Below are 72,089 nucleotides of genomic sequence, written 5' to 3' on the forward strand. Positions count from 1 at the left end.
GTATATATATATATATATATATATTTTTTTTTTACATATTATAAATATATTTGCATTTTTTTTTATATAACTAACATTGTTGTTAAGATGTGTGCAATCTTAAGGTTGTATTCACACTTGTGCATTGTACATGGTAAAACACACATGTGTTTTACCATGTGTTATCACTACACGCAGTGTATATGTGCATTGTGGTGCCATACACTTATTGTTTCCCACCAAAATAAAAACTAACAATGATACAAAACACAGCACTATATATCAGTCCAAACCCCAATATCAATAAATACATGATATAAGTGACAAACCCCCCAAAAAATAAATAAATATACAGAATGTATACAAAGCATAAATAGGAACAATATCAAATAATATGTGCCACCCCTCAATTGTGTGTGGAAATAATCATATAAATGCAATAAAAGAACAAATCAGTGTCTAAAATGTCCACACTTAATATAAACCCAAACTCTTAAATCCACATCCACGAATGTGTAATTGCCTCACGCCTCTTTATGATGAAGCCACTGTATATATTTCACCACTATCTTCATAAATGCGTATGGGTGCTCTCATCTCAGTAGATTGCCCTGTAAATTACAGGTCTATAATGTTCCCTATGTGGTTAAACATCCTTTGCTTCCTTCCTACTTCATATCACAGTTTGGACCCAAGAGACAAAAAGAAAGCTCATAGTGCACACTGAGGTATACTTTATTAAAAACTGCTCAAAAGTACCCAGAACAAACACAACAAGCACCTCTGAGGAAGTCCCGTAGGATTAATGCAAAAGGCGTTAGCAGAGGAGAGCCAAGTATCAGAATTCATTGCTGTCAGACGATTCACTGAGTGTCTAAGAACATCTCTGGGATGTGGTTTACTGATTTGGATGGAATAATATATACTAGTTTTACCCTTTTTTGTGAGTGCTCTGGGTACTTTCAAGTGGTTTTTAATAAAATATTATTCAGGGAGCTTTTTTTGGGGTCAGAGCTTTGATATAGAAAAAGACAATGGCAAAGGAGGTTTAACCCCTTACTGGACATTGGTATTATAGACCTAAGGTAATTCAAGGGATCCATCTAATGAGGTGAGCACACATCTATAAGTACTGGGAAAAGGTAGTGGCAAATTATATACAGAGGATCTATCATGAAAGTAACATGAAGCAATTACACATCATGGGCATGGATTGAATACCTTGTACACACAATCAGTTTTTCCGACAGGAAAACCGCGTTTTTTTCAGCAGGAAAATGGCTGAAATTTGTCTTGCATACACACGGTCACACTAATCTTGTCTGAAATTCCGAATGTCAAGAACGCGGTGATGTACAACACGTACGACAAGCCAAGATCAGTCAAGTTCAATAGGCAGTTCGACTCTTCTGCTGGATTCTGAGAATGCGCTTTTTTTTTCGCGTCGTAATTGCATACAGATGACCGCTATTCCCGATAGGAATTTTTCCTGTCACAAAAATTAGGATCCTGCTCTCAATCTTTTCTTGGCAGGAATTCTGACAGAAAAAGTGTGATGAAGCATACACATGGTCGGAATTCCTGACAAAAAGCTCACATCACACTTTTCTTGTCGGGAAAACAGATCATGTGTATGCGGCAGAAGAGTTTGGGTTTATAATAAATGAGGACTTTTAAATTGTTCATATTTATAGTTTATATACTGTACATTCTGTATATATTTTTGAATGACAATTTAAGGCCTATGGACTGTGAAAACATTTATTATATACATTTATTGTTAAAGTAAGTGTGGAGCCAGCCCTAAGATCACATACGCCTTAAAGCGGGAGTTCACCCAATTCATTTTTTTTTCTCTTCTCCCCTTAGATTCCTGCTCGTTTTGTCTAGGGGAATCGGCTATTTGTTTTAAAATATGAGCTGTACTTACCCGTTTTCGAGATGCATCTTCTCCGTCGCTTCCGGGTATGGGTCTTCGGGAGCGGGCGTTCCTTCTTGATTGACAGTCTTCCGAGAGGCTTCCGACGGTCGCATCCATCGCGTCACTCGTAGCCGAAAGAAGCCGAACGTCGGTGCGGCTCTATACTGCGCCTGCGCACCGACGTTCGGCTTCTTTCGGAAAATCTTGACGCGATGGATGCGACCGTCGGAAGCCTCTCGGAAGACTGTCAATCAAGAAGGAACGCCCAGTCCCGCAGCCCATACCCGGAAGCGACGGAGAAGATGCATCTCGTAAACGGTAAGTATGGCTCATATTTTAAAACATCTAGCCGATTCCCCTAGACAAAACGAGCATCCATCTAAGGGAAAAAAGTAATATATACGGGTGAACCTCCGCTTTAAATAAATACCCAGAAAGTGCATTCCCCTTTGCAGCAATATTGGTATATAATACTTATTGCAGATCATCATAAAAGTTCTCTTTATTTTTTATTACAGGAACTTATAGAGTGCTGACAATTTATGTTGTGCTTTACATATATATTGTACATGCACATCTGTCTCTGCTCTCAAGAAGCTTACAATCTAAAGTCCCTAACTCACATTCATACACATACTAGGGCCAATTTAGACAGGAGCCAAAAAACCTACCGGCATGTCTTTGGAGTTGGAAGGAAACCCACGCAGGTACAGGGAAAACAGACAGGTAGTGCCATAATGTCTTATGTTATCCTCTAGACATGTGCACAGAATTTTTTTTTTAGTTTTTTTTGTTCCGTTTCTTATCGTTCCGTAGGTTTGTTTCCGTTCATTTTTCGTAAGACGCACGTTTTCCTGTTCGTTCCCATTCGTTTTTCGTACGACAAGATTTTTTCATATTCCGATAGGTTCGTATTTTTGTTACCGTTTTATTTTCGTACATGCGGGATGGTTCGTTATTCTGTTTAATTCATGTTCGTTACTTGTTAGACAATAATTTTCGTGAATTTTCGTCAATGATTAGCATTCTGTATTTTGAATTCCTTTTTCTGTTCGTATTTTCAGTCGTATGTTCATATGACATCTATAACAATTTGTTATAGATGTCATATGAACATGCGACTGAAAATACGAACAGAAAAAGGATTTTCGTAATTTTGTACTTTCGTAAATATATCGCGGGATTCGCGGCACTTTCAACACGTGGCTCATCCATATTAACTATTGTTAACCCCCGTACACTTGGTCAGACTTTTTTAACAACAAACATAAAAACAATCGTTTTCCGTTCGTTCTCAGAAAATTCGTTTGTTTTTAAACTCCATCAGAAAACCATTTTTGGGTTCAAAAGTCTGGCCAACTGATCTCCCTTCAGATGAAAATCCACAGAAAAGTTTATTTGGCTTTACTGTACTACTCAGCACAAAAGAAAAGCTGCTTCACTAACTACACTCACTGCCCATTCAAAAAAACGAAAATGACATCTATAACAAAAGATTTGCATTCTGTATTTTGAATCCTTTTTCTTTTGGTATTTTCAGTCGTATGTTCATATGACATCTATAACAAAAGATTTGCATTCTGTATTTTGAATCCAAAATACGAACAGAAAAAAGGAATTCAAAATACAGAATGCAAATCTTTTGTTATAGATGTCATATGAACATACAACTGAAAATATGAACAGAAAAAGGATTCAAACAAAATACAGAATGCAAATCTTTTGTTATAGATGTCATTTTCGTTCTTTTGCCGTTTTCGTTTTGTCGTATTTTCATCGGATCGTTCGTTCGTATTTGCGGTTGTTCGTTATGTGGCTCATTCGTAATCCCGTCGTTTTCGTATTTTGGTGCTTTAATTTTTTCGTATGTACACATTATTCCGCGGGTACGAAAATGAACATTTTCGTATGAAAATAACATTCGTACGAACGGGAATGCACATATCTATTATCCTCTATGAACAAATATAAAACAGAAAATATCATTATATAGTGCATATATTTGATTAAGCCCCCTCCCTTTTTCCTTTTGTATATAATATTAATTTAAATAGCTTTACAAATACTTTTTAAAAAATGGAGGTTAAAATTAAGGCTAGATAAATCCCTATAGTAATGTCATATCTTTTTCTATCCCTGTAGTAATTCAGTGTACTCTTTGACAGCGGACATTATTAGGTTTGCTGCGGATCTCATATAATCAGGTACATATACATATAACCTTTCATTAACATATAAACTGCTATTTTTGCAAATTATTACTCTATCTATATAATATGTACTATTTAGCCTTATTTGGGTACAATCTATCATTGGTATTTATGATGAACATCCAAAACTTGCATTAATTGTACATCCTGATACCCTTCTTTGACTGGCAACCCCATTGCTTGAACCCAGCATGCTGTATATTTTCAATTATTTTAAAACTTATACACTGAAATATTCACCATCCTTTATAATACGTAAGTGAACAATTACATGTGTATATATATATATATATATATATATATATATATATATATATATATTACATAAAAACTTTTTGTATATATTTAATAATGCTATAAATGCATGTAATTAACTCTATGTATTCTTATGGTCCAGATGAACTAATTGTCCTTCTCTACACACCCCTGAAGAAGGTTATCCCGAAACGCGTCGGGTGTAAAGAAGGTTCTTCTTGTATTTACCTATATGGTGACAATCTTTGGAACTCTGTATTTTAATCTAATATTTAAAAAAAAATTTGATGAATATGTACAACTGTGAATAAAACCTTTTTTACTCTCAATATCCTGTATATTTTGAAATATTATTAGTGCCTTAAAAGTCCACCCAGGGGAACCCCCCTTTTTCTTTTCTCGACAGGTAGTGCCATGGTTGGGATTCAAACCATCAACCCTATTGCTACCAGGCAGAGGTGCTAACCACTTAGCCACCACGCCACCAACTGGTCCTCTTTATAAACATAAACTACCACAAATTATAACAAATAAACAAGTAGAAAAAGTTTAAACAATTCTTTGTTTTAAATGTTTATTAATTTGAGTATAATTTTCATTATTAAATCTGAAGTTTAGTTATTCAGCTTCAGTTACATTACTTACCTGTCCCACAATGTGCAGGCTTATGGGTTCTGTAAAAAAAAAAAAAAATCACTACAGGGCTGCCCTGTCCTCTTCCTGATACTGAATCTCTGGGCTCAACTGCACTACAGATGATTTGACAAATCATCCATTGACAAAAGTTATTTCATTGATTGCACTAGATGTAACTTGATCTGTGAATGGTGGAGAGTCTGATCAGTCACAGGATTCTCTCTCTTATTCGCAGATCCTGTTACAGGCAGTGCAATAAGTGAAAAACCTTTTATCAATGGAGGAGAAGTCAAAAGAGGGCGTTTACCCATCAAATAATATTTATTGCTGCTAAGCCCTAAAGCTGTAAACTCCCACGGAGCCAAAAGTTCAGCAGCAGGAAGAGGACAGGACAGCCTTGCAGTTAAGATTTCTACAGAATCCAGTAGCCTTCAAATTGTGGGACATACTTTAATCCAGGTAAGTACTTTAACTTGTAAAAATGTTTTGAGTTAGCTTCTGCTTCAAAGTGGACCTTTATTTATCATTTATCTCAACAAACATACATTTACAATGGCATCTCAACACACATACATTTACAGCAGATGTCAATGAATCTGACCACATGCCGAATTTTCTGGTGCCCACTGCCCAGTGTTGCCAAAAATACTGCAGGCACATTGACAACCCATTCAAAATGAATTAGCTACCCTAAAGTAACACACCTAATGCATCTTAATGCACATAAAAGTTTGACATATAAATGTATAAAGGGATCAGTGAGTAGGCGATTCAAATTACGTTGTTAGAATTGGTTTTCAAACTGTGAAAATAGGACAAAAATGTAGCGCTCATGAGATCAGTACCCAAGTACCAATCACTAAATAACTGTAAACAAATCACTAGTGATAAAACGAATATATATATATATATATATATATATATATATATATATATATATATATATAGTCCCAGGTGACTAATTAATAAATTAATTAATAGTCCATAAAGTGAAGTGATATTCAAACAAGATTCAATCTTCTTATAATCTTCCACCACACCGCCGTGCTTGTGACACCACCACTCTGGAATCGCACTCACCAGCTAAAATTGCCTCCCACTCTCGTGTTTGGCTCAAGAGCTTGTTAATTAGAACTCCAAAGGGTTAAACCCACTGGATTGCATCTGATGAAACAATAAATAAAATACAAACTTCCAAAAAAGAAAGGTTTAAAAGACCTTTCTTCCCCATCATAATTTTTCTTCAAAATTTTAAAGTTTGGCTGACAAATGTAAAGTGCTTGGACATCCCTTTGGATCTTTTCACTTTTTGTAGTACTACAACCTTAAATAAAATATGTGTAAAGACCAGAAGGGGTAGGATTGGGACTTTAAATGAGACCTGTGGGTTTGTGTAATGATGTGGATATGTCACATGAAAGGAAACTGATTGCCAAAGATCCCTAGGAACAGTACATGATAGTACAATTGGAAAACATAATAAGACCATATAATAATAAAGCATGCGTGATGTAGGAATACAGTTGCACAAATTCAACATAGGTTGATATAATTATATAAATTTAATAATAATAGAAAATTAATCACTAGGGCATAATTAATGGCAGGTAGTAAAATTCACGACATCAAATTATTACAATTCAGACATAAATAATATATACAAATTCATGAAATTAGTACAAGCAACAAAAAACTTGATTAGTAAGTTATATTAGAAAAAACATGATTGGGCATCACTAGATGGACACTCTACGCATTTCATGGCCTTCGGCCACTCATGGAGTCTGATGCATGCGTTGTACTCTAAATAGGATGTGAAACGATTTTAGTGGTAAGCTGGGTATTATGCTCCAAGATGGAAAAATATATATATGTCATGGACATGCAATAATGTCTGGCAGCTTACCTTCCCCTCATGTGTCCATTAGAGGCCTGACTCTCTTCTGGCTGCCTTTTTATCATCTCTCCTCTCTGTATGGCCCCACCCCAGGCCATCCCAGGAAGTCTATATTAAGTGTTCCTGTCTGCCGTGTGCTATGTTTACCTTTCTGTGTACCTATTTTGTCTCGTCTCTGACTACTCCTGTTTGCCTGTGACCCTGACCTTTTGGTCTGTCCCTTGGTTACCCTTGTCTGCCTGTTGCCCCAAACCTCGGCTTACCCATCACCATCCCTTGTCTCCTCAGTGACTGCTTCCCCTTTCTCCCTACGGAGTGTGACCTGGGGGACCCCAGGGGCCGTGACCTGGGTTCAGTTGCAGCGAAGGCCATCCTCACTGCTAGAGGCTCTGGTGAACACCTGCTGGACCTTAGACTCCGCACCCTGGGGAATCTTGGGTTCACGTTTCCTGTCCATCCACAGCAGTCTGCTATTGGGTTCACTACCTTGCGGTGCACCCCTGTCCCCATCGGGGTGCATTTGTCACCTGACCACAGGTGACCTGACAATATAGAAGAAATAGTTGCTATATTACTCACAGAGTAACCCAGAAATGGGAAGCAATTCCAAAGGTGGAGGTGTGCAGGAATCCGGTAGGAATGGTCTCACCCGGGACTGAGGCGGGGAAAGAACAGGTGTGATCCAAAGCGGATACAGCAGCAAGGGCGGGTCAAAGGTCACCAAGTTTGAATGTATAAACATGATTAGACCATATAATAATAAAGCATTCGTGGTGTAAAAATACTGTCGCACAAATTCAACATAAGTTGATATAATTATATAAATGTAATAATAAAAAAAATTGATCATTAGGGCGTTTTTTTTTATTATTATTATTATTATTATTATTACATTTATATAATTATATCAACTTATGTTGAATTTGTGCGACTGTATTTTTACACCATGAATGCTTTATTATTATATGGTCTAATCATGTTTTCTAAGTGTACTATTATGTACTGTTCCTAGGGATCTTTGGCAACCAGTTTCCTTTCATGCGACATATGCACATCATTACACACACCCATAGGTCTTATTTAAAGTCCCAATCCTACCCTTTTTGGTCTTTACCCCTCCTTTTTTTTTACCACCCCCCGTTTTCTCTATCTGTTTATCTACTTTATGTTTTACAGATTTTAAATCATCCTGCATCCAGTATGCATTATACATATACATTCAAACTTGGTGACCGTTGGCCATCCCCTGCTGCTGTATCCACTTTGGATTGCACCTGTTCTTTCCCCACCTCAGTCCCGGGTGAGGCCATTCCTACCGGATTGCCGCACACCTCCACTTTTGGAATTGCTTCCCATTTCTCGGTTACTCTGTGAGTGTCAGGAATGCTGGTAGACCAGTACTGTGTGACTGCACAGAGGAGACCCACAATGTATGCGGTGAAGTTAAAAGGTGTTTATTAACAAATAAATGAAGACAACCAGTGCGTAACAAAATAGCATATACAATCAGGGGAAATACCGTATTCATAAACGAAGCCAGGCCGAGGTCATACACAGGGGAAGTCAGCAGATGGGTGAGGATGGGAACACAGCGGATCAGGGAGCGGATGGATGGACAGGCTGCGGGGCAGGAATCCAAGAGGGAACAGGAATCAGGACACAGGGAGGACAAGTCCAGGCAGGATGGATGGACAGGCTGCGGGGCAGGAATCCAAGAGGGAACAGGAATCAGGACACAGGGAGGACAAGTCCAGGCAGGGATCAAGGATCAGGTCCAGAAATCAGGGTCAAATACCAGCTCAGGTCCAGGAGGTATGACGATACCAGGGCGAGGAGTGATTACACACGCCGGGTATTTATAGAGGCGTGCTGATTGCATTCAGGTCACACCTGAACGCAGGAAGGGCTGTGTGCTCCACACTGCTAAGAACGCCCCGCTGGTGGACGCCAGTACTGCAGCCCAAGGATAACATAGCAGTAACACCAGCAGGGGGAACCTTCCCTGACAGTACCCCCCCCCCCAAAGGAGCGGCCTCCGGACGCTCCAACTAGCTGTTGCTGGGGAAAGTCCGTGGTGTCAAGCTGGGCAGCAGATAAAGTCACATCAGGTTGGGCCGGATGAAAGTCCATGACTTTTAACAGGGCAAAGTGCAGCTCAAGCTGGGCAGCGGGTACAAAAATCTTAGGTTGGGCAAAAAGTACATCAAGCTGGGATGCAGATAGGGGCCAATCAAGCTGGGCAGCAGACTCCGGGTCGTCGAGCTGGGCAGCAGGCTCCGGGTCGTCGAGCTGGGCAGCAGGCTCCGGGTCGTCGAGCTGGGCAGCAGGCTCCGGGTCGTCGAGCTGGGAAACAGGCTCCGGGTCGTCGAGCTGGGAAACAGGCTCCGGGTCGTCGAGCTGGGAAACAGGCTCCGGGTCGTCGAGCTGGGAAACAGGCTCCGGGTCGTCGAGCTGGGAAGCAGGCTCCGGGTCGTCGAGCTGGGAAACAGGCTCCGGGTCGTCGAGCTGGGAAACAGGCTCCGGGTCGTCGAGCTGGGAAACAGGCTCCGGGTCGTCGAGCTGGGAAACAGGCTCCGGGTCGTCGAGCTGGGCAGCAGGCTCCGGGTCGTCGAGCTGGGCAGCAAACTCCGGGTCGTCGAGCTGGGCAGCAGCAAACTCCGGGTCGTCGAGCTGGGCAGCAGCAAACTCCGGGTCGTCGAGCTGGGCAGCAAACTCCGAGTCGTCGAGCTGGGCAGCAAACTCCGGGTCGTCGAGCTGGGCAGCAAACTCCGGGTCGTCGAGCTGGGCAGCAAACTCCGGGTCGTCGAGCTGGGCAGCAAACTCCGGGTCGTCGAGCTGGGCAGCAAACTCCGGGTCGTCGAGCTGGGCAGCAAACTCAGGGTCGTCGGGCTGGGCAGCGGGCAGGGACACCTCAGACTGGGCAGCGGACAGGAACTTCACAGGCAGGGCGGATGGCACTGAAACAGGCAGGGCAGATGGCACTGAAACAGGCAGGGCAGATGGCACTGAAACAGGCAGGGCAGATGGCACTGAAACAGCAACTTCAGGCTGGCAAACTGGCACAGCAACTTCAGGCTGGCAAACTGGCACAGGAACTTCAGGCTGGCAAACTGGCACAGGAACTTCAGGCTGGCATACAGGATCAGGCTGGCAAACTGGCCGCATAGCAGGTAGAGGTTTGGCAGAATCAGGTTCAGCTGGCATGCAAGCAGACTGGAGCAGGTTGGTTGGTGTGGAGACAGGTTGGGTTACTGGCAGGATCATCTTGGTTGGGAAAAACTTTCGTTTTTTCTTGGGCTTAGCCACAGAAGCTCTGTAGGTAAGGGGTGCAGCAGACTGGAAAGGAGGATTGGGATATGGCAGAGTAGAGGGAACAGTAGCTGGAGGAAGTTTTTGTGGGTTAGTAGGCGGCTGAGAAGAGACAGGTGGGTTGTATACAGGATAGGTACAGGGAGCAGAGACTGGATATTGGTATCTGGTGGGAAGCAGTGTATACTGAGCTTCAACTGGGGTTGCCATTGGTGATGGACAGATGGATCTTTGGGAAGGTGAGTGGTTAATGGCAGGGCTGGAAACAGGTGGATTAAAGGCAGGAATCAGGAGATCTGACCATGCCTGCAGCACAGGCTGAACAAAAGCAGATTCACACACACCTTGTCTAATCAGAGACTGCACTGAACTAATGCACTCAGACAACTTCTGCTGGGAACAAGAGGAATAATGTTCATCAAAAGAAACTGGATCATCCTCTAATAACCATATCAAGGATTCAACTTGGTCATGACTGAAGGGGGGAGAGAAATCGTCACTGCCATCAGGAATAAATGACAGGGCTGGCTTTACACACAACCGGATTAATGCCTGAACATCATCATAAGACATATAACCATGATCCACCATGGAATGGGCTGATCGGATGGTTTCCATCAGCCGGTCACTTGTCCATCCCTCAAAAACCTGGCGACAATACTCCTCATCCTCCTCTGCCAGCAGAGAAAAGTAAGTGATTTCATTGAAATCCATCTTCAAAAAACGCACCGCAACAGGATGGTTCCTCAATGCAGGCACGTCTGGTCAGGGATGGCCCTGGTATACTGTCAGGAATGCTGGTAGACCAGTACTGTGTGACTGCACAGAGGAGACCCACAATGTATGCGGTGAAGTTAAAAGGTGTTTATTAACAAATAAATGAAGACAACCAGTGCGTAACAAAATAGCATATACAATCAGGGGAAATACCGTATTCATAAACGAAGCCAGGCCGAGGTCATACACAGGGGAAGTCAGCAGATGGGTGAGGATGGGAACACAGCGGATCAGGGAGCGGATGGATGGACAGGCTGCGGGGCAGGAATCCAAGAGGGAACAGGAATCAGGACACAGGGAGGACAAGTCCAGGCAGGATGGATGGACAGGCTGCGGGGCAGGAATCCAAGAGGGAACAGGAATCAGGACACAGGGAGGACAAGTCCAGGCAGGGATCAAGGATCAGGTCCAGAAATCAGGGTCAAATACCAGCTCAGGTCCAGGAGGTATGACGATACCAGGGCGAGGAGTGATTACACACGCCGGGTATTTATAGAGGCGTGCTGATTGCATTCAGGTCACACCTGAACGCAGGAAGGGCTGTGTGCTCCACACTGCTAAGAACGCCCCGCTGGTGGACGCCAGTACTGCAGCCCAAGGATAACATAGCAGTAACACCAGCAGGGGGAACCTTCCCTGACAGTGAGTAATATAGCAACTATTTCCTCTATATAGATATGTTTCTATCTTGGAGCATAATACCCAGCTAACCACTAAAATCGTTTTACATCCTATTTAGAGTACAACACATGCATCAGACTCCTGATGAGTGGCCGAAGGCCATGAAACGCGTAGAGTGTCCATCTAGTGTTGCCCAATCATGTTTTTTCTAATATATCTTTCTAATCATGTTCTTTGCTTGTACTAATTTTATGAATTTGTATATATTATTTATGTCTGATTTGTAATTTTTTGATGTCATGAATATTACTACCTGCCGTTAATTATGCCCTAGTGATTAATTTTCTATTATTATTACATTTATATAATTATATCAACTTATGTTGAATTTGTGCGGCTGTATTTCTACATCACGCATGCTTTATTATTATATGGTCTTATTATGTTTTCCAATTGTACTATCATGTACTGTTCCTAGGAATCTTTGGCAATCAGTTTCCTTTCATGTGACATATCCACATCATTACACCCACCCACAGGTCTCATTTAAAGTCCCAATCCTACCGCTTCTGGTCTTTACACATATATATGCAGGGATAGAGGCCTGTGGGTGTATAATCCCAGGTAGAGATAGGTCTTACCCCTTGTGCAAACTTAAATAAAATAGATTCAATGAAGCAGATATGTTGATTGCATTAGTATTCATCCCATTGAGCAAAAATTTGGTAGATCAACATTTGGCTGAATTTACAGAAAATCGGGACTGACAGGCGGGAGTGAAATCGTGCAAATTCAGCTGAACTTGCATTGCTTCATTCCCGCAGCCCAGTGTGAACCTGGGCTTAGAAAATCTTGCACATGGGGTCTTAAATGTTCTGTCTCAAGCTCAGGAGTAAAGTTTTTGTCCAGGTGATTACTCAGGATCACCATGCTTCTACTCCCACAAAGAAGGCTGCAATTCTTGAACAGGTGTAGGCGCATATATTTGCAAAGGTGTGCAAACAATCCCTTTATGTGAATTGTTAAACGGGGTTAAACGTTAGGCAGGTGTCTGAGAAAAGTTAGTAAAACCTCTTCTGTAGCAACAGGGTTATAAGAGTAAAGTTATAAAGCTAAAATATTTTTTTTCATATAAGGATAAAGTATGCATGCAATATACTCCCTTGCTGAAAATGAAACATGCATGTGTAGAATTTATATTGTACAATCTGTGACAGGTCTTTGTGATATACAATTTGCAGTATCTTATTCCGACTTCTAAGACCAGAATTCATCAAAGCAAAGTCTGAAAATCACAGGCTTTACCTGTCAATGAAGTCAGGGATGATTGCCAAGTAATCCCACTGCAACAGAAGGCATTTGTATTTGATGAAAGATATCCAAAGTATGAGAAGCGATGTTAAAACTAATTTCAGCTGATCTTTTGACAAAGTTTACTCCTTTTCAAAAACGTGAAAAGGACATTGTCACCTAAAAGAGAAAATGTTTTTTTGTCTTGCCTGCCTTACTTGTTAGGAAAAAAGAAAAGTGTCTTTTGTTTTTATTAAAAATAAACATAATAAATTACATATAAAGTTTATAATTTGCCCCGTTATGGTATATATATTAATAGTTAATCACGGTTTAATGGACTTTCTGTAAAGCTCAAAGGTGGCTGGACTACCCTTGTCTCTTTAAGGATATATTCACACCAGATGCGGTGGGACTGCGTTGGGTGGCTATTCCAGCACGGTCCTATTGCATGACAAGGCCAAATTGACTGAAAATGCCTTGTCACCTGTGTGCCTGGTTAACACAACTGCATTGCGGTTATGTAATGGGGTTTGCAGTACAATTTTTCAGTGCAACTCAGTGTGAGGCAATCTAATCCTTAGCACCACGTCGTGGCCAATTGACCTTTATGAAATGTTTGTGTGACATTTCAATAACCTTTGTTTAAAAAGCGATCAGTGTGATGTGCTGAGATCGGCACATCTACACTGCACTGATCCAACCGAACTGCACAGCACAGCAGCTGTTGCATTGCAACCATTGGAATATTAAAAGGTGGGGGGAGCACAATAGCAACCCCTACCTATGGGACCCAGGATCGACTCTTTTTGACAGTTAAACCGTTTTTGATTTGTTACTTACCTGTCATATGACTTCACCAGCTTCTGGAAAGTTCTGTAGGACGTCAGGTGACCCAAGAAGCCTACAAGTACAAAGAAAAAAAAGGACAGATGTCAGAATAACAGCTGCAGATGAGGAGGAAACATCTCACGCGTGGCCTCTGTGCTTACCATGGATTTTCTGCTGTGTCAGATGATTGAGCGGGCCTCTGCGCCGGACAGGGAAGCCTGGATGCTGTCCTTCCTCTTCTCTTCTCTTCTCCTTCCTATTCTCAGTCTTCTCCCCTCTCGGTTCCTCCCCATCTTCCTTTACTTTCTTCTGTCCCTCCGCTTGTGTTTACCTCCCTTCCTCCCGCTGCAGCTCCTCCTCTGGTCCGACTGAATCTTCTCTTTCTCCAGCCTCAGCAAGCCTGTCTGCTGCTCTTCCTTCAGTGACATCAGTGCCTCCTCCTGTCTCCATCTGTGGCCCAGAACCAGAGAGTGGTGCTGAAACAAAAGCAATGAAGCCGAGCCATCAGAGATTACAGCTGAAGCGGTTCCGGCAGTTTGAATTCTGTAAGCTGCTTCAACCTAAAAAGAAGAAAAATAGAGGTGCTCAGTGTATTCCTTTCCTCTATTTCTGCACTTTTAAATGCTAAAGAGGCAGTGTAAACACTTCAGCTCAGTGTATACTTTACATAGATTTTCCTCTTCTTCTCTGTAGTTAAGGCAGGATTGCTATCAAATTTAGTTGACAGATGATAGTTGTCTTGGCTAATTATTAGAAGATCAATTGATTTCCCCCTACTTCTGGAATTGCTGCACTTCTCTCTTCTGTCACTAGGTGGTCTGGTAGCTGGTGACTATGGATAAGACAAGGGCAAAGCAAGGACAGATTATGACTGAATGGGGTGTCTCAGCCAATTGGCAGGGGTTTATTTAAGTCCCTTGGCCTGCTGGGAGAGCCTATATGGAGTCAGTTGATTCTGGGTTCTGTGTCACCTGGGCGGCTGTCTGATTAGACGTGTGTTATGCTGCCCCGGGCTGCCTAAGGGCCTATACAGAAGCAGGAGAGCAGCGTAGGGTTGTGACTACTGGCTTGTAGTCCAATCAGAAGTAGTGTTTCAGACCTACGGGAAACCAGCTGTGGTCGGAGGTAGAAGGGGAAGCTGTCGCCACTAAGGGACCATCCACCTTGTTACCAGTGACCACTGTGAGTAAGCTGAAGCCAGTACCTGAGCAGTCTTCTCACCAACCGGGGACGCTGAAGAAGTGGGAAAACTTTAGCGAGTTCCAAGCCAGGGATCCAGTGGGACAGCAGAGGTGACGCTTGTGGAGCATCCGTGGATGCCAAGCCATAGGCCTAGCGGGTCAGCATTGGTGACGCTTAAAGAGTATCTGTGAGTGCCAAGCCTGGGACCCAGCAGGGAAGCAGGGGTGACGCTTGAGGAAGATACTGGATGATAAAAGTGGAAGAGCTCAGGGGATTCAGTGGAAATTAGATCTGAAGTCTAGTGAAAGACTGGGACTTCATCGAGTGAAGATCCACAGTGAGTGATTGTGGAGTAAGCGGAGAACTGTTTGTGTTGCCAATAATTGAATACAACTACCATAACTTTTGCAAGATTGTTGCCATGAGAGAAAGTGGTCCTACCTATACAGAAGTGGTGTCTGGCTGGAGGCCTTCACCTGTATAGCTGTCTGCTTATAGAAGTCTTGGAGTCTGCCAATTATCATTGCATCTGATCTACCTAAGGGTATCCTGGCCCTAGCCCTCTCCCCCCAAGTTCTGTTCAAGAGACAATAAATCCTCCAGCCAATAAATCTCTTTGCATTCAAAAAGTGTCTGGTGCCCACCATTTCATCTTGCATTACACCCACTATGCCTTGTAACCAGCTCTACACAGAAGGATGTCAGCTGTCCCTAACTCTGGAGGTTCCCATTAGGCATCAGGGGCCATGGGACTTTGCTACATCTCTGTTACCTGTCTTTCTGAAAATGTTCACATTTTACAATTTACCCCTTTGGTTTCTTCATCTTCTTATTCTAATTTGGATACTATTGTTAATCCCCTTCTTTATCTGGCATTAACGCATCTGTTTTTGATCCTGTAGCTAATTTAAATGATGCTGTGCCTCTATCAGTACCCAAGATTGAGGGAACGTGCTGGTCAATGTTGCCACTTGAGTAATCAATGCGTCACATTGTGCGACTGGTGGTGAGTCTGATCATTTGCGTTTGCTGTCACAGTGGGTTGATTTATTTGCATCTCTAGCTGATAATTTAAAATGTTCCCTTTCTGCTGGTAATTCTGACAAACTGGATCCCTTATTGCAGACTTGGTCTCATATTTTGACCAATTTGGTTCTCCCTGTCCGTGAAGTTAGTACATTATAGCGTGTTGCCAATGGTCCGCCACCTCCAACGTCTGCTCCCTTATCATCTGTTCAAAGAGAGCTGCCTTAACCACTTGGTAACCGCGAAATACGGCTACAAGGCGGTTCCCTAACTCTAGGAGGGCGTCAATATACGTCCTCCCAGAGAGTCAGAATTGCGCGCCCGAGCGGGCGCGCACACGCGATCACCGGCGCTCGGCGGGTCCACGGGACCCGCAGCTACACGGATCGCGGTAAGGAGCCAATGGAAGCGGCTCCTTACCACGTGATCGCGCCGTCCAATGACGGCGCGATCACTTGTAAACAAACCGGCGTCATGTAATGACGCCGGTTCCTCCCTCTCCTCTCTGTACCGTTCGGTACAGTGTGAGAGGAGAGGGAGGGGGGGGGGGGGAGCGGGCGGCAGCAGCAGCTGCCGCACTGTGGGCTGGATCTGTGACAATTGCAGTCACAGATCCAGCCATCCCTGCGCAATACTCTGCAATATAAAAATAATAAGCGCTAAAGTATGAGTGCAATACTCTGTAATACCCCACCCCATACTCTGCAATACCCCACCCCATACTCTGCAATACCCACCCCCCCCATACTCTGCAATACCCACCCCCCCATACTCTGCAATACCCCCCCCATACTCTGCAATACCCCCCCCATACTCTGCAATACCCCCCCGCCATACTCTGCAATACCCCCCCGCCATACTCTGCAATACCCCCCCGCCATACTCTGCAATACCCTCAATACTCCAATACCTTGCAATACGTCGCCTATGGGGATTTTTAAGTAGCAACGTTTGGCGCAATTTCACGAGCGTGTGCAATTTTGAAGGGTGACATGTTGGGTATCTATTTACTCGGCGTAACTTCATCTTTCATATTATGCAAAAACATTGAGCTAACTTTACTGTTTTGTTTTTTTTTAAGCACAAAACTGTTTTTTTTTAAAAACACGCGTTCAAAAAATTTCTTGCGAAAATACCGTGCAAGATAAAAAGTTGCAACAACCGCCATTGTATTCTCTAGGGTCTTTGAAAAAAAAGCATATATAATGTTTTGGGTTTCTATGTAATTTTTTAGCAAATAAATGATGATTTTTACATGTAGGAGAGAAATGTCAAAATTGGCCTGGGTGCTCCAGAACGCCTGATGGTGCTCCCTGCATGTTGGGCCTCTCTATGTGGCCACGCTGTGTAAAAGTCGCACACATGTGGTATCGCTATACTCGGGAGGAATAGCAGAATGTGTTTTGGGGTGTAATTTGTAGTATGCATATGCTGTGTGTGAGAAATAACCTGCTAATATGACAGAAACTAGATTTTTTTTTTTTTTTTTTACAGAATTTTCAGTCTTTTTTCTTTTATAGCGCAAAAAATAAAAACCGCAGAGGTGATCAAATACCACCAAAAGAAAGCTCTATTTGTGTGAAAAAAAGGACAAAAATTTCAGATGGGTACAATGTTGTATGACTGAGTAATTGTCATTCAAATTGTGAGAGCACTGAAAGCTGAAAATTGGTCTGGTGATTAAGGGGGTTTTCGTGCCCAGTGGTTAAGTGGTTAAGGAGGCTATGTTTGTGAGATTTAATTTTGTCAGAAACTATCAGTACACAAAAATCTGCACTGGGGATCCAAGGATGTGGGCCTATAGTTAAACCTAATAATTTTGGGAAAACAGTTCTCGCTGGCGAAATCCCCTCAGTCTGGACATTTTAGGAATGGGTTATGTTATTATTTAGCTTTAATGAAGAGCAGTGTAAGTGGCCCAATTCTGACTACTTTTTGTGTCAAGAAACTCAACTTCATCTTAGGGCTCTTTCACACGTCAGTTCAGTTTTTTAGATCAGTTTTTCTTTCATCAGTTGATCCGTTTTTCCATCAGTTTTTCGTCCGTTTTTCATCAGTTTTTCATCAGTTTTTCATCAGTTTTTCCATCAGTTTTTCCATCCGTTTTTTCATCCGTTTTTTTTTTTTTTTTGGGGGGGGGGCTTTTTACATACAGTGCCTGCCGCGAGAATGTGTTTTAGCACGACGGCATCGCGCTGATTCTCGGCGACAGGGTGCCGACATCTCGCACTCGCTGGAATAGTAAAAGCCATTCCAGCAAGCACGTCATAGAAGCGACGGGAGATCCGACTTGGATTCCCGCCAATTCTACACGTGTACGGCGTTTGGTATGAATCCTGAGGGGAAAGTCCCCGCCGGATTTTAAATAAAAATCCGGCATGGGTTCCCCCCTCAGAAGCATACCGGGCCCTTAGGTCTGGTATGGGTTGTAAGGAGACCCCCCCTACGCCGAAAAAACGGCGTAGGGGGTCCCCCTACAATCCATACCAGACCCGTATCCAAAGCACGCTACCCGGCCGGCCAGGAAAGGAGTGGGGACGAACGAGCGCCCCCCCCTCCTGAGCCGTACTGGGCTGCATGCCGTCAACATGGGGGGGTTGGGTGCTCTGGGACAGGGGGGCGCACTGCGCCCCCCCCCACAGCACCCTGTCCCCATGTTGATGAGGACAGGACCCCTTCCCGACAACCCTGGCCGTTGGTTGTCGGGGTATGCGGGCGGGAGGCTTATCGGAATCTGGGAGCCCCCTTTAATAAGAGGGTCCCCAGATACCGGCCCCCCACCCTAAGTGAATGAGTATGGGGTACATCGTACCCCTACCCATTCACCTGCAAGAAAAGTGGTATAAACACAAATAAAAAAACACAGGGTATTAAAATATTTTATTAGTCTGCTCCGTAGGCTGCCCCCTGTCTTCTTTAGCTCTTTTCACCAGGGGGGGGCTTCTTCTTTGACGTCTTCGGGTGGGGGCCGCTCTTCTTCGCCGCCATCTGGTTCTCTTTCACCGCCGGGGGGGGTCGCTTTTATAAAAGCGCCCACCCCCTGGCGGGTTTCCTCTGACGTCTTCGGCGGGGGGTGGTGTGCTTCTCAGGGGGGGCTTCTTCTTCCGCTATCCGGGGGGGTCTTCTCCGCTATCCGGGGGTCTTCTCCACTCTCCGGGGGTCTTCTGCTATGTTCGCCGCTCTCCGCTGTTGACTCGGCGCACCCCGGTTCTTCCTCCCACTGTCCGGTGCCTTCTCCTTCAGCGCTGAACGTCTTCTTCTTCTTCTTCCGTGCTGTGACGTCTTCTTCTTCCGGGCTGTGACGTCGTCTTCTTCTTCTCCCGATGTTGACACGTCGCCTCTTCTCGCTGCAATGACAGGTGCGCGGCTTGCATCTTACTTATATAGGCCTCACAGTCCCATCATGCTCCGTACCTACCTATGTGATACCTACCCGCGTGGGTAGGTACCGGAGCATGATGGGACTGTGAGGCCTATATAAGTAAGGTGCAAGCGGCGCACCCGTCATTGGAGCGAGAAGAGGCGACGTGTCAACATCGGGAGAAGAGAAGAAGAAGAAGACGACGTCACAGCATGGAAGAAGAAGACGTTCAGCGCTGAAGGAGAAGGCACCGGACAGCGGGAGGAAGAACCGGGGTGCGCCGAGTCAACAGCGGAGAGCGGCAAACATAGAAGAAGACCCCCGGAGAGCGGAGAAGACCCCCGGATAGCGGAAGAAGAAGCACACCACCCCCCGCCGAAGACGACGGAGTAAACCCGCCGGGGGGGTCGCTTCTATAAAAGCGACCCCCCCGGCGGTGGAAGAGAACCAGACGGCGGCGAAGAAGAGCGGCCCCCACCCGAAGACGTCAAAGAAGAAGCCCCCCCCCTGGTGAAAGAGCTAATAAAGAAGACAGGGGGGCCTCCGGAGCAGACTAATAAATTATTTTAAAAACCCTTGTGTCGTGTTTATTAACTTTAACTTTTTGCCTCCAGGTGAATGGGTAGGGGTACGATGTACCCCATATCCATTCACTTAGGGTGGGGGGCTGGTATCTGGGGGCCCCCTTATTAAAGGGGGCTCCCAGATTCCGATAAGCCTCCTGCCCGCATACCCCGACAACCAACGGCCAGGGTTGTCGGGAAGGGGCCCTGTCCTCATCAACATGGGGACAGGGTGCTCTGGGGTGGGGGGGCCGCAGTGCGCCCCCCATGCCCCAGAGCACCCAACCCCCCCATGTTGAGGGCATGCAGCCCGGTACAGCTCAGGAGGGGGGCCGCTCGCTCGTCCCCACTCCTTTCTTGGCCGGCCGGGTAGCGTGCTTTGGATACGGGTCTGGTATGGATTGTAGGGGGACCCCCTACGCCGTTTTTGCGGCGTAGGGGGGGGTCTCCTTACAACCCATACCAGACCTAAGGGCCCGGTATGCTCCCGAGGGGGGAACCCATGCTGGATTTTTATTTAAAATCCGGCGGGGACTTCCCCCTCAGGATTCATACCAAATGCCGCACACGGCCTTAGCGGATCGGATGGTAAACGGATCATCCGTTTTTCGTCCGTTCCGTTTTTTTGATGGAAGAAAAATAGGGTTTTCTTCCGTCCAAAAAAACGGAACTTAACGCAGACGGATGCTAACGGACGTTAGCGGATGCTCATCCGCTAACGGACGTTAACCCATAGGGAAGCATTGCGGTCCGTTAACGGACGTCCAAAAAACGGACGAACGGAACGGACGTGTGAAAGAGCCCTTATAGTTAACATATTTTTCATGGTGGCTGCAACTCCAGTGAGGTTAATCAAAATGTTGCTATTCCTTCTACTCTGGCCAGATCATCTGAAAGTGGAGCTGTTATTTAAAGGTTTTATATCTGGTTTCCCTGTTTTTTTCTGGCACCTGCTGTCATTGTTTCTGTGAATATCGTCAGAAAATATTGCTAAAGAAGTGCATGAAGGCAGAGTTGCAGGCCCCTTTTTGTCTCCGCCATTTGTAATTTTCAGAATTTCACCACTAGGTTTGATACCCAAAAAGAAACCAAATAGTTATCGTTTAATCCATTACTTGTCTTTTCCAGCTGGTTCTTTCTAAAACATGACATTGATCTGGTTTTGAGCTTAGTCTTTGCTTTATTGGCAAAAATGGATATTAAAGCGGCTTCCACACAAAAATGTAACTTCTGCTTTAAGTGTTGGTGACCCCCTGACATACCACATTTGGCATGTAATATTTTTTTTTGTTTTTACAGGCACCCAGCTCCCACTTCCTTCCCTGGCTCCGCGCCGCCAGAAGGAAGATCACCTCTACCCCCTTCCTCTTGCAATCTTCTGGGACACGTCCCAGGTCCCAGAAGATTTCCCAGCCAATCACAGTGCACAGCGCGGCACATACATGTGCAGTGTGCGCCCGGCTGTGGCTTCACAGTCGGATGCCCACAGTTAGAATGCCGGCGCCGTGGAGAGGAGGATGAGAGGAACAGGGCTTTGTGTGCCTGCATTGCTGGACCGTGGGACAGGTGATTGTCTGATTAATAAAAGTCAGCAGCTACACTTTTTGTAGCTGCTGACTTTAAAATTCAGCTATTTAGGGTTCTATTTCGACAGGACTTATTACTTAGACAAATGCTTGCCGATGGTCTGTTCCTTGTCCTGTAGGTATTTTGAGGCCTTCTCCTCCTTTTTTGGACTGGGCAGTGTCTTTTTAAACTAGACCCGATAATGTCTTACATTATCTGAATGACTTTTTGTTTGTTGGTCCTGCTAATTCATAGGAGTGCCTCTATTTGTTCCACGATTTTCTCTTGACTTGTAGACATTTTGGCATCCCATTGGCTGAAGAAAAATTACTGCAGACTACAACATGCCTTGAATTTCCTAGGTATCACTATTGATACAATTAGGATGCAATTCCATTTGCCTTTGGCCAAGGTTCACTGTTTACACACTTTGGTTCCATTTAATCTTTCTAGACCTTTATAGCCATTGTTAGATTTGCTAGCTTCTGCTACTTGAATAATTCCCATAGGTCGGATCTTTTCTAACGAACACTTTCCGGATTTAAATCGCCTTATCATTTTGTGAGAATCACTTCTGACTTTGCCTGTTTGGAATGAATTCTTAATCTTCATGCAATGGACATAAGTTTTGACAGACTTAGGTCTTATGACAAGCCCATTGGTCAGCGGCCTCTTGGCCTAAAACATGGTTTGATAGTGGTTTGACCAGGAATATAGTTTTATTTGAAATATTTCCCATTTTAGTTTTCCTTGAATGGGGAGGGCAGTTTTGTTATTCCCACCTACTATTCCATTCTGATAATAAAGGGATGGCATACACAATAAACTGTATGTCTTCTAAGTCCATTTTGGCTGTTTTACACTGCTTAGTTTTTAAATGTCTTCCTCTTAATGTGTGGATTAAAGTTAAAGCGGGGGTTCACCCTAAAAAAACATTTTTTTTTCTAGCATGCCATCAAGCATACTAGCGCGATCTACAGTACGCCTTTATTTTATTTTTTGGCGCCGTACTCACAGTTTACTGCCGTAATGAAGTTTCAGAATGGGCGTTCCTATGCACAGGGAAGATGATTGACGGCCAGCTATGGCACGTCATGCTTCCCGAAGATAGCCAAAATAGGACTTGCCTCTTCGCGGCGCCTGCGCAGTCAGCTCCGATGTCTGTGCGCAGGTGCCATATAGCGCCGTGAAGAGGCAAGTCCTATTTCGGCTATCTTCGGGAAGCATGACGCGCCATAGCCGGCCGTCAATCATCTTCCCTGTGCATAGGTACGCCCATTCCCTGCGGGGAGTCTGAAACTTCATTACGGCAGTAAACTGAGTACGACGCAAAAAAAAAAAAGAAAGGCATACTGTAGCTCGCGCTAGTATGCTTGATGTTATCATAGAAACTTGTTTTTTAGGGTGAAACACCACTTTTCCCTGGTCATACTAACGTCATTACTGTTTTTTTGTCATGATTCCAGATGGAAAGTTTTCGCGGATTGGTGCCGGATGCAGACCCTCTCGGTTCCCCTTGTCCGGAGCATCTGTGGTCCATTGTCTGTCATCAGTGAATGCTGTTATTGGGAATTCTTTGCCCCCTTCCACGTGGGTGAATTATAACGCTGTGTGGTGCTCATTTTTAAAGGAGTTCTCTGACCTAAAACTTTTAACCCCCGCTGTGCCCGGGCTGTAAAAAAATAGAAAATAAACTGTCACTTACCTGCCTACGATCCCCCGTTGTTCCGATATCGCCGTCCCGTTCTCCGGTCCCGGTCTCTTCCGCTTCCTGTGTGTCGGTGACTCATAGTGCGCTCAGCCTATCAGTGGCCGCGACGGGACATTGCTGCGGCCGCTGATAGGCTGAGCGCACTATGAGCTCCTTGCCGGCCACTAACATCTTTGGCTGGTCTTCTTCTGGTTTTTGATCTTTAGTCATTTTGATTGGCAGGGTTGTAATTACATCACTCCCACGTATTTGCAGGAGTTCATTCCTCTTAGCAGATAGCAAAATTGTACACTGTGCTGCATGTCTGTGCTCAGTGTACAGTGCAAGAAGGAAGGTAAGAATTATTTAACGCAGAAGAGACATAGCAAGTTCTACTTTAAGGATGTTTCATACCTGGCTAACCAGCAGGCTTAAATAGGTTCCTTTAAGCTAGTGCATTGTTGATTCACTTACCGTTTCCTTCAATTTCCCTTCTAAATGTTTTTTTCTTTGTTTTCTTTGTCTGAATTTCTCACTTCCTGTTCCTCCTCTGTAAGTTGTTCTGGCTGACTAACCCCCAGCCAGATGATGGGGGCAAGCTTACTGAGGAGAAACAGGAAGTGAGAAATTCAGACAAAGAAAAAAAACATTTAGAAGGGAAATCAAAGGAAAGGGTACGTGAACCAACAATGCACTAGCTTAAAGGAACCTATTTAAATATACAAAAAATAAAAAACGAACATTTACAACCCCTTTAAAGGAGGTGTGTCTTTTTTCAACCTATGTAATTATATCATAGATACAGGTCTAACAAAAACTAGGGTTGTCCCGATACCGATACCAGTATCGGTATCGGGACCGATACCGAGTATTTGCGGGAGTACTCGTACTCCCGCAAATACCCCCGATACTAAAATAGAATACTTGTCCCCCCCCCCCCCGCCGCCGCAAACCGCAAAGCCGCCGCCGCCGTTAATCAGCGTGCGGGGAACAGCTTTCGTTTAAATAGCTGTATCCCCGCCGCATATAGACACTCCCCCTTGCGCGGGATTGGACGGATGATCTGTCCAATCCCGCGCAAGGGGGAGTGTCTATACGCGGCGGGGATACAGCTATTCAAACGAAAGCTGTTCCCCGCACGCTGATTAACGGCGGCACGTGCGGCATCATCCAGGTATGGGGGACATGGCTGGAATGTGGGGGACATGGCTGGAATGTGGGGGACATGGCTGGAATGTGGGGGACATGGCTGGAATGTGGAGGACATGGCTGGAATGTGGAGGACATGGCTGGAATGTGGAGGACATGGCTGGAATGTGGAGGACATGGCTGGAATGTGGAGGACATGGCTGCATTATGTGGGGGACATGGCTGGAATGTGGAGGATATGGCTGCATTATGTGGGGGACATGGCTGGAATGTGGGGGATATGGCTGCATTATGGGGGGGACATGGCTGGAATGTGGGGGGCATGGCTGCATTGTGGGGGACATGGCTGGAATGTGGGGGACATGGCTGGAATGTGGGGGACATGGCTGGAATGTGGGGGACATGGCTGCATTATGTGGGGGACACGGCTGGAATGTGGAGTACATGGCTGCATTATGTGGGGGACATGGCTGAAATGTGGGGGACATGGCTGGAATGTGGGGGACATGGCTGCAATATGTGGGGGACATGGCTGCAATATGTGGGGGACATGGCTGCAATATGTGGGGGACATGGCTGCAATATGTGGGGGACATGGCTGCATTTGGGGACACATTTAAAAAAAGTATCGGTATTCGGTATCGGCGAGTACATAAAAAAAAGTATCGGTACTTGTACTCAGTCCTAAAAAAGTGGTATCGGGACAACCCTAACAAAAACCCTATGCCATGATGCATTGGAGGCTTTCTTTTTCTAGAATTGTGGGCACAGACACATTTGTTGTCAGAACTGCAAATGAGCTAATTTCCATGAAAATAAGTATACTACCTAATTATATTTATTGATTTATACAGCTTCTTATTTGTGAAATAATATTCTATTCAAATTAGAAAAGAGTTGGAATTGAATTATGTAAAGTTCAAACAAGTTTAGTTTTAATGGAAAGAAGTAAACATGCATATTAGGAATATAGATGGTTCTATGTAAGGAGACTGTTATGCTGTAACAGCAGGCAATAACAGTTTCTAGCAGAGCTGCTGATCTACTCACAGTAGGTATCCAGCAGTAACTAAGCATACTGTTATGCTGCTGCTCCAGAAAGAAACATTCATCAAACAAGAAGGGGAAGTAAACAAGAAAAAAGAATAATATGTTTAATGTAATTCACAAGTATAGTCACTGTTTTATGCGGGTGTAAATAGAAAATCTATTACAAAAAATGGGCCTAATATTTGTTGGGGGCCCCTACTCATCGCTTCCAGCTGTCCCTGATTTTCTATAGACTGTCCCTGATTTTCTATAGACTGTCCCTGATTTTGAGGGACTGTCCCTTATTTGGAACAAGGTCCCTCTGTCCCCCTTTCCTCCTCATATTGGCTTAGGCGAAGGCGAAGGTGCATTTTGCCGCCCCACCCCCCCCCCCCCCGGCACGCACGCATGCACGCACACACACACACACCATACATTATATCTGTGCTCCATTAAGCTTTAATGGTTATGAAGCTTAAAGTGATCGTTTAACTTATTTATCTTTTACAGAGAAATATAGCAAACAAACTATTTGTGGTTTTGTAAAGTGCATTTTATCAACCGTTGTTCTATAAATGTAATATTGCTGGGATTTGTAGTCCTCTATAGCTGCTGGTATTCTACATTGCATTGTATATAATGTACTATTGCTGGGATTTGTAGTCCTCTATAGCTGGTGGTATTCTCTATTGCGCTGTATAATGATTACCGGTATACTGCGCAATGCAACAAATCCAACAGCAATAATATATTAACCAGACTGTATAATGTATTATTGCTGGGATTTGTTGTTCCTCTATAGCTGCTGGTGTTCAGCATTGTGCTGCTGTATTATACAATGTACAATACAATACACAACACAATACAATACAAAATAATACAGTGCAGCATACCACATGCACTTTGTCTTTGTTATATTACATACCGCTCCCACTTCAGCCAGCTCCCGATCCCGATTCCTGATACGAGTCCGATGTGTCTGGTGTGGGTCACCATGAGAGGGTGAACCGAAAACGCCTCCTCGCTCGGTTCCAACTTCCAAATCTGTGCACCGGGGGCGGCTCCCGAGTCCCTCAACAGATCGCCTTCAGGATGACGCCGCACTGCCTGTTGGTCCGGTCCGTCCGTTGGTCTGCCGTATAGAATCCCCCTTAGTGCAGACCCCCGCAATATAGACACCCCCCTTACTGCAGACCCCCCCATCAGTATAGACCCCCCTTAGTGCAGACCCCCCATCAGTACAGAATCCCCCCTTAGTACAGAGACCCCTGCAGTATACACACCCCCCCCCCTAGTGCAGACCCCCCATCAGTACAGAATCCCCCCTTAGTACAGAGACCCCCGCAGTATACACCCCCCCCGCACATGTCCATCTACTTAAAATAGTACAGTACACGTACAGACCTCAGAACAGCGCGGCCGCGGACAAACACACAGCAGTGTGTGTCCCTCGGGCTCCCCCTCCTCACTGGATGTAAACAGATAGGAGGAGGCGCCGGCGGCTTCAATTCACTCCACAGAGCGAAGCGCTGATCAGTGTGGGGCAGCGGGCGGTGTTAGCGGTGCCTGCACGGCGGCATCCCCCGCACACCCACTCAATTTTACGCCCTGTCCATGGCAGGCGCCGTAAGGCAAGTGCACATGTGGACTTGCGCTAGCCTCGGCCCTGCCAGTACTAAAAATTTTGTCTCCTTTCTAAATTGCTGCATTTGTAAATGTCAAAAGCCAATATAAAGGAATAGCAATGGTACAAAAAAAAGCACTTGTAGGTTTCATTAATCATTTTGTTTGTAGAATTCTCTTTTAAGGAGGCGTGACAGGGTGTGTATCCTCTGCCTACATACGTTTGCTAATAGGTGTCCCTCATTCCTATCTCTAAAAGTTGGGAGGTACAGTATGCCTACATGTTACTACAAAGAGATAGGTAAACTAACTAAACTCTATCCTTAACCACTTCCCGACCCGCGTATTGTAAATGTACGTCCTCTTTTTAAACATGGATATCTCAGTAACGGCAGCAGCTGCTGCCACAACTGAGATATCCATGTTTTCAGCGGGCGGCCGTGTAAACGATAACGGCGGTCTCCGCGCCGGATTCGCCGCGAGATCGCCGTTATCGGTGGCGGGCCCCCCCCTCCCGCCGCTTTTCCGCGCCCTCCGCCGCTTATCGGAGCCGTCGGTAGCGGCGGAGGAGATCCGATGCTGCCGCCTGGAGAGTGAGGACTTAAGTGAGGGCAAGATGGCCCCCACCCGTCCTCATAGCTCTGCTGGGCGGAAATGACGTCAAAACGTCAGTCCCGCCCAGCCTCTTAAAGAGACAATTTTTTTTTTGTCATTTTTTTAAATGACAAATTTTCCTTTTTTTTTTTTTTTCTTGCATTTAAGCCTAAATATGAGATCTGAGGTCTTTTTGACCCCAGATCTCATATTTAAGAGGACCTGTCATGCTTTTTTCTATTACAAGGGATGTTTACATTCCTTGTAATAGGAATAAAAGTGATAATTTTTTTTTTTTGTATATTTTAGTGTAAAAAATAATAAAATCAATAAAATTAAATAAGAAAACAAAAAAAATTTTTTTTTAAAGCGCCCCGTCCCGACGAGCTCGCGCGCAGAAGCGAACGCATATGCGAGTAGCGCCCGCATATGAAAACGGTGTTCAAATCACACAAGTGAGGTATCGCCGCGATCGTTAGAGCGAGAGCAATAATTATAGCCCTAGAGGTACTCTGTAGCTCAAAAAATGCAACTTATAGAATTTTTTAAACGTCGCCTATCTAGATTTTTAAGGGTAAAAGTTTGACGCCATGCCACGAGCGGGTGCAATTTTAAAGCGTGACATGTTGGGTATCATTTTACTCGGCGTAACATTATCTTTCACAATATATAAAACAATTGGGCCAAATTTATTTTTGTCTTATTTTTTAAATCAAAAAAGTGAATTTTTTCCAAAAAAAGTGCGCTTGTAAGACCGCTGCGCAAATACGGTGTGACAAAAAGTATTGCTATGACCGCCATTTTATTCTCTAGGGTGTTAGAAAAAATATATATATAATGTTTGGGGGTTTTAAGTAATTTTCTAGCAGAAAAAACTGTTTTAGTCTTGCAAACACCAAATCTGAAAAACACCTAAGGTCTTTAAGTGGTTAAGAAGCTGCCATCTTGGCCCCTGTTTGATCTGCAGTTCACATCATACTGTACATGTAATCTGCCATGATACCAGCCATTTGATGGCCTAACAGTTTGGCTGATAGCTAACGTAAACACACTAGTTACTGTAACAGCTATCATTCAAGGCATTCCGCTTTAATTATAAAATATTACTGACTAGTTTTTTTATGGAAATCCCCATTCCATTTTTTTGACAATTTTTTTTTCCACATTATTAAAAATAATATTTTTTAATAAGATATGGTGTGTGTGTGGAATGCATCCATGTGGAGCCTGAAAAGTGCAGTCCACTCTGACTTCCAGGGGGGGCAATTGACCCCCCTTGCCCTATGGAGCGGACGCCCATGGTTATAACCCCTGTTGGTTTATTTTTTGCTATCTGTGCCCAATTGGGGAGATTTATCTTCACGCCCTGTCCCATAGTTAAAATGGGAAGTGAGAGAAAATCTCTGCAACTTAAGGGAATCCCTTGTGGAACCTCAGGCCATCAGAATTAGAGTCCCCTTTGGAAGATTTCCCCTCTATTACTTTTCTGGGGACAACCGAAAATGTGGGTTTTTCTTTTACTTCCACTTTCAATGATAATGGTAAACAGGACAAATAGAGAGGGTGAACTTCCCTAATAGGGACACAGACAGCAATAAAAACTGATATGTGTTGTAATCAGTGGTTTCGGGGGGGGGGGGGGGGCTGACTGGGGCTATAACCCAGAGTGGGTCCCCAAAAAGCCCTGGGTCTCGGCATTAACAATGAGAATTATTAGCCCCGAATCCCAATGCCTGTGGTTGTCTGGGAACTTGGGCTATTGGCAGATGGGTGTCTGCCCTGGCTTTGGGGCTGGATTCTGGGCAGGTGCATGCCGGGCTGCCTCTGAAGGGAAAGGGGGATGAGCGCCGCTGGTTTAAACAGCATGAGAGCGCGGACCTCAAACCCCTGATTACCTGGTGCGGCCCGAGTGAAATACAAAGTCCCGCCTCCTCGACCAACTCTGGAAGTCACACTGGTTCAATGCCAGGATAAGAGCTGAGCCGGCCCAGGAGGCGGGACTTTGTATGCCGGGTAACCGGGAGGTGAGATCCCCGCTCTGTGTAAGCCAGCGGGTGGCTGCTCTCCTTTCCTTATGGGTACTGCTATTAGTCTGGTCATGCTGCATTGATGGGCACAGCCAGGTAAGACTGAGCTGATGATGAGGCTGCATTAATGGGCACTGGTGGTGAGGTTGAATTAATGGGCATTGGTGGTAAAGCTGCATTGGTGGTAAGGCTACATTGATGGGCACTGGTGGTGAGTATGGCTCAATTTGCATCACGTTTCATTATTTTGTTAAAGGGACACTAAAGGCAAGATTTTTTTTGTTTAAAAATAACAAACATATTATACTTACCTCCGCTGTGCAGTCCGTTTTGCACAGAGTGACCCCGACCAGTGTCTTCTGGGGTCCTTCGGCGGCTGTCTCTGCTCCTCCTTGCAAAAGCTTTCCACGTTCATGCAAGCTCCCTCGCATGGTGGAAAGCTTTTGCGAGCGCGCTCCCGTGATACAGCGGCGGCCATAGTGCTGTCAGATGTTTTTTTACCTTAATGCATAAGATGCATTAGGGTAAAAAAACTTTTACCTTTACAACCCCTTTAATTTAACATTGACACCCGTAGTAGATCATACGGATGCCATGGGATGCCTTCCAGTGTGATGCAATGTAGAGAAACGCAGCGAATCTTGTGCGTTTCTCACATCGCATCAGTGTGAACCAGGGCTAAGAGACACTGGGCCGGCTTCAGATAGGTCAGCGGATCTTTAGATCCACGTAATCTATCTGATTTACGTTACTCCGCCACAAGTTTTTGAGGCAAGTGCTTTAATCAGAAAGCACTTCCCTCTAAAGTTGCGGCGGCGTATCGTAAATCCCCCAGCGGAATTCAAATTCCGCGGCTAGGGGGTGTCTACAATTTAAATCAGGCACATCCCCGCGCCAATCGAACAGCACATGCGCCGTCCGCAAATTTTCCCAGCGTGCATTGCTCCAAATGACGTCATTGGTTTCGACGTTAACGTAAATTAGGTCCGGCCGTATTCGCGAACGACTTACGCAAACGACGTAAAAAATTAAAAACTCGGCGCTAGAACGACGGCCATACTTAACATAGGATATGCCGCACTTACCCCTCCTATAGCAGGGGTAACTTTCCGCCGGAAAAAGCCAAACGCAAACGACGTAAAAAAAAAGCGCCGGGTGGTCGTTCCTTTCTGAATCGGCGTAAATGCTCATTTGCATATTTGACGCGTAAAAAACACGGAAGCGCCACCTAGCGGCCGGCCTGGAATTGCAGCCTAAGATCCGACGGTGTAAGTCACTTACACCTGTCTGGATCTTAGGCATATCTATGCGTAACCTGATTCTATGATTCAGGCGCATAGATACGATGGCGTATCAGGAGATACGCCGTCGTATCTTCTTTCTGAATCCGGCCCACTATCTTTAGAAAATAAAATGCTAAAAATGGGTGCACGTATATAGTGCAAGCATCTAGACGTGCCTGCACATACTTATAGCAGGTACAAAATGCCAACAAATAAAGACAGGACAAACAGTTAGGCTTTTTTAATAAATCGGAACCTAATCTGCCCCATTAAAAAAAAAAAAGTGTTAACCCCTGCTTGTGCTTTCTCGCCCCTCTGCTAGTGCATGGAAAGTACTAGTCGTCTTCCAGGCATAAGTGCAATTGGGTAAAAAAAGGCATCCAGCATTGGAGGCTCACTCAATAGTCTTCTTTTTTTTAGTAAGCATAAAAAACATACCAGGAAACTTTCTAGTGCATTTTAGCCCGCCAGGCCCTTGGTCAAAACTGACAATTAATCTGCCTCATCTTGCCTCCTGCATATTCTTGTTAGCCAGTGGGGCAGGCCAATATGAAAGTGAGGGGTGATAGCAAGCTCCAAGAGTTAAAGCGCCGGTCGTTTTTGCGGTGCTTCAGGGGCGCTAGCTGATGGGATATCTGCCAATTTTTTTAGGTCACATGACAACAGGACCTTCAAAAAAAAGGCTTTTAAGGCGCTTTGAAAGTGCTGCCCATTGATTTCAATGCGCAGGGCATTTTGGGAGCACTATTTATAGCGCTCCCAAACCAGCCCAAAGATGCTGCTTGCAGGACCTTTTCTAACGTCCCGCAAGTGCACCGCCCGAGTGTGAAATCACCCATTACAAAGAATGGGAAGCTGTTTTCAGGTGTTTTACAGTCGCTATTTCTAGTTTTAAAACGCCTGAAAACTGCCTCAGTGTGACAGGGGTCTTAAAGTGCTGAAGCCTAACCTGTCAGAATGGCCTTGCATTCATTTTTGGAAGCTGGAGGTATGCACAGGAAACTCTCCGCTGGCAGCAGTTTTTATTTTGTTTTTAGAGGCAGAGGGTTTTTCATAGCTACCAACGGTCCCTGATTTGGAGCAATGTCCCTCTGTCCCTCTTTCCCCCTCATCTGTCCCTCATTTTGGTCTGATCCATATAGTTGTATATAAAAATGCATTTTTTATCTTTCAAAAAGTGTTTCGCAGTGCTAAACCTTTTATCCAAATTCTAAATTGCTTAATTTGTCCATTTTAAAAGCCAATATAAAGGAATAGTAGTGGTAAAAAAAAGCCCTTGTGGATTTGATTAACCTATTTTTTTTTAGTTATGTCTCCTTAGTTATGCCTACATACGTTTGCTAGTAGATGTCCCACATTCCCATCTCAAAATCTTGGGAGGTATGTTTTTTTTTTTTTTTACTAAAGGCAATTAGGCTGTTAACTTTGCAAAGGAATTTTATTTATCTTAGTGAATGTGGTGAAAACCCATTTTGCAAAGATCATCGAATTGTGTGGTAGGAAAATAAGTATTTTTTTGCTAGAAAATTACTCAGAACCCCAAACATTATATATATTGTTTTAGCAGACACCCTAGGGAATAAAATGGTGGTCGTTGCAACTTTTTATGTCACACATTTTTTGCCCAGCATTTTTTTTAAATGCTTTTTTTGGTGGAAGAAAACAGTTTCATGAATAAAAAAAACCCACTAACGTTGGCCCGATTTTTTCTGTATAAGGTGAAAGATGATGTTACGCTGGGTAAATAGATACCTAACATGTCACACTTTAAAATTGTGCACACTTGTGGAATGGTGCCAAACTTCAGCTCTTGCGCTAATGATCGCGGGGTATGTAACCTGTGTGTATCTGCCTTTGATACTAGCAAGTGCCCCACCAGCCACTGACCTTACCGCACGTCCCTGCATTATACTGCAGCAAGGTGGCACGATCCAGCAAATCGCCGTAGCTGTAAGTCGGCTCGGGAACTCACTTTTGTGGGTACGCGTGCGTTTCCATTGGCCAGCGGGGGAGCCAATCAGCGGGTCTGGCGGACTCGATGTCCGCCTGCCACTTGCGATTGTTCCCTCGCAGTGACAGAACGGGGATCTGCCTGTGTCAACAAGGAAGATTTCCATTCTGACAGGGGAGATCACACAGATCCTGTCTTTCTGTGATGCAGGAAGATGGATCTGTGTGTTTCCCCAGTCACACAGTCTGCCATACAGTTAGAAAACACCTGCAGGGAACACATTTAACCCCTTGATGTTAACCCCTTCCCTGCCAGTGTCATTAGTACATTAACAGCGCATATTTTTAGCACTGATTACTATAATAATGTCACTGGTTCCCATAAAAAGTCAAAAATGTCAGTTAGGTGTCCAATCTGTCCACCACAATGTCGCAGACCCGGTAAAAATCACTAATCGCCGCCATTAGTAGTGAAAAAAAAAAGCCATAAATCTATCCCCTATTTTGAAGACGTGATAACTTTTGCGCAAACCAATCAATATATACTTATTGGGATTTCTTTTACCAAAAATATGTAGCAGAATAGATATTGGCCTAAACTGATATACCTTTTACTATTTTGGGAGGGAGGGGATTGAATGTTTCATAGCAGAAAGTAAACACATTTTTTTTTTTTTATGTGACTCTTTTTTTTTTCTTACCACCAAAAAAAAGCTCTATTTGTGGGGAAAAAAGGACATCAATTTTGTTTGAGTACAGCATTGCACAACCACGCAATTGTCGGTTAAAGCGACGCAGTGCCATATCGCAAAAAATGGCCTGGTCAGGAAGTGGGTAAATCCTCCCGGGGCTAAAGTGGTTAAGCAAGCATTGGGCAGACTTGCCAACGCTATGTCCAGCACATGATGCCTCTGCAATGACTCCAGGCAAGTGGGGCCCCGGGCAACTTCCCAGCGTGCCCAATGGAAAAGACAGCCCTGGGGGTGAGCACGCTTAGTAACCCCCAGCCAGAACGGCTCGGATGATGGGGGCAAGCTTACTGAGGAGGAACAGGAAGTGAGAGATTTAGACAAAGAAAAAAAACATTTAGGGAAATCGAAAGAAAAGGTAAGTAAGATTTCCCTTCTAAATGTTTTTTTTCTTTTTCTGAAGTTCTCACTTCCTGTTTCTCCTCAGTATACTTGCCATCATCATCCGAGCCGTGTTTAGTCAGCCAGAACAACTTACTGAAGAGGAACAGGAAGTGAGAAATTCAGACAAAGAAAACAAAGAAAAAAAAAACATTTAGAAGGGAAATTGAAGGAAAAGGTAAGTGAACCAACAATGCACTAGCTTAAAGGAACCTATTTAGAAAATAAAAAACAAACCTTTACAACCCCTTTAAGGGGTTAATCTGCCTTTTTTTTTATAAATGATTGTAATTTAACTAGTTTGAAAAACAGATGGTGTTCTATTAAGAACATTAAAAAGGCTTTCTATTGTTTTAATGCTGGTTTACATAACAGTTGTCCAGCTAAAAATAGAAAGATGACTAACCAAGCAACACAAGTCACTTGTATGTGGTTAAATTATCAACACCGCTGGCAGGCATTCTGTTAAGCAACAGTACAAAATAAAAAGCACAGACTGCGTGGGCTGAACCCATTTCCAGTATAAATCGGAATTCATAATAAGATGTCACCTGTAAGTTATAGTTTCCAGTTCAAAGCTGATGTCAGATATGCAGTGTGACATTCCGTGCTTCTCTGAATAAAATGCTGGATGTCAGTACATTAAAGCTGAACTCCAGGTATAGATTTTTTTTTGTTACAACGGTCCATCTTGGATGCCATACTTGTGGGACCACTGACTTCCAGTTCCTGTGCCACTCAACACAGGCACCATTAACAGAACACCTTGTATGTTGACAAACAAAAAAAATATATATCAATTGCAGCCTCACTGTGCCCATCAATTGTCGCTACTGTGACATCAATTGTCGCCACTGTGCCATCAATTGTCGCCACTGTGCCATCAAACGCAGCCACTGTGCCATCAAACACAGCCACTGTGCCATCAAACGCAGCCACTGTGCCATCAATTGTTGCCACTGTGCCATCAATTGTCGCCACTGTGCCATCAAACGCAGCCACTGTGCCATCAATTGCCGCCAGTTTGCCCCCTCAAATACCACCAGTTTCCCCTGTAAAATGCCACCAGTTTGCCTTGTAAAATGCCGCCAGATTGCCCCAAAATACCGCCAGATTGCCTCAAAATACCGCCAGTTTGCCCCCCCCCCGCCCGGCACTTATCTTTCTCGGGTCAGCCATCCTCCTCCACGCTCCCTCGATGTCTTCTCCCGCCCTCGATGTCGCTTTAACCAATCAGGTGACCGGTAACCAGACCCAGTAAACTTGATTGGCTGAGACGCGTGTCAGTGTTAACCAGGGAACGCACACCCTGTGCACCCTCTGGTTAACCATTTGGAAGCCGAATAGAGCCCACAGGGATAATAGGGAAGCCTATCAGAGCCGCTGGCTCTGATTGACACTTCCAAAACACACCCACCGCTGTTATTCAGATGGCTGGCACTCAACAGGGGGCTGACCACCTGAATAGTGGGCTGCAGCGGCGACAATACATAGATTCATGCAATGCATGAATCTATGTATTGTTGAGTGACGGGTGCAGGAGAGAGGGGGCGGAACTCCTGCCTGGAGTTCAGCTTTATTGGGGGTCTTGGAGCCCTTGCACAATGTGTTGAAGAAACTGGTCAGTCCAGGGGCGGACAAACAACTCATGGGGCCCCCGGGCAATAGGAGATTATGGGGCCCCCCGGGCAATAGGAGATTATGGGGCCACACAGTAATAACACACACATACAGTATACATACACAGTATACACACACACACATACACACAATATACGCACACAGTATTCATACACAGTATACATACACAGTATACACATACACACACTGAAAAGGTACTGGAGAGGCAGGGCAGCTATAATCTTGGGATTTTTTTAAAAACACAGATTTTTTACATACTGTCCCTGGTTTTACTGAGGCTGGCAACCCTGATGGGGCCCCCTAGTGTCATGGTCAGTTCGCCCCTGGGTCAGTCTCCAGAACTTCTAAATGCAGAGGTTTTTACCCATATTTTCCATGTTGGTGAGACATAGGGAGACCACCCCACCACAGATATATAGCTAACAAGCCTCTATCAGGTTGCTATGAAAACATATAGGCCCGGATTCACATAGTGTGGCGTATATTTGTGCGGGCGTAGCGCATCTGTAACATTGAGAGACAAGAACAGTATTCACAAAGCACTCGCTCCCAACGTTGCGCCGGCGTAACGTAAATTGTCCGGCGTAAGCCCGCCTAATTCAAAGTAGGAAGGAAGTGGGCGTGATCCATTAAAATGAAGCTTGACCCCATGCAAATGATGGGCCGAACGAACGGCGCATGCGCGTGCATGCTCAGAATCACGTCAAATTTACTCCCTAAGATACGACTGCTCAATGCCTAGGACGTTAATGTAACCTACGCCCAGCCCCATTCACGTACGACTTACGTAAACAACGTAAAATACGACGGCTATTCCGTCGTCCATACCTTTGCATGGGATGCGTCTCCTATAGGTGGAATAACTTTACGCCGGACGTACGCCTTACGTAAACGGCGTAGATTACAGCGACGGGCGCAAGTACGTTCGTGAATCGGAGTATCTCGGTCATTTGCATATTCGACGTGTAAATCAATGGAAGCGCCCCTTGCGGCCAGCGTAAATATGCGCCCAGGCTCCGACGGCGTAGGAAACTTACGTTGGTCGGATGAAGCCACAATTCAGGCGTATCTAGCTTTAGGAATCAGGCGCATAGATACGACGGCGCATCAGTGCACTTACGCGGCGTATATAAAGATACGTCGGCGTAAGTGCTTTAAGAATCCGGGCCATAGTATGCACTCCATGAATCACTAATATATTTAGAGTTGCAGAAACTTCTGGAGGGAGGGTTGAGCATCTTGTGTCTTCACTCCCCATTCACTGGAAATATTGTGTAACGCTATTACATATTCTAGTGTGGTAATTTCATCTTCACTACTTATTTACAGAGTTCATAGGGCACCTTGTTCCTATGGCCTACCCAAAAGTGACATAATCCCAGTAATCCTTGCGACTCGAAGACATATGACAATTTATATAATTAATCACAAGGGCCATCTAAGAAGGCTTTAATGCAATAGCAATACAACACCAATGTGATATGAAAAACAAAGAATGACCAACCATTTTGAAAATAAAAAACAATATTTTTTACTTTCTGCTCTAAAACACATCCAATAAAAACATTTAAAAAATCCAATTACTTCATCAATTTAGGCCAATATGTATTCTGCTACATATTTTTGGTAAAAAAATGCCAATAAGCGTATAATGATTGGTTTGCGCAAAAGCTATAGTGAAAAAAATGGTAGTAAAAAAAGGCCTTCTATGAACCACCCCCACTGCGCTCCACTGGAGATAAATGAATAATAGTGAAGTGTAGCTGCTGTTATTAACGAAAATATATATGTGACAAATGATACCTATAATGACACCTGATTCTTTTCACATTAAGGTGGTATCACTAGATTTGTTTATTTATTTAAACTGTTTAATGTGATTAAGATTTCATTGCAAAAGCTATAGTGTTTACAAACTATAGGATATTTGTATTTATTTACTAGTAATGGCGGCGATCAGCTACCTATAGTGGGACTGCGATATTGCAGCGGAGAAATCGGACACCTAACTGACACTTTTGACAATTTTTTGTGGGACCAATGACAAAATTACTGTGATCAGTGCTAAAAATATGCACTGTCACTGTACTAATGACACTGGCAGGTAAGGGGTTAACATCAGGGGTGATCAAAGGGATAAGGGTGTGCCTAGCTAATGTTTTAGTGTAGCGGGGGAAGGGTTTTTACTAGTAGAAGGCATGGATCGGTGTTCCTGATTTAGAGAAACACAGAATCCATGCCTTTCGTACAGACAGAATGACAATCTGCCTTGTTTACATGTCATTCTGTCACAGTACTGAATGATCAGCAGGTGGCGGTGGACACCAGGCCCGGGGGACTCGCTGATCAGCTTCCGCTGTGTAAAATCACAGTTGGAGCGAGGCACAGGTGGCGCATGCTCGTGCTCAAGACATGGAAGTGCAGAATCACATATATACAGTATATGTGGTTCTAGGTAGCACAGCCACCCTGTAGCAGTAAATCTGCTATGGGGCGGTCGGCAAGTGGTTAAGGTATTCCAGTATCAGCTCCCTCGCATTTAATATGGCATTCATTTGAATGGCAGCTCAAATTGCGGCATAGGTCTGGCTCCTGTTTCGACTGATTGCTGTGCCTGAGAGCAACATCTACTTACAGGCACAGAGGTAGTGTGGTGACCGGGGAGGGTGAGCCCCACGGCCACACACATGCGCTTGATGGTTAGCTACTTGGTTCTTGGGGCTAGGAGCCCAGGGTCAGGTGGTTTTAACCCTTAGTGAGGGCCAGATGGTATTAACCCTCTCTGTCACGTGACGCCACTGTAGTCTTGGAATACCCCGGGAAACTACAGCTCCGGGGGCCTCCGTATCCCCGCTAGTTAGGATGGTAATAACACAGTCCACAACAGGGGTTAAAACAACGAAGGCTTTACTGGCATGAAGGCAGGTGTCAAAATCTTCCCAGCGTTTAAACAGAGTGTCAAAATGTTCTGCAGGCAGTCTCTAGAGGAACACACGGCTGATAATGCTTGAGCTTAGCTGATCATATATATACTCGGCTGCAAAAGCCGGATTAGTAATTCAGGGCCTATGCTTAACTAGGCTGAAAAATAGATACACTTACTGAAGTGTCTGTAGACTTGAGGCTTTTCGCCGGAATAACGGATTGATCCGATAAATGAGCTGAAGTACTGGTTCTGTAATGTTTAGGGATACTCCACTCTTTGCTGTATTTTCTCCTGAACTGGAGGCTTCTGGCCTGCACTGCTTCTCTGACTGTGTTTTGCTCTGCTCTGCCAGGAACTGTGTGTAGTCTAGACTGGCTTAAACAGGAAGTACAATCCCTTATAAGGGCCTGATGAGACTGAAGCCCATTGGTTGAGAGCTGTGGATCATAGAGACTGACCTGTAGTATAACACAACACAATAAGGTCTTGTCTAGCACTTAGTCCTCCCGACTCTAATACACTCTGACTGAACATGAGATGGTAATACACTCTGACTGAACATGAGATGGCTGACTAAACCTCTTAAAGCTATACACACCTAATAAACGTATTATCAACCATAACAGTATAAATCACATCATAACTAGCTGAGTCCCTGCAGGGGAGACCCCACAAGCCGAGGGCCTCAATCTGACAGGGCCTACAGCAAATATCTGTACTGGGACACCACAGTAGCAGGAGGAGCCGTTGGCTCCTGCTGCTGTCAATCAAATCATGTGAGGAGGGAGCAGGGAACAGGGGTGTCTATGGACACACAGAGCCCATCCCAGTCTTGAGCCCACGGATTGCCCCCCCATAGCAAGCACTTTCTCTGGTGGCAGACACAGAAGAGGGGGACTCCAGAAGAGGAGGTTCGTAGCTGCTCTGTGAAATACCATGGTACAGAACAGGTGAGCGTAACATGCTTGTTAATTTACTTTTAAAATATTGCCTTTAATAATGCTTTAAATGTGTATGCATTTAACTATGTGTTTGTGCAGTCATCTGATATTTGGGTAGGTATGAGGACTAAAAAAATATGTTTGCTTTTCTGTCCTGGGTATGGACACACACAGCCAGGGGCGGACTGACAACTCATGGGGCCCTCGGGCAATAGGAGATTATGGGTCCCCCAGTCAATAGGAGATTATGGGTCCCCCAGTCAATAGGAGATTATGGGTCCCCCAGTCAATAGGAGATTATGGGGCCCCCAGTCAATAGGATATTATGGGGCCCCCAGTCAATAGGAGATTATGGGTCCCCCAGTCAATAGGAGATTATGGGTCCCCTAGTCAATAGGAGATTATGGGGCCCCCAGTAAAAAGATTATGGGGCCACACAGTACTGTATACACACACACACATACAGTATACATAAACAGGAAACACACACACAGACACAACATATACACACACAGTATACATACACACAGAATACACATACAGACACACAGTATACATACACACAGAATACACATACAGACACACAGTATACATACACACAGAATACACATACAGACACACAGTATACATACACACACTGAGAAGGTACTGGGATTTTTAGACCAAAAGGATGTCGGTAAGGGACATTTCAGGGACAGCTGTAAAAAAACACAGATTTTTTCATACTGTCCCTGGTTTTACTGAATCTGGCAACCCTAATGGGGCCCCCCTAGTGGCACGGGGCCCTCGGGCAGTGCCCGAGTGCGCGAATGGTCACTCCGCCCCTGCACACAGCCACACATGACAAGCATACATTTGTTAGCATTGCTGGCAAATAGCTATAAAAAGAAAAGCATTTTTACAAGCGTTATGCTACACTGTCAATTGAAATAGTAACAAATCTGTTCTACATACTTTCTCTAATGGAACATTACTCTGTTCTCATGTATCTTCATTATTCCTGATTCCTATTTGTATTGCAGCAAAACTCGTTAACTGAATTAAGTGTCTGAATAAAATGTCTCTTCTAATGAGAGGTTGAAGCTACAGGCAGCTAAGAATAGCACTATATTGATCTAATATATTCCTTAAAGACAATATGTTACTTATCATGGCTGGGAAAGTACCAACAGAAAATGTTTAACTGAGATAACTACTTGCAAACTTTGGGCGTGTGACCTATACACTGAAAAATGTTAACACACAGGTTGTGCATCATACACCATATCCCTCTACTGTTCTGTTGTTGCAGTCACTGCTGTGTAGAATAGAGCTTATGGACAGATTGATTTGTAAATACAATGTAACAACATTATTGTCACAGTGTATTTACACTGTTTCATTCATCTGCAGATCCAAGAGCCTCTGATCGGCACAAAATATCAGTTAAAGGGGTTGTAAAGGTTTGTTTTTTTATTTTCTAAATAGGTTCCTTTAAGCTAGTGCATTGTTGGTTCACTTACCTTTTCCTTCGATTTCCCTTCTAAATGTTTTTTTTTTCTTTGTTTTCTTTGTCTGAATTTCTCACTTCCTGTTGCTCTTCAGTAAGCTGTTCTGGCTGACTAAACACGGCTCGGATGATGATGGCAAGTTTACTGAGGAGAAACAGGAAGTGAGAAATTCAGAAAAATAAAAAAAACATTTAGGGCCAGATCCACAAAAACGGGCGTATATTTAGGCGGGCGTAGCGCATCTCATATGCGGCTCGTAGGGTATCCACGAAGCACTTGCTCCCATATGTGTGCCGGCGTAACGTAAATCGGCCGGCGTAAGCCCGTGTAATTCAAAGTAGGCTTGGAGTGGGCGTGTTGTATGTTAATCTAGCATGACCCCACGTAATTGACGCTTTTTACGAACGACGCATGCGCCGTCCGTGGATGTATCCCAGTGCGCATGCGCGAAATCACGTCGCAAATAGTCAATGCTTTCGACGTGAACGTAACTTACGCAAAGCCCTATTCGTGAACGTTTTACGCAAACGATGGAAACAACGGAAAATTTTACGCTGTCCCGACGTCCATACTTAATATTGCGTACGCCTCACTATAGCAGGGGTAACTTTACGCCGATCCGACGCCTTACGCAAACGACGCATATAGATACGCCAGGCACACGTACGTTCGTGAATCGGAGTATCGACCTAATTTGCATATTCTACGCGTAAATCTACGGAAGCACCACCTAGCGGCCAGCGTAAATATGCAACTAAGATACGACGACGTAAGAGACTTACGTCAGTCGTATCTAAGCAAAAATCCGGCGTATCTTGCTTTCTGGATACAGAAAAAAGATACGCCGGCGCATCCTAGAAGTTACGCGGCGTCAATAGATATGCCGACGTAACTTCTTTGTGGATCTGGCCCTTAGAAGGGAAATCGAAGGAAAAGGTAAGTGAACCAACAATGCACTAGCTTAAAGGAACCTATTTAGAAAATAAAAAACAATCCTTTACAACCCCTTTAAAGCAATCTGTGAGAGCTCAACTGGTTATTATTAAAAAAGAATTCTAAGATAATAAAATAGACAATAGTGAAAGCATATTTATAATCAACCATTATGCTGCATTCGCACTTGATTAAAATGATCTTCGGGCATTTGTATTTGAGTCATGAGTCCAGATTGGTATGTGAAAGGGGGCATTCTGGAATAGAACGTGAGTGGGGACTGACTTAGAGGGCATTGTGGAGGAAGAGGAGGTAAGGGGGGACTAAGAGAGCTCTCTGGAGAATTCAAGGGGATACTCTCAAAGTACTAAATTTGTTATTTAAGGTAGGCTCAGTAAGACAAAAATTAGCTTTTTGTGTGCATTAAAAGATATGTAATGGAAATATTTAATAAAAAAAAAATGTTCCTTTGTCCTAAGTTTTTGTGTCTGCGAGCTTGTCAGTTGTGGCGCAATAATTAGTATTTGGAGGTGCAAAGATTGTGGGTATATGTATGCACACCACATTGCATACATATACCAAGGTGGTGGTCTTCTCCGGTCCTGGTCCTGCATCGGGACTTGCCAGTTCCAGGGGGGAGAACTTGGGATTCCTCAACCCGAGGCAAGTGGGTAGGCATGCATCCCTGTGAGTGCATGCATTGAGTTTATGATAGTCCACATATAACCGTAGACTACCATCCTTCTTAAGCACCAGAATGACAGGGGAGGCCCAAGGACTGTGGCTTTTTGGATCATTCCACTCTGTAGCATGTTACACAGTAAATCCTTGAACTCTTGGCACAGTGCTGGGAGATGTGATGGTACCACTCCCAAATGAGCGGTGTATCCCCCGTGTGGAGTTTGTGATTGATGGCTTTAGTAAACCTGCAATCCTCTGGACTGGTGGCAAACATTAGCAGGTGTTTTTCCAGCAGCTGATGAAGCAGTCTCTGTTGGGGAAGGGAAAAGTCTTTAAACAGAATGTTTAGCTGTTCCAGTAGTGACTTATATTGGGTCTCGTACCAGGATGCCATAACTGTCTGTAAAGGAGCGCATACAGCTTCCTCCCCTGGTTGGGCCTTGGAGATGCAGTGATGAGGTACTGCATAGAGATCAGCCAAGGTAGTGTGCCTGGGCAGCGAAATTGGCGTTGTTCCCAGGTTGAGTTGCACTAAGACTCTTCCCTGGTGGACCTTGAACAAGGTATGGCCCACCGGCCACTCTCTTTACAGGGTCCTTGCTGAGTTACATCATGACCGTTGCCCCCTGTAACTTCTTGTGAGACTCAACAGGGCACCACCTCTTGCAGGGGTGCCAAGAATAATTTTAGTTTGAGGGGTTTACGGACCACTCCTACTTGCTCCGGTTGTTTTTGGTTGCCCTACGCTGGGCCCCATAGGCCTGGAGCACTCTGAGCCACACAGCTTGTAGGCCGCTGGCCTGAATGTTCATGTTTGGTCAACATATGGGGTAAGTCCAGGTCTTTCAAAACATTCATGCTCAGCACAACAGGCACCACTGGGCAGCAGGTCACCACTACTCTTACCCCCTCCACCACCTGGTCCTCGATTTAAATTGTCACCCAGATGATGCCTTCCAACCAGGATAGGTAGATTATTGGCTGCTCTTAGGGACAGCCAGTAGGGGTCCAGTTGTTACTGTGCTCCAAATCTCTGCACATATAAATCATACTCCATGAGAGTGACCTCTGACCCAGTCCCAATTGGGCATGGGACTTCTTGCCCATTGACTAAGATTCCACTGGCCTTGGTGTGGCCACTGGCCTTGGTGTGATCATATCTTCTAACTTTGAATTGCCGTTCCTCTGCACCAGAAGTCACTAGTTTAACAATGGCCAGGAGGAGTTTTTGAATCCAGACCACCCACAGTTCTTGGATGTGTCCATAACGGCACACCGCCAGCATTTACAGTCCTCTTCGGTGGGTCTTTGCTCTTATGAGGTTGGAGTCCTTTTTTAGAGGAAGCTATCTCCTGTTTTAAGGTGGCCACAACCTGAGCTAGCTGTCAGCACGGTTTGCAGGGCCGACAGGAGTGAAGGTGCCAAGGCCTCCTCCTTGAGAAATCGATGTTCATATTTCTTGGTCTTGGCCACTGTCGCATCTGCCTCTTGTTCCTGTGCAACCGCATCTACCACAGCATCGTGGAAGGAGGTGGTAGGGTGTGATTTACCTTTCTCTTGCAGGGCTCCCTGGACTGGACAAGCCTTCATACCAGCTATGAACTGGTCCATTAGTATGTGGTCTGAATCAGCGATGTCAGTACAGCCACGCACATTCCTCTTTTCCCAGTGCCTCCAGAAATTCTGCATGGCTCCCGCATAATGGGCTCTCATCTTCTGCTGTTTCCTTACAAAGAATCTTCGCCTCAGCTCCTGAAGCGGTATCTTCTCCCCAGACAGTGTGATATAAATGGAATAACTAAAGCGCTGATAACATTAATAAATAAATGGATAAATAAATAATCCTTGCTGATTAACAGCTGGCTAACAGGCAATAAGACAATAAGGCTCTCAAACAAATAAGAAAGAGGTAGACATAGCGTAATATGCTGACACTGGCTTAAAGATCTAACGTGTGCAGGCAACTCACATGTAGTCTGATATACTGCAAGGCATAGTACGATCAGATACAATGTTTCACTCCTCAGGCTCCTCGGGTCTCGTCACTAGGCTCCTCCCCTACGCGTTACGTCACTTGTCACGTGACTTTTTCAAGATACCTTATTGTTCCATTTTTAAACTTCTAGGGCAGTGGTCTCCAAACTATGGCCCAAGGGATGCAGCCCTTTGCTTGCCTTAATCCGGGCTTTGGGGCACTGTTTCTACCACTGATATGAGGCACTATTACTCCCATTGATACAAGTCATTATTCCTCCCACTGACACCAACAATGAGAAACTATTCCTCCCAGAGACACCAACAATGGGGCACTATTCCTTCTACTAACACCAACAGGGGGAGCTATTACTTTCACTGACACCAACAATGAGGCACTATTCTTCCCTCTGACAACAACAATGGGGCACTATTCCTTTCACTGACACCAACAAAGAGGCAAAATTCCTCCAACTGCTATAAATGATCATTCACTACTCTTCCTACTGACACCGACGATAGGACAACTATTCCTCCAGCTAATAAATATGATGGGGTACTATTCCTCCTACTAATACCATTGATGGGCGCTGTTCCTCCTACTAATACTAATGACGGGGCACTATTCCTCCTACTGACCACAGGTGTTATGTAATTAGTTTTTGCTTTCACCATCAAGTCTGTGAGATTGTCTACTCCCACTGATTCTGGGGAATCTTCTAAAGTTTAAAGGGTAGAAAACTGGCCCTTTGTTTAGAAAGTTTGGAGACTGCTGTACTTGGGTACGATAACAAGCACCTTTAATGTTCAGAAGTTCTTATTACTGGACAGAGAAGTTTTTTAACCCTGTAAGCAGGGCCGGACTTACCATTGGGCTTGACTGGGCTCAAGCCCATGGGCCCCGCCCAATAGGGGGCCCCCTTTAAATAGGGGGCCCCGGACAGCAACCCCCCCTTTTTTTATTTATTTTTTATTAAAAAAAGTTTATTTATATATATATATATATATATATATATATATATATATATATATATAATTATTATTATTATTATTATATTATTAAAGGGCCCAGAGGTCTCCAGGGCCCCCGGATGGCAACCCCCCCTTTTTTTTTAATTAAAAAAATCATTTTTTTATATATTTGTTTTTTATTAAAGGGCTCAGAGGTCCCCAGGGCCCCATGTGGCAACCCCCCCCCCCTTTTTGTTTTATAAATGTTTATTTTTTTATTTTTGTTTATATTTTTGTTTATATTTTTTTATTTTTTATTAAAAGGCCAAGAGGTCCCCAGGGCCCCGGATGGCCTCCCTATTTTTATGTATTTTTTTATAAATGTTTTATTTTTTATTTATTTTTATTAAAGGGCCCAGAGGTCCCCATGGCCCCGGATGGTTACCCACCTTTTTTGTTATATATATATATATTTCTTTATTTCTTCTTTTTTTTTGTAAAGGCCCCCCCGCTTCTCAATTTGCGGCTGTGTAAGGGGCCGCAAAATTGCTGATGGCGGCCCTGCGCATACCTCCCAACACGCACGGATTCTGCGGGACAGGCAGCTTCTTCCCACAGTCCCGCAAAAGGGTTAATTTTCCCGCACTGCAAGGGGAGGCAGCACGGAAGCAGGAGGAACCAGAGCGGTGTGTGGAGGACTGTGGCTGCTGAAGGGAAGAAAGCCGACAGCCGGGCTAATGACAGTCTGTGGCCCCAGCTGTCGGCACAGGTGAGAGGCACTCCCCCCCGCTCAACAACTGCAAAACTCCCCCCAGGAGGAACCAGAGTGTTGTGTGGATGTCTGTTAAAGGGAAGAGAGCCGACACATTCCGTGCACAGGTGAGAGGCACCCCCCCCGCTCAACAACTTTAATGCGCACCCCTCCGCTCACCAACTTTAATGCGCACTCCCCCGCTCACCAACTTTAATGCGCACCCCCCCGCTCAACAACTTTAATGCGCCCCCCGCTAAACAACTTCAATTTGCCCCCCCGCTCAACAACTTTAATATGCGCACCCCCCCGTTCAACAACTTCAATTCGCCCCCAACTTTAATGCGCACACCCCCCCCCCCGCTCAACAACTATGATGCCCCCCCCGCTCAACATCTTCGATCCCCCCCAATTCTCGGCTCCAGGGGGCCCCTTCAACACTCAAGCCCAGGGGCCCCCACCACCCTAAGTCCTGCCCTGCCTGTAAGCAAATATACATTTATGGCTTGAAGGGGTTATACCGGGGTGATGCCTGCAGCTGCAGTTGGCTTTTTAGTGGTAACACCCGATACAGCTAAAAGCCGCTCAGCTGTTATCCTAAAAGAGGGAGGGGACACTTACGCTGTATTTGCCACCATTCTGAGCATCCGCTGCCTAGGCTGAGACCCATACGAAGCCGGATTCGGCTCTGATTGGATCTCTGTAAAATCCCAGGAAGCAAAGTCACTTCTGGTTTACTCGACTGCCAATGGCGCAGATTTTTAAAAAAATTACAGTGTTTAGGAATGCAGATTTTGGCGATTTAATACTTTTAAGTGCCAAGGAGGGATTTTTTTTTTTTTTTTTTTTTTAAAGGAACAATGTAAAAAAAAAGCTTGCACAGCTAAGAAAATACATACGTTAAGTCACGCCTGCAAATGTAAGCGGTGTTCAAATCACAGCAAAATACCTACTCTGTAACTGGTACTGTAACTGGTAAAAAATGTTTTAAAGAGTTGTCTATGGAGATTTTTAAGTAACGTAGTTTGTCGCCATTCCACGAGTGAGTGAGTGAAGAACTTATATAGCGCAGCACATGCAAATTAAACCTCTGGGCGCTAGTTGTTCCTGTCTCCTTTGATATCAAAAGAGATGAGTTTTGATCTTTCTTCTAAAGGTCAAGTGATTCTCCTCCAATCGAATGCTGGGTGGTAAAGCATTCCATAGTCTGGGACCTTGGAGCGCAAATCTTCGCTCTCCTTTTGACTTGTATCTGGCTTTGGGTATCTGGAGCAGATTTTGGTTGGTGGATCGCAACACGCGATTGGGGTTGTGAGCTTTTATTTTTTCGCATAGATATTGGGGGGGCCTTCCCATGGATGCACTTATGTATCAGACAGAGAGCTTTAAAAGCAATTCTGTCTTTTACTGGCAACCAGTGAAGGGTTCTCAACGAAGGTGAGATTGATTCCCAGGGTTTTTTCCCAGTCACCAGTCTGGCGGCCGAGTTTTGAACGACTTGCAGACGAGTGATTTGGTACTTTGGGTGTCCGAGGTAAAGGGTATTTGCATAGTCCAGTCTGGAGTTCACAATTGTTCCCACCACGACTGCTACGTCTTCTTTGGGAATGAATGGAATAAGTCTGCGTAGCAGATGGTGAGATCCGCTGACTACTGACCCTATTTGTACATCCATTGTCATGTAGGTGTCAAAGATGACCCCGAGACTTTTGACTTTGGTGCTAGGGGTGATGATTTGGCCCAGAATGGGCGGAGGTGTCCAGGGTGTTGCCGGTTGATTCTTATGACTGGCGTGAAATAGAAGAAGTTCTGTTTTCGCCCCGTTGAGTTTAAGATAACTCTTCGTCATCCAGTTTTCTATCAAAGAGAGGCATTTCTCTAAACCGAGATGATGATCCTTTTTGTTGCAGATGCGAAAATACAGTTGTGTGTCATCTGCATAGGAGTGATAAAGTAGTTTTTGGCTGCTGATGATTTCAAAGAGGGGGCGAAGATAGATGTTGAACTGTACCGGCGACAGGGGGGATCCTTGAGGGACCCCGCATGACACCGTGCGTTTTTCAGAAGTGAAAGGACCACGAGTGTGCGCAATTTCAAAGCCTAACATGTTAGGTATATGTTTACTCTGTGTAACATCATATTTTACATTATACCAAAAATTGGGCTAACTTTACTGTTTTTTTTAATTCAGGAAAGTGTATTTTTTCCCCAAAAAGACCGCTGAGCAAATACCATGTGACATAACAAATTTTCAACAATCGCAATTTTATTCTCTAGAATCTTTGCTATATATATATATATATATATATATATATATATATATATATATATATATGTAGCACTACCCCCGAAGGATCTGCTGGTTTGATTTGGGTGGCACATTACCTCTGTATACCCGCCGTCTAGGTACTGGATGAGAGCTGTAATAAAGTCAATGTCCACACGACAGGTGTCTTTTCTGTGCTTTTATTAACCAGCCGGGTAAAATCGATAGGAGTAGAAATAGGTGAAGGGATAGAAGAAATGGGAATGGCGGATTCAGGATTAATTAGTATTGGAAACAGTCCTACTGCCAAAGACAAACTTCTTCTAGAATCTTTGCTATACATATATATATATATATATATATATATATATATATATATATATATATATGTAGCACTACCCCCGAAGGATCTGCTGGTTTGATTTGGGTGGCACATTACCTCTGTATACCCGCCGTCTAGGTACTGGATGAGAGCTGTAATAAAGTCAATGTCCACACGACAGGTGTCTTTTCTGTGCTTTTATTAACCAGCCGGGTAAAATCGATAGAAGTAGAAATAGGTGAAGGGATAGAAGAAATGGGAATGGCGGATTCAGGATTAATTAGTATTGGAAACAGTCCTGCTGCCAAAGACAAACTTCTTCACCACTCTAGCCAGAGTGGGTATAGTGCATCTGGACATGCCTCTCTCACCAGCCTAGCAGCCAGAGTGTCACTCGGAAACTTTAGGGTGAAGTCTCTGCCACAAACCCTCCTAAAGGTGGAGATAATCTCGGTCCAAAATCCTTCTCAACTGGATTCAGCACCCGGATCTCCGTCAAACAGCTTTAGTTGCATCAGGAAACAACAGGCGACCATCGTCCAGCCTCTCAGATACGAAGTGTCCTTCGATGAGCAAATAGACCTCTCCTGAGACACCAGCCTCGTGCTCGGTGTTCCCCAGACAGGTTCTTCATCAATCGACTTCCTCCCACTTTGGACGGACAGCACAGGATCACTTGCAAATTGTAGACTCAGTCTGCCTACCGAGTATACGAGGTAGCTTAATGCTCTGGACCAACGTGGTCCCGGAGCCAGGAACACTGCAACACACACACCCCGGCCAGGAGGGCCACACACGGGGGTGGTGGGACGACTGCCCAGGTGGAAGGCGGCGACGACCCCGAACCAATGGCATCTGCCCCTAAATAACCCTCCCCAGCATGCACAGCGAGGGCCACACACGGGGGTGGTGGGACGACTGCCCAGGTGGAAGGCGGCGACGACCCCGAACCAATGGCATCTGCCCCTAAATAACCCTCCCCAGCATGCACAGCGAGGCGATCAACCCTCCTGATTGGCTGCCGAGGAGAAGTATCCACACGACCCTGATTCCACTGCTGCCACCTACCGTCCGGGGGGGCCTGGAGTCCCCAGACAGGAGGGTAGGCACACAGCACAGCCAGGGCTGGAACAGAGGCCTTACATTTAGCCAAATAAACCTGGTCAGAGCCAATTAACCCTCTGACCCCCTTCTAAATTTACAACAGCACCTGCTATGAAAGTAGCCAGGCGCTACATATATATATATATATATATATATATATATATATATAAATATATATATAAATAATGTTTGGGGGTTCTAATTTTCTCGAAAAAATAAGAGTTTTAACTTATAAGCAACAAATGTCAGGAATAGGGCTTAGGCATGAAATGGTTAACTTATTCTAAAATCTCCCTGATATTGGGCCTGGTTTGTTTTTCAGCTACAATGTAGAGGCGATGATCCAACTATTGGGTGCTGTCACCATTGGGATGAGTATCGTGATGGGTGCCGGTGCCCAGGTGATTAACTCAATAACCTGCTTCTGCTGTGTTAGTAAAAATAAAATGGATTTTTATATGGTGGCACACTTTGTCTTGTTACCAATTATCTTGCTAAGCAAATAACCACCATCTCACACCTGTCTAGCCTTTTGACAAGAACAAAAGCAGCCCTTCTTGCATAATCATAGTAGACAGCATAACACAGAGATATCGCTGTCTCAGTGAACAATATTTTATGAATTTAACAGTATACACATTCTCTGCTAAATTTAAAGCAGGATGCAAGAAGATAGTTTGTCACAGTGCATTACGTTTTTGAAGAATACAATGACAAGGATGGAACTTCCATGTACGAGAAGGTTACAGGCAAGCAGAGTTATCACATTTTATTTTTTCAAGCGTCACTTTTAAATAACAGACCATGAATGTTTTGCTGACATATTAGGGGTATTAGTGACTTTCTTTACGGCTCAGGAATTTAAAAGCCGTAAATAAGTGTGGTCTCATGCTGAGATATGGTGTCTCATTGGAATTCTGTTTTTTATTTTGTTTTTGTATATTCAAACTGTAGCTATTAGAACAGTTCCTAACACAAATAGTAACAAACTCTTTTACTTTTATGCAGTCACTTTTTTGTAGACTCTCAGCCCACTGAGCTCCCAGTCTCTCTCACTAGACTTGCTAATTCACTGACACTGAATTCAGTGAGCTCTTCTAATCTTATTACTATAGTATCTTCCTCAAGCCTCACCCATGCTTCCCTGCTGGGTCCCTGGCTTGGCATTCCAGATACTCCTCAAGCGTCACCCCACTGGCTGGGTCCCTGTCTTGGCACCTCCTGAAGTTTCCCGATTCTTCACCGTCCCCTGTTGTTGAGAATACTGCTCCGATACTTGCTTCAGCTACTCACTGTGGTCCCTGGTAACAAGGTTAACTACCTTAGTCCCTTAGTGGCCACAGCTTCCTGTCTACCTCTGACCATGACAGGTTCTCCGGCTGGTTCTTTCTGGTTGGACTGCAAGCCGCGATCCCAACTCTACACTGCTCTCTTGCTACTGGATTGGCCCTCAGACAGCCTAGCAGCCAGATGTGCCCGGGATAGGCCCAAACTCCAGCTTAGAAATAGGCAGCACAACACACGTCCACCTAGACAGCCGTCCAGGTGGCACAGAACCCCGATCACTTGACCTCACCCAAATATATAGGCTCTCCCAGCAGGCCAAGGGACCCAAAAAAATCCCTGCCCATTGGCTAAGATACCCTATCTATTCCTAATATGTCCTTGCAATGCCCTTCTCTTATCTAATGTCACCATATACCCAGCCATCTAGTGACAGAAGAGAGAAGTGCAGCAACTCCAGACTTAGGCCAGGTTCACACTGTATTAGGAAAGGTTTCACCTGTTAAAACAAAAATGGGAAGGTCCCCCAGTGGGGTTTTTTAGCGGCATGATGTTCTCAATAAATAAGAGTGGTTGGATGATATTGAAGTTAAAATCTTTACTTGGTTTCAACATTGAATTACAATAAAATGTACAACATGGTTGGAGCATTTGTAAAATAATGTAGATAATATACATATAGTACACTCTGATTATACATGAAAATAAAAATAACAGTGGCAAAAATCAACAACAATACAATACACGTTACATCATGATTCAATTGTTTCCATATGAGTACCCCGACGCGTTTCGACCTAAACTGTCACGGTCTTCTTCAGGGGAATTGTACTCACTCAAGGGTTAATGAATTAATATGTAATCAGAGATGGTTTCACCTGTTGGTGGCGCTGTTGGTCCTGTGGATCGCAGTACTGGTGTCGACCAGCAGGTGTCTCCTAACAGTCTGGAGCTGTCATGAAAGGTTTCACCTGCTGGTGGCACTGTTAGATTCTTGGGCTGCAGTACCAATGTCCACCAGCGAATGTCTCTCGGCAGTGTGGAGTAGACAGCCCCTCCTGCTATCAGATGTCACCTGAGGCTAATTGCAGGTGTGTGTATTTATATGTGGCAAGCATTACCACACTTGCCTTGGTATCTTCCTTGCGCCCTGATCTGAACCTGTTATCTTGTGAATCTGATCCTAATCCGGTTACCTGTGTACCTGAACCTGATCCCATTCCTCCTGCTCCTCTGCTTTCCTGCCCTGCAGCCTGATCCCGTCCACCTTCTCTCTGTCCTGTCCTGTTCCTTGCCCCCATCTGCTGATCTCCTGTGTATGACCCTGGCCTGGCTACGTTTATGATTCCGGTACTCCCCTTCTATTGTATAAAGCTATTTGTTATTTGTGGGTCACTGTCTGGTTAGTTGTTCACCGTTTAGTATTGGAGGTGTTTGTATTATATCACTTATCTTTAATAAACCTAATTATTATTCCCTTTATATATGTTTGGTTTCCTCTGTCGTAGTTCACACAGGTCTGGTCACACCTGTTCATGACACACTGGTACGACGTGTCAGTTGTATGACTGTGGATCTGACTTTGCCCTGCGACTTGAAGTCTGACCTCCATCCGACTTCAGTGAACGGGCATCCGACTTTGATCACCGACAATACCAGGCACTGTGTCTGGTATGAATCTTTAGGGGAAAATCCACGGAAAATAATAAAAAAAACAGCATGGGTTCCCCCTCCAAGAGCATATCAGACCCTTCGTTCACCCAGATGCCTCACCCCTTATTACTTCACCCTGCCCTGGGGAATTAAGGGGTGGTGACGTCATAAGAAGCGGGGCCTCTGGGTGACGTCACTCGATGACCCTGCCCAATGCCAATATAAGTAGTGGCACACCACGCACCCAGCATTAGAGCTGGGGAGATCGTTCAGTCAACATCGGAAGAACAGAGGGAGAAGACAGTGTAGAAGACCCGGCAAAAGAGAAAGAAGACAGGGGAGAAGACCCGGCAGACTCAGAAGACAGCAGACAGAGAGAGAAGAACCAGAGAGGGCTAGAAGACATCAGTGGAGAGTGGAGAAGACACGAAGAGGGGAGTAAAATGGCAGAGGCAGAAGACATCAGTGGAGGAGGCAGAAGAGCCGGAGAGGGAAAAAGGAATCGGAAAGCGACGACAGAGCTGCCTTAATAAATTATTTTAAAAACCTGTGTTCTGCGTTTTATTTTTGACACTTTTTTTAGGTAAATGGGTAGGGGTACAATGTACCCCATACTCATTCACATATGGTGAGGTGCCGGAATCTGGGGGAATCTGGGCTTTCAGATGCCGATAAGCCCCCTGCCCGAAGACCCCAACAACCAACAGCCAGGGTTGTCGGGAAGAGGCCCTTGTCCCCATCAACATGGGGACAAGGGCCATCCCTTAGTCAATGGACATGTGCCAGCCAAAGGAAATGCTAGAGAGTGTCCTGAAGATAAAACAGTTTCATCAAGTCTGCTGCTAGAGCAAGCAAAGGACTTATTTATCACATACAAGTGCAGTGTGGTATAGCAGAGAGTCTGCTACCACATTCAACCTGGTGAGGCAGATTGAGAGTTGTCCTCATTTGTAAATAGTTCCAGTTGGAGTATCCCACTATTCCCTTCTCCCATCCAAGTTCAAGCAATAAATAGCAAAAAAAAAAAAACACCCTGGATTTATTATTGGATAACGAGCTCATGGGTATGGTTGGTCATGTGAAAGAAGCAAATAAATCAGGGGAGACCCTTGGTGATTATTTAAATGTGCTTGGATATTGCAGCAAAGCATAGTGTATAAAATTTTCCTCAGTTATGAGCCGGGCCAGCACCTTGATGTAAGGCTACTTGGCATGGCTACTGTGTGGACTGACCTAGAGTGGTGCTTTATTCTTGTTGGACTTTTGAATCTCACTGATGTCACTTGCTTGGTAAGTGTTCCACTGATCCCCACCAGTTATATCCACAAACATATTGAGTTGTGAGAAGGCGTATCTGCATTGGGTGGGGAGCGAGGCATGAGCTGAGGAGGGGGGGAAGCAGTTCAGACCTGAGCAGACCCAGAGCATAGCAGCTATTACTTTAGTTGCGATAACTATTGCAGTTGTTTTCAGTGGTTTTCCTTCTGTTCATCAGCTTCTGATTTACATTTGACTGATTATCCTGGATGAAGATTGCTTTAGAATTATCGGGACTACGTAGAGGGAAGACCAATCCTGGCAGTAATCACTCTACTTAGGGAAAGCGTGTGTCGCCTAATCTTTGTTAAAGCGGTGGTTCACCCTCCATAGCAACATTTTAGCATAAAATGAGGCATAGTAGTGCGAGCTACAGTATGCCTGTCTTTATTTTTTAAGCCCCGTACTCACTGTGCAATCGTAGAGACAAGATTCCGACTCCCCGCGGGGAATGGGCGTTCCTATGGAGAGGGAAGGTGATTGATGACCTAGTCAGAGCCCAGACTTAAACCCCATTGAAAATCTTAACCATCAAAATGAACATATTTGAGCAGTTCTGCAAAGAAGAGTGGTCACATTTTGCAAAGCCTAGATGTGCAAAGTTAGTAGAGACATATCCCAACAGACTAAAGGCTTTAATTAAAGCAAAAGGTGGTTTAACAAAATACTGACACAAGGAGGTGATCCTTGTGAGCCTATTTTTTTTTACATGTTGGTGTTATATGTTTTACTTACTGAGTAAATACAGCTGGATAAAACAAAAATGGTGTCTGTCTTCGTTTTGGGCTGAAAATTAACAGAATGTGAATATTTTAAACAGGGGGCCGGTTCACTGTCCCTCAGACCGTTAGAGGGCCGGACTATAAAAAAAACTATGAGCAATTTCCTAAGCCCCCCCCCTCACCATTTCAAGCCCCTCACAATCATTGCAACCCTCCCCCTTCATCATTATAAGCCCCTCATTGCAAGCCCCCCTCACAATCATTAATTGCAAACCGATCATGATCATTGCAAGCCCCCCCCACCTCACCATCATCATTACATCATCATCATCATCCCCTCATTGCAAGCCCCCCCTCGCCATCATCACTGTAAGCCCCTCATTACAAGCCCCCCTCACAATCATTAATTGCAAGCCGATCAAGATCATTGCAAGCCCCCCCAATCATCATTACATCATCATCATCATCACCAGCCCCTCATTGCAACCCCCCCTCACCTTTGCAAGCCCCCCTCACCATTATCAGCCCCTCATTGCAACCCCCCTCACCATTGCAAGCCCCTCATTGCAAGCCCCCCCCACCTTCATCATTACATCAGCCCCTCATTGCAAGCCCCCCCCCACCATCATCATCATCATTACATCATCATTTTATCATCATCAGCCCCGCCCCATCATCATCATTTCATCATCATCAGCCCCCCCACCATCATCATCATTATTACATCATCATCAGCCCCCCCCACCATCATCATCATCATTACATCAACATCAGCCCCCCTCACCATCGCAAGCCCCCCTCCCTCCCTCACCATCGTAAGCCCCTCACAGCACTTTCTCCTTACTGTGCCACTGCTCACTGCTCACTCAACTGCTGTGACGGTCACACTGTGTCACGCTGTGATCACAGTGTTTTTTTTTTTATCATTTTTTTTTATTAAAGAAAGAAATCAGAGTACAGAATACTGCCAGGGTACCTAAGTACCGCACAATAGCACATAATCAAAACATGTCGATACATACTCTGAAAGTAAGCAACTTTTATCAAAAGAAAGCAAAGGGAAACATCACTATCTAGGATATAACCCGCTACTAGCTACTACTAAGAGGGGGGGGGGGAAGGGAAGAGAGGGAGTGCTCACAGTGTTGGCAACAGTTCTGGCGCGCTGTGATAAATGTCCCGCCCTCCTCCTCCTAGACCAGCTCGTCTGATAGACAGAACACTGGCTCTATCACACAAGCTAGTCTAGGAGGAGGAGGGCGGGACATTTATCACAGCGCGCCCGAACTGTTAACACTGTCATCTCCGTGACACAGCGGGATCTCTGTGTTACAACCTGCAGTGTAACTGGCGTTGCCTGTCAGGGTCGGGTGGGCCGGTTAAAAGATGCGGCCCGCGGGCCGTAGTTTGAGGACCCCTGGTATACATTATATGAAACTATCCTTAGGATAAACTGATATATACGTTTTAAAACTAGCTCAAATGGTTAACATCTTCCTATATTACATACAATCAGGGGTGGACTGACAACCCATGGGGCCCCTGGGCAATAGAAGATTATGGGGCCCGTGGGCTTACAGATGGCCACCACGCCAGCAGGCATTGCATAGCCAGCGCAGCTAAAATCTCAGGATTTTCACATCAAAAGCAGGTCGGTTTTGGACATATCAGGGACAGATGTAAAAAAAAACACAGATTTTTACATACTGTCCCTGGTTTTATTGAGCCTGGCAACCCTGATGGGGCCCCCTAGTGGCATGTGGCCCTCGGGCAGTGCCCGAGAGTCCCAATAGTCAGTCCGCCCCTGCATACAATAACTAAAAATCAATGTGATTCACTCTAAGATTTGTAATATGTGTTTTCAGATATATACCGTAATAATTCTGCAGTACCAAACCTATAATGATCCGAGACTATAATTTTCCACTATTTTTATCAAATAAATACCTTTTATATCCTTGTTTAGAACTTTAAGACATAAAAAAAATGTCAGAGTAGAAATTACAGCTGACATAAATCCCATATTCAATGTAAGGTCTTCTATTCCCAAATGTAGCATTTGTTTCTTGCACGAAAGGGAATATATTTATTTTAGTTCAGGTTTCTATCAGAGCATGTGTTCCTTTTTACATGTAACAAAGGAATTGTCTAATCATAGTGGTCCATGACATTTCGTGAATAACTGTGCAGTGTACTCTTTGATGTATTTAGCCTTCAGAAAATTGTTAGATCAAGAAAAAAACTGTGAAATGCATAAAATCAATATTAAAGTTGAACTCTACCCAAATGTTTGATTTTAGTTTGGGGAGGAATGAGATATGGTTTGAGCTCTTTTTTTTTTCTTTTTTTTTTTTACCAAATCACTGTTCTCCTTTGCTATAACCAAAATCTCTAAACCTGCTGTAACTATAATTTATGTGAGAGCAAAAAAAAAAAAAAATATATACAATTGTTAATGTATGTAATAAATACAAACAAAAAATATTCCATTAAGATTTTATAGAAAGTGCAAAAAGTGCCATATATATAAATTTAGTCCATGTTGTAAAGTGCAATTAATCAGTAAATATAGTGCATAATATAAAGTGTAAATAATCCCAAAAACACTTTTGCCTGTGATCCAAATATTCTGATTCAAAAATCAAACACCTCCCAGCCAGTGCTTGATCCTTCTCCCCAATGTGGCTAAACAAACTCAACAGATGGAAATGACTTATTTTCATAAAGCAGGTCTATTGCACTTAATAATATGTCATAATCCTTGCTCCTCAATGCTTGTCCCAGATAGGCAGGGAGAAACACAAAGACGAAGAAGAAGCAGCCAACATAGTAAAAAATTGTAAAAATGTATTCTTATAAGGAAAATGGCAGTCCCTGACAACAAAAATAGCTTTGCCCTAAACTTGCTCAGTCATGTAGGGAGCATTGCTTTACCAACCTCTGTGTCTGCTGCTACCCATCCAAAAGTGAAGCAAAACCCTGCTGATGCATTTCGTCAATCCTGACATATTAAATATGTTTCAAAAGGTTCAAAATGTTCTGTAGTGAGTGTGATGCCGCGTACACACCATCACTTTATGTGATGAAAAAAAACGACACTTTCTGTGAAGTAAAAAATTACGTTTTTGAAACTTCAATTTTCAAAGACGAAGTTGCCTACACACCATCGTTTTCTCACAATGATCTTGCAAAGTGAGGTTACGTTCCACCACGTTTTACCATTGAAGCTTGCTTCATAAGTAGCTTCTGGGCATGCGTGGATGAAAAAACGTCTTAGAAAACGACGTTTTTTGCTACACACGGTCAATTTCTGTGAAGTAAAAAGTGCACTTTTGAAAAACGACACATAAAATTTAAGCATGCTTCAATTTTTTTTGGTAGTTTTTTACAAGACATAAAACGACGTTTTCCCCCACACACAGTCAATTAAAGTGACGTTTTTAAAAACGTCATTTTTTTTCATCACATAAAGTGATGGTGTGTACGCGGCATTACACTTAAAGTAGAGGTTCACCCAAAAACTCAATTTTTAACATTAGATTGAGGCTCATTTTGTGAAGGGGAATCAGTGTTTTTTTTTAAATCGAAGCAGTACTTACCGTTTTAGAGATAGATCTTCTCCTTCCGACAGGCTTTCGACGGTCTCATACAGCGCGTCACGATTTTCCGAAAGTAGACGAACGTCGGTGCGCAGGCGCCGTATAGAGCTGCACCGACGCTCGGCTTCTTTCGGCTACTCGTGACGCGATGTATGCGACCGTCGGAAGCCTCGATTCCCCCGTTGACACAGAGTTATTGTATTCTCCCAGCAGGGAGGAAGCCACTAGCAATAATCACATGTAAAATCCGGGAGGCAGGTTGTACCCAAGTTGTACCAAGTCAATCAACTTGGGTACATTCAGCCTGCCCATACATTGTTTGAATCTTGGTTTGTTCCTGCTGAAATTTGAACCATCTATGGCCAGCTTTAAAGTATGTTACACTTACAGTATCAGTAGTAATAGATAATCAACAGCACATATAATACCATCAAAAATGATAGCCAGACTAATACATCCTTGAGGACTACTTACCCTGGTTTGATAGCCTTTTGCTATATTACTGCTGAGATGTAGAATATTCTATGTTTCTATGTGTTTCCTTTGTACGCAATCTGATCTCAGTTGCCAATGACTTGAACCATTGGACCTAAAGAATTTACAACCCCCCCCCCCCCCAAAAAAAAGCAACTTTACTGTGTCCTTTGATAAAAAAATAAAAATTATTATGAGTAATAAGTAGTCATTATTAAGCCAAGTCAAACGTATTTCTCTCCCCAACCAAGGGGTAATGTTGAAGCATCCTAGAGAGTATGGTATTCACAATTTGAAGAGTAGGGAGACTATATTGCATTCCGAACACTCCCATAGATATTTTAGAATTCTAAATAGATATTGTACATTGATTCCTTACTAACAACCCTGGCAAAAAGACTAGCATTAAAGTGAACTGTTACTTTGCCCTCCTTGTTCACTGACTGTAGTATATAAAGTGAAGCAGTGGTGACTTCGACCATCAACCACAAGAAAATCTTTTTTTTTTAACCTCTTGACAACTGGGCACTTAAACCCCCTTCCTAACCAGACCAATTTTCAGCTTTCGGTGCTCTCACAATTTGAATGACAATTACTCAGTCATACAACATTGTACTCATAAGAAATGTTTGTCCTTTTTTTCACACAGATGGAGCTTTCTTTTGGTGGTATTTAATCACCGTTGGGTTTTTTATTTTTTGCGCTATAAAAGAAAAAATGATGAAAATTCTGTAAAAAAATTAAAAAAATTCTCGTTTGTTATAAAATTTTAAAAATTAGTAATTTTTGTTCATAAATTTTGGCCAAAATGTATACTGCTACATATCTTTGGTAAAAAATAACCCAAATTTGTGTATATTATTTGGTCTTTGTGAAAGTTATAGAGTCCACAAGCTATGGTGCCAATCTCTGAAAATTGATCACACCTGAAGTACTGACGGCCTATCTCATTTCTTGAGACCCTAACATGCCAGAAAAGTACAAATACCCCCTAAATGACCCCTTTTTGGAAAGAAGACATTGCAATGTATTTAGAAAGAGGCATGGTGAGTTTTTTGAAGTTGTTATTTTTTCCCCACAATTCTTTGCAAAAATCAAGTTTTTTTTCCACAAAATTGGCACATTAGCAGGTTATTTCTCACACACAGCATATTCATACCACAAATTACACCCCGAAACACATTCTGCTATTCCTCCTGAGTATGGCGATACCACATGTGTGAGACTTTTACACAGCGTGGCCACATACAGAGGCCCAACATGCAGGGAGCACCTTCAGGCGTTCTGGAGCACCCAGGCCAATTCTGACATTTCTCTCCTACATGTAAAAATCATCATTTATTTGCTAGAAAATTACATAGAACCCCAAAACATTATATATGCTTTTTTGGCAAAGACCCTAGAGAATACAATGGCGGCCATTCTAACTTTTTTTCTCGCACAGTATTTGCGCAGCAATTTTTCAAACGCGTTTTAAAAAAAAAAACAGTTTTGGCCTTAGAAAAAAAAACAGTAAAGTTAGCCCAATATTTTTGCATAATATGAAAGATGAAGTTACGCCGAGTAAATTGATACCTAACATGTCACCCTTCAAAATTGCACACGCTCGTGCAATGGCGCCAAACTTCGCTACTTAAAAATCCCCATAGGCGACGCTTTAAATATTTTTACAGGTTACATGTTTTGAGTTACGGAGGAGGTCTAGGACCAAAATTTTGCTCTCACTCTAATGTTCGCAGAGATACCTCACATGTGTAGCTTGAACACCGTTTTCATATGTCGGCGGGAATTACGTATGCGTTCGCTTCTGCATACGAGCACACGGGGACAGGGCGCATTAAAAAAAAAAAAGTGTATTGTTCATTTTATTTTATTTATCTTAGTTTGACACTTTTTTCCACAAAAATACATTTTTTGATCACTTTTATTCCTATAATAAGGAATGTAAACATCCCTTGTAATAGGAATATAGCATGACAGGTCCTCTTTACAGTGAGATATGGGGTCAATAAGACCCCAAATCTCACCTCTAGGCTGGGAAGCCTGAAATAAAAAAATTATCCTGGCTTTGATCGTAGCGGTGAGTCAGTAGAAGCACCGGAGGGTGGTGGGAGGGGGGGGGGACGTATTGCGGGGTATTGTGGAGTATTGCACAGGGTATTGTGGAGTATTGCACAGGGTATTGTGGAATATTGCACAGGCTATTGTGGAGTATTGCACAGGGTTTGTGCGGAGTATTGTATAGGGTATTGCACAGGGTATTGCGGTGTATTGCACAGGGTATTGCAGTGTATTGCACAGGGTATTGCGGTGTATTGGCAGGGTATTGCGGAGTATTGCACAGGGTATTGCGGAGTATTATATATAGAAAAAAATTGCGCTAACCAAAACAATGTGAATAAGAAATTAAATTCTAGAAGGCAGCAATCACATGTGAATACACAAATACATAAGAAAAGATAAAAACTGCGCCAACATAAGTGAAAACAATCAAATCCTTGTAAATAAATAAATAAAAAAGTCCAATATATTGATTAAAGAATGGGACAAACAGCACCCCGGTGCACTTGAATTCTTGTGAACCACCACCACATGGACAGCAGCTTACCAGATGGTAAATTAATAACAGCAGTAAACAAAATCCACGGCGGGATAACCCAGAGGTATGAAATCACAGCACAGGATTGGATTCCAGATCTCAGGTATGTATCAGCCAAAAGTGAAATCCACAGCGGGATGAATCCAGGATCATGTAATTCCTCAATAGCCGTATCATGCAGCCAATCCACACACCATATGCAATAAAGAAGACCGGATCATAGTGTAGTAACGTACAAAAACGGTTTAATAAAAAAAGATAAAACCTACTTACACACAAAAGTGCAAATCAGGCGAGTAAAAACAAATGCCTGCCGGCATGAACAGGAGCCCTTCCTCCTAGTGTAGAACGCGGTGACGTCACTACACGCCGTCCCACCAAGCACTTTCTTTAGACAATATTTACTTTTCAAATTGAATAGTATTTACTTCTTTAGTAAATTAGCATCTACAGTGCCTTGAAAATGTATTCATACCCCTTGAAATTTTCCACATGTTGTCATGTTATAACCAAAAACTTACATTTATTTTATTGGGATTTTATGTGATAGACCAACACAAAGTGGCACATAATTGTGAAGTGGAAGGAAAATGATAAATGGTTTTCAAAAATTGGCGTGCATTTGTATTCTCCTATCTAAAGTCTAGTGTAACCACCAAAAGGCACCTAATTAGTAAATAGAGTCCACCTGTGTGTAATTTATTCTCAGTATAAATATAGCTGTTCTGTGAAGCCCTCAGAGGTTTGTTAGAGAACCTTAGTAAACAAACAGCATCATAGATGCCAATGAGCACACCAGACAGGTCAGGGATAAACTTGTGGAGAAGTTTAAAGCAGGGTTAGGTTATAAAAAATATCCCAAGCTTTGAACATCTCACGGAGCACTGTTCAATCCATCATCCGAAATGGAAAGAGTATGGCACAACTGAAAACCTACCAGGACACGGCCGTCTTACTAACTGACAGGCTGGGCAAGGAGAGATTTAATCAGAGAAGCAGCCAATGGTAACTCTGGAGAAGCTGCAGAGATCTGCAGCTCAGGTGGGAGAATCTGTCCACAGGACAACTATTAGTCCTGCACGCCACAAATTTGGCCTCAATGGAAGAGTGGCAAGCCATTGTTGAACGAAAGCCATAAGAATTCACATTTGCAGTATGCGAGAAGCCATGTGGGGGACACAGCAAACATGTGGAGGAAGGTGTTCTGGTCAGATGAGACCACAATTTTACTTTTTGGTCTAAAAGCAAAACGCTATGTGTGGCAGAAAACTAAAACTGAACTTCCCCCTGAACACACCATCCCCACTGTGAAACATGGTATTGGCAGCATCATGTGTTGTTGTGGGGATGCTTTTCTTTAGCGGGGACAGGGAGTGCAGCTAATTTAATACACTTGCTATGGAGATGCCCCAAACTTCATCGGTATTGGGCAGGGGTGGTATCTACGATTAAAAGTGTATTTGATTTTGGGATGCCTATTGAACCTTCCGGGGGAATATACTGTTTCAATAAATAGAAGTCTATTCCAGGCTCGAAAACTTATAGCACAAAAATGGGTATCACCATTCTCTCACTGTAGTGGAATGGACAATACAAGTAAGGCAAACTTTAATTAGGAAAAAGTATATTTTCTTACATGGATTCTGTCGAGTTCCTCGGTTGTGTGACCGAGGCCTTAGAGTCTGCAAAAGACTTGAGACTAGGGCGGAGGTTCACCTTTCAGCAGGACAATGACCCTAAACATATAGCCAGATCTACAATGGAATGGTTTAGATCAAAGCATATTCATGTGTTAGAATGGCCCAGTCAAAGTCCAGACCTAAATCAAATTGAGAATCTGTGGTAAGACTTGAAAATTGCTGTTCACAGACGCTCTCCATCCAATCTGAACAAGCTTGAGCTATTTTGCAAAGAAGAATGTGCAAAAATGTCACTCTCTAGATGTGCAAAGCCGGTAGAGACATACCCAAAAAGATTTGGAGGCTGAATACAAATGCACACCACACTTTTCACATATTTATTTGTAAAAAAAATTGAAAACCATGTATCGTTTTCCTTCCACTTCACAATGTTGTTCCACTTTGTGTTGGTCTATCACATACAATCCCAATAAAATACATTTACGTTTTTGGTTGTAACATGACAATTTGTTGAAAATTTCAAGGGGTAGGAATACTTTTTCAAGGTATATGTTGCCTGGAGTTGCTGTTTATCGGTGTCACTATCTTCCATTTTTTTGTTTCATGGTTTGTATCATGGTACTAAATTTATCAAAATACACCAATCAAGGTTATTTGTCAGATATGCAAATGCAATCATGATACTACGGCACTTGTGTGCAAATCACACCAGAAGATGGTTCCATGCTGTGCTAATGACTGCAGTGCTAGTGTTAGCGCACAAAATGATCTACTTTCACCAAAGTGCCTAGTAAAGCAGTTAAGAAACATTTATTGCTGCCTAACTGTACTAAAAAACATGCTAATATTTAATACAGGCATTTAATTATTGAAATTACTACAGCAAAACATTCAAGGCAATCTTGTAGAAACATCTAGCTACATTTAGAAATAAAAAGATAAGACTTAAAAGTTGTGCTAGGAATACCAATTTGAACAGAGATAATACTTTTCAGTATACTTAGGCAAAATCTATTTAGAATACACAAATTGGGCTCAGTGACTCTTAATTGAAATACGATTAAATTGAGGACTGAAAATAGGAGAATGGAATATCAATGAAAGATATTATTAGATGAGATGAGCACATGTTCTAGTTGCATTTTCTAATACTTTAGCAGATGCGTGGGAATGCCATTAATCCTTAATTCTAAAAAACACAGGACATTTTCGGGTGCATAAAAGGTTACCCTGCAGGTTTGGTTTTGAAAAGGTGTAGGGACCTTTTCCCTGTATCTTCTGCAGATACAGCAGCCCTTTCAAATGAATGGGCTGCTGTGCCCACTCAAATATGGCAGCCAGGGAACGGTTAGATGTGAACCTAGCCTTAGGGCCCGTTCACATGGCCCCGAACATCTGCTGCAGACTAAACAGCAGTGATTTAGTGGGTAGCTGTCCATTCTGGCTGCAGTGATTCAACGGTTGGGAGCCCTATACCGCACATTTCAACGCATCACACATATTTTTTTCATCTCAACTTTATTTGAAGTGCACAAAAGTGACACTTTATTCATGTCACTGTACAGCAGTGCAGTGTGTTGCGCTGCTGTACAGTGACATGCGATCCTGTTTTCTAAGTTTCCACTTCACACCACAATGCTGGTGTTATGTGCAGTGGAGTGCATTGTGTTAAACAATGTAACGCAACACACGTAAGTGCATGTAAATGCACACAAACAAAATGCAACACAAATCTATTGAGTAAAACAAAAATAAAAAATAAACCTTTTCATTATTTTGTCCCTTGCAAGGACCCATACAGCAGCCATCTAAGGCCTCGTACACACGACCGAGTTTCTAGGCAAAAACCAGCAAGAAACTTGCTGGGTTTTTTTTTTTGCCGAGGAAACCGGTCGTGTGTACACTTTGACGAGGAAACTGTCGAGGATCTCGTCGAGCCAAAAAGAGAGCATGTCTTATTTTTCCTCGACGGAAATGGAGAAATTTGGCTGGCCGAGATCCTCGACAGCCTAACAAGGAACTCGACGAGCAAAACTAAGTGTTTTCGCCCGTCGAGTTTCTCGGTCGTGTGTACAAGGCTTTAGAGGGAAAGTAGAAAGTGTGAATGGAAAGCTGGTTAGTGAGGTTGCTCAATGACAGGGTTTATAGAAATAGATGAGTGACATCATAAATCCTGGTATAAGGTAATGAAACTGCCCATGGCTCTCACGTTGTGTGAGCAAAAAAATGCACTCAATAACTCCATTTGGCTTGCCCCAATCTCCTCATCTTCCTCCTCCTCACTGTAGATAGTGAAAACATAATGATTAGGACAAGACATCACATTTGCCAATGCCTCTCCAAAACAAAAATGTGTTTGTCTCTGTCTCTCTCTATTTTTCTTGCTCACTCCTTCTCTCAACTTACAAACATGAAATGTATGTGATGTCAGGTGAAATAACCTGCAAAATGCACAGCAATGTAACGTGCATAAAAACACGTGGCAACCCATGTCAACACGTGGCGTTAAAACGCGTGTCATTACTCATAAATATGCACGTCAATGGAAGGCAAAGCACATACATTTATGAGCATTTTTATGCATTTTAATGCATGTTTATGTAAAAACGGGTCCTTATATATTGACTGGCACAAGAAATGGAAGAAGCCATTCACTGTGCTCTTTAGAACTCCAAAGCTACATTTCTAAAGAAGTAGCTTGTATGCTATTGGATAAGTGATAGTGTGGAATAGACATGTTCCAGAATTACTAGCCTTCTTTGGCTATTTAATGTAGCATATGCTAAGAGGTAGTCTTACGCCATGCCATATATAAGGCAAATTAACCAGATCGAGAGAGCCAGGAGCTCTTTTGTGCAAGACTAGAATTTGAGTCCCTTGTGACTAAAATATAAAGCTCCGTAATAGGATGTGGGGGCCTGTAAAGCAAGGGTAGGCAACCTCGGCCTTCTAGCTGTATTGAAACTACAAGTCCCATGAGACATTGCAAGACCCTAACAATCACAGGCATGACTCCTAGAGGCAGAGGCATGATGGGATTTGTAGTTTCACCACAGCTGGAGGGCCGAGGTTGCCTACCATGGATGTAAAGTATGGCCACAGCGGAGATCAGACCATCTGAGGAATGGTCACAGAGGGGTTAAAGTGGAGGTTCACCCGAAAAGTTAACTTTTAACCTTAGATTGATGCTCATTTTGTCAAGGGGAATCGGGTAGTTTTTTTAAAATCTAAGCAGTACTTACCGTTTTAGAGAGCGATCTTCTCCATCGCTTCCGGGTATGGGCTGCGGGACTGGGCGTTCCTATTTGATTGACAGTCTTCCGACAGGCTTCCGACGGTCGCATACATCGCGTCACGATTTTCCGAAAGTAGTCGAACGTCGGTGCGCAGGCGCCGTATAGAGCCGCACCGACGTTCGGCTTCTTTCGGCTACTCGTGACGCGATGTATGCGACCGCCGGAAGCCTGTCGGAAGGCTGTCAATCAAATAGGAACGCCCAGTCCCGAAGACCATACCCGGAAGCGGCGGAGAAGATCGCTCTCTAAAACGGTAAGTACTGCTTAGATTTTAAAAAAACTACCAGATTCCCCTTGACAAAATGAGCATTAATCTAAGGTTAAAAAAAAAATTTCGGGTGAACTCCCGCTTTAAAGTCACTGCACTTGAATTCTGAAGTTGTGCCCCAGAAGAGTACCAAAGGTGCCAGAGGTGCCAAACTGGGATACAGCATATTGGGAGGGAAATAGAAGAAAAACTAAAATATTGGACTGAAAAGGCCAAAGGAAAAAGTGAGCGTAAAGTGTGTACAAATGTAGTAGGGACAATGGGTTCTGTCTCTTAATTAGAAATGCCTTGAAACGACATGTCAGTCAAGCAATGAATAGTGCTGGTCAGGGGTGGACTGACCATTTGGGAACTCGGGCACTGCCCGAAGGCCCCATACCACTAGGGGGCCCCATCAGGGTTACCAGCCTCAGTAAAACCAGGGACAGTATGTAAAAATCCTGAGATTTTAAAAAAACACAGATTATAGCTGCCCCGCCTCTCCAGTACCTTTTCAGTGTGTGTATGTGTATTCTGTGTGTGTATATTGTGTGTCTGTGTGTATACTGTGTATGTATACTGTATGTGTGTATACAGTACTGTGTGGCCCCATAATCTATTGCCTGTGGGTCCCATAATCTATTGCCTGTGGGCCCCATAATCTCCTATTGCCTGGAAGCCCCATGAGTTGTCAGTCCGCCCCTGGTGCTGGTCATGTACCTGGAAGCATGTACAGTATGAATGATCGAAATACTAAGCACACAGTGCTAAAGGAAAGAAGCCCCTAGATTTAAAATAGTTGGTTTGAAAGGAGTCTTTGGAAATTCAGGATGGACATAAGTGTGTACCAAATCAATTGGATGACATTTAGCCAGTTATATGCTTTGCCATTTTTTATTCTGCACGTTGCCCTCTCCGTTCAATATAAGAAATGGGAGAATGATAGAAGATCTACAGATCAATATCTCTATTACTTTTTATTTTCCTGTTCTAATTGTATATGCTCTGAAAGATATAGCCATCTCCATTTGTTCTGTCTGCTGTTCTAATTTTCAAAACAAGTTTCCTGAAGCAGCAGCTTTCCAGAAATGAAAGATAAATGATAAAAAACAGATTGCTCCAATTTTTGGATAATGATGGTAGTTCTTCACTAATGACTCTAGTAATGCTGGACAAAACTTACACTTTTAAAGAAACTGATCCAATTAACTGTTAAGATATCACTTTGACATAGAGCATATAATTATCAATTAATAGTACTGAGACACGCTACACTGAGAATAGAGGCCATCTCATGGGGATGTGATTACACAAGTCGAGGGAAAAGCTAGATTTGCTTGGAGACTTTAATAACTAGATATTGCATGAAACAATAATAACTCTATACTGTCACGATAAACTAACCAGCACTACAATATATACAATCCAGGGGCGGACTGACAACTCATGGGGCCCCCGGGCAATAGAAGATTATGGGGCTCCTGGGCTTACAGATGGCCACCATGCCAGGAGGCAGTGCAGAGGCGTGGCAGCTAAAATCTTGGGATATTCACATCAAAAGCATGTCAGTTTCGGACATATCAGGGACATATCTAAAAAAAACATAGATTTTTACATACTGTCCCTGGTTTTACTTAGCCTGGCAACCCTGATGGGGCCCCCTAGTGGCATGGGGCTCTCGGGCAGTGCCCGAGTGACTCAATGGTCAGTCCGCCCCTGATACAATCATCAATAAGTTTTGTTTTAAATAAATAAAAAATTATTACCGTAATTGCTTTCAGTCTCTTTAGACTATTTATCGAATTTAATCATGGGCATGGTAGGCTAACAATGAAAAGATACTCTGAATCTCAAACTAAACTAAAATGTATGTAAGGCAGCGCTTTAACCACTTGCTGTCCAGGGCAATATTTTTATTTTTTACACACATGTCAAAATCAGCATTTTTGGCTAGAAAGTTAGTTAGAACTTCCACACATTACATATTCTTTTATATTCTTTTAAACCAGAGTCCCTGAGAATAAAATGCAATTTTTTATGTCACACAATAGTTGAGCAGCCATTTTCAAAAAGAAAAATTTCAGGAAAAATACACTCAAATTATTATAATTTATTTTTATTTTTTTGAGAAATCTTTTTTATTGATTTTCTTAAAACAAAAACACTATAAAATATATATATTTTGGGTGTAAAACATAAAAGACGATGTGTTTAAGGCGCAAATAGATACCAAATGTGTGAGGACAAACTACAGTACCTCATAGGTTATTCATTTACAGTTAAATGTGAAGTATGGCCCTAGAATTGTTGCTCTCACACTGACATTTGTGGCGATAACCTCACATGTGTGGTGCAATTGCTGTTTATATATTTGCGTCAACTTATACGCGTGTTTGCATTTGCATGTAGTGCTGGGGAGCAGGTGTCCAGGGGGTAGTTTAAAAAAAAAAATCAACAATTTTTACTTAAATATTTTTTTTTACACTTTTTATTTCTATTTTTTATTTTTTTATTTAAAGCGTTTGTTAGCCCAACACTTCATGTTCCTAATATGTGCGTGCTGTACCATGTACTTGTATGCGATGCGAAAGTATGACCAGAGCATGCTGATGGGGGATTGTCCCCCTGTCAGAACACAATAGCACAGCAGGGGAGATCCAATGTTAGTACAGCGTCTCCGACCTGAAAACAAAAATAGTGGTGTGTACTAGGCTTAAGTCTTCCACCCAGATTCCCATGTGCAGAGAACAGGAAGTTTAGCAGTGTTCTAGTGAATCTAGCAGAGCCAAGACTGCTGACCAATATCATGCTCTTGATATAACTTCATTCCTCTTCTGGATCCTGAGAGGAATCCACCACCGAACATCCAATAGAAAGTGTTGACATCATGTAGGCACCGATGTGGACATCAAAAGAAGGATCCAAAGAAGGAAGTAAACAGAAGAGGAAAAAAGACCTGTGTCTGTGGCACCACGTGAGTGTGGCTTGTAGTAAGTAAGACCCCTTTCACACTGAGGAGTTTTTCAGGCGGTACAGTGCTAAAAATAGCGCTGCTATACCGCCTAAAAAACTCCTGCACTGCATACTCAATGTGAAAGCCCGAGGGCTTTCACACTGAGGCGATGCGCTGGCGGGAGAGAAAAAAATCTCCTGCCAGCAGCATCTTTGGAGCGGTGAGAGGAGCGGCGTGTCTCCACTCCTTCCCATTTAAAACAATGGGAAACCGCAGCAATACTGCCCACAATGCGCCTCTGCAGAGGCGCATTGCAGGCGGTATTAACCCTTTATCGGCCGCTAGCGGGGGTTAATACCGCACCGCTAGCGACCGAATCCCGCGGCAAATCCGACTGTATAGCGCCACTATTTTTGTCGGCGCTATACCGCCACCGCGCCTCCCGCCCCAGTGTGAAAGGGGCCTAAGAAAGGGCACTTACATAGAGATTTTTTTTTCATCTATTGATCAGATAGAGGGGGAAGGAAGGTATGTATCTCAGAGGGGCTTTAAGTAGTCTACAGATACAAAAGAATGTTTATAAGAAGATTAGAGAATGTTTTTGCATCTCTAGGCCCTTTCCAATCTTTCCAGGTTGGGCGTGTAATGACAGAAAGATTTTCCCAGTTGATTTGCAGGGTTATCAATCAAGATTGCTTGAGGGCCTTTGCATACCTCCTGCTTAGGTACATACATCTGCAAGTTAGGCCAATGCAAACTAGCATGCTTGTACAAAGATAATTCCCAAGAATGCTCATTTGGCAGCTAAATTGTGCATGAATGGCCAGTTACTGTCTAATGTTAGTGGGAAAACCTAGTCTATGGGTTACTGGAAAGTTAGCCACAGATTACTATATTGTCTTTATTCAGTTTCCAGCTGACAAGAAGTGAGTACCAAGAACTCCAGAACCCTGCTATGTATACAGGATTGTTTCATTATTTAGTCTCTTATAACGTATATGAAACCTCATTATCTGATTGCCCTCTTCACCATCTTTTCATGATTCTTTTAGGAAACAGTGCTCTATTTGAAGCCACGAATCCCTGCTTGACTCTAAACAAAGATGGACTTTATATATGAATTCAATAACTGCACATTACCCTCTTTGTCATGCTACTCATGCTTTTCCTGGCTTTGCCCTGTGCTTTCATATTCATAAAAAGGCAAGATGAATTCAGCACTGCATTTCAAAATGGAATGGTATCCTTTTCTGTTGAAGAAATATTTTTATACTGACATTTTCTTATTCATTTATGTAAAAATATTTCTGGTGGTATTGCTAGCCTCCTATTGTCTAATGTCAAGGTATCTTAAATTATACATACGCAGCGTATGACAAGCTATTGTAAATATGTCACAAGTGTGGCAAAATGCTGGCACATCCAGCACACTCTGGCATGTAATGGAGTGAATGCATCTTTTGTTAGCTACTTGTCTTTAAACACAATGCAAAAATGGATTGCAAAAATGTTCCAATATTTCACTGTCAAACATAGAAAGGCTAAACAATGTACTAATCACAATCTAAAAAAAAAAAAATTAGGGCTGCGGAAATTAACAATTAATTCCTCGATTAATCGTTAATTTTTTTGATCGATCAAAATTCTTTCGATTGGTACTCACCTCTCCGCCGGCTTCCGGGTCTTCAGGGAGTTCCGTCAGAAATTCGGTGACGTCACGGACACCGGAGGGGCTTGCCGTGTCCATCTGAAGGGCTCCTTTGCTGTGCCTTCATATTTGCACGCAGGCGGGACCTTACTATCTGCCACACGCAAGGGCTGTTACACTTCCCTCTATCACAGTGGTTCTCAACCTTTCTAGTGCTGTGACCCCTTGATGAAATTTCCCAAGTTGTGGGGACCCCCAACAGTAAAATTATTTTCGTTGGTCCCTCATTGCTGTAATTTTGCGACTGTTATGAATCGAAATATAAATATCTGATATGCACAACGTATTTTCATTCTTACAAATTTAACATCTTAAAGCGTAGTGCTAGATATACAAAGTGTATAGCACCCAAACATGTATCTAGCACTGACACGGAATAACCACTTTTGAGGAACCAACTGGGACATTTATATATAAATGATATGTATTGTACCACAATTATATTTTTCACAGTCATGTCAGACTTATTTAATCAAAATCGATGTATTGATTACACTGCTGTGACAAACAGTACAAAAATGCCTTAATTACCGGTATTTAGGGCCAGATTCACATAGAACTGCGGCGGCGTAACGTATCGTAGATACGTTACACCGCCGCAAGTTTTCATCGCAAGTGCCTGGTTCACAAAGCACTTGCGATGAAAACTACGCTGGCAGCCTCCGGCGCAAGGCGGGCCAATGCAAATAGGCGTGTGCCATTTAAATTAAGCGCCGGA

Source organism: Rana temporaria, chromosome 5 (assembly GCF_905171775.1).
Source record: "Rana temporaria chromosome 5, aRanTem1.1, whole genome shotgun sequence".
Classification (NCBI taxonomy): Eukaryota; Metazoa; Chordata; class Amphibia; order Anura; family Ranidae; genus Rana; species Rana temporaria.